This window comes from Pteronotus mesoamericanus, unplaced genomic scaffold (assembly GCF_021234165.1).
Source record: "Pteronotus mesoamericanus isolate MK-2021 breed Mesoamerican mustached bat unplaced genomic scaffold, CSHL_Meso_final scaffold_118, whole genome shotgun sequence".
NCBI lineage: Eukaryota > Metazoa > Chordata > Mammalia > Chiroptera > Mormoopidae > Pteronotus > Pteronotus mesoamericanus.
This window is the reverse complement of record NW_026555301.1, coordinates 4,590,800-4,662,888: the sequence shown is the minus strand read 5'-3', so window position 1 is coordinate 4,662,888 and position 72,089 is coordinate 4,590,800.

Genomic DNA, 72,089 nt, shown 5'->3' with positions numbered 1-72,089 from the left:
GACTCTTTAGGATCATCTTGATTGGGAATCTCTGTGCTTCCTGAACATGTATGACTTTTTCCTTCACCGGGTTAAGAAATATTTGTCATAATTTCTCCAAATTGGTCTTCCATCCATTACTTCATTTCTTCTCTTTCTGGTATTCCTATGAAGCAAATATTGTTATGTTTCATGTTGTCCCAAACTTCCCTTAAACTATCATAATTCTTTTTAAGTCTTTTTCCATTTTGTTGCTCTGACTAGATGTTATTTCCTACATTGTCTTCCAATGTGCCGATTTGATCCCCTGCTTCATCTAGCCTGCTTTTAATTCCTTCTAGTATATTCTTTGTTTCAGATATTTTATTCTTCATTTCTACCTGGTTCTTATTCATAGTTCCTATGTCCTTTTTCATGCTGATGTAATGCCCACTAAGTTCCTTGTATTTCTCACTATGTTCCTCGTGCATCCTTGTAACCATTGGTTTGAACTCTATATCTGATAAATTATTGGCCTCAATTTTATTTAGCTTTTTTCCCTGGGATTTCTCCTTTCCTTTTGATTGAATTTTTTTCTCTGTCTCAATTTCAGCTGACTCTTTTTGTTTGTTTCTATGTATTAAATTATCTTCTTTGACTCCCTGTCTTCATGAGGAAGACTTATGTGGTAGGAGTCCTGTGGGACTCAGTGGTGCAATCTCCTTGATTTGTGAGCTGGACACTCCAGGGATACCCTTTATGCAATTTATTTGAACTTCCCTATTGTATTTGGGTTTTAATTGTTTTTGACTCTTTCATTGCTTGTTTCTCCCTCTAGCTGGATGGCTGAGAGTCTCAACCCCTACCACCTCTCATATGTTGTTGTACAGGTACTGACAGAACAAAACAAAACAACACAGAAAACAAAACTCAAACTAGCAAAAGTACCTCCCAACAATAACAGCAATATCAATGACAAATGAGAAAATAGTAATAAAGGTGGAAAGAGAATGAGAATATTATAAGGAAGAGAAAGAGTATGAGTGACTAAAGGAAATAAAAATGATTGTGACAAGATGGAGGAGAAATAATAAGAGTAAGGAATAGAAACAAGACAAAGGAAGGGAAAAATAAAATTTTAAATGAAAAGAAAAAGCAAGGAGAAGACAAAATGGAGTAAGAAAAGGAAGAGTAAAATGAGATTTGAAATGAGAAATGGTGAAAAATAGGAACAAATTTAAAGAAAAAATGTTAAAAAGGTATGTAGGAGAAAAAATATTGCAAAAAAAGAAAAAAATGGAATTAGTCTCAGCAGAGTTTCACACTAATAGATATGACTCTGGTGTTGTCTGAAGTTGGTGTAAAACAATGTCAGATGCTGTCCCTGTCTAGCTCTAGGCAGCCTGTTTGAAGCTGTAAGCAATTCACAGTCTGCTGCTGTCTCTGCAGGCTTGGCTGGATCCAGGATTGTCCTTCTTGATCTACACCACTGACTTTTTTTCAACACAAGGCCCAGGGGAGGGTCAGCTAATGACCCAAAACACCAAAGGTACTGCCTCCACCAAGCTCTATCTTTTTGGCCGTGCTCTTACTCTTAGCCTAGCCACTGACTTGTCTCTTCCTGAGAGGGCTTCTGGTGCAATCAGGAGAATGGGAACCCTGGATCTTCCTCAGAAGGAGCTGTTCAGACTTCAGGGAAAATAGTGTATATCTTCCCCATTCCTGCACCACCTGTCTTGGTCTAACCTGAATTATTTCTAGTAGTGAATAGTTTATAAAGAGTTAGCTGTTGATTTCATGTGAGGGGACAATCTGTGTAGAAGGGTCAGCTCTTTCCTGCTTGGAGCTAATGGCAGCTCTGTATAAGAACTGAGGCTCTCCAAGCTTGGCCTCCTTCTTGTAGCCTCTCTGCCTTTCCCTGTGGTTGCCTGGTTTCTCTCCAGAGTATTTTGATGAGGGTCTTTAAGCTGAGACCAGCTCTACTGAAATATGGCTAACAGGTTTCCACTTTGTTGGAAATGCTGTCTGTATGACATTCAGAGCCAGTCTCTTCAGTCCATGCCAGAGATTCAGGCTCTTGTTTCTTGAGGGGGGCTCACTGTTGTCTCAGTATGGGTACATTCAACTTTCTACTTTGCAGGAGTGAGCTCAGCAGCTCTGGACTTCAGGAGATAGATCAAATGGGCCTCCCATTGAGGCTGGGCAAGATCAGACTGCAGGAGGGGACTAGACTCTCTTTATTATTTCAAGCCCTCAGTAGGAGGCTAAGCTCTCTGTCCTGCTCCAGGTGGTGTCTTCCAAAATTTTCACACTTTAATAGTCCCCATTTGGAGTTTATTTTTCTCCCCCCTGTGGAAATGCACCCAGCAGGAAATGCACCCCTGTGGAAATGGACTTGGCAAGGCTGTTCTGCATTTTCCCCATTGGAGGTGGTACCTGTAATCCAGCAGAAGAGGGGTGGGCACTCCTTTTCCTTCTCTGGGAATTTTAGACTGCAAGAGGGTTTGCCTCACTCGAAAGTATCTCAGGACTTGACTTTCACCCATCTAACTCCCAGCCTTTGCAGGAGATACAGTGCACAGTTCTCTATTCCATGCAGTCCCCAATATGCTTGGCAGCCAAGTTTTACAGGGCCCAGAAAACCACTTGTTGCATAATTTCTGATCCCTCTGCTTAGCTGGTCTCAGTGGGAAAGGACCCAAAGGTTCAGCATGGCTTAAGTGGCTGAGATAAATTCAGAAGAGGTCAAAAAAGTTTTTGCATTCCTTAAGGTTCCTCTCTGCAGCTGCAGCAGCAGAAGCTGGTTAGCTCCTGCTGGGGAATGGGGCACTGCCCACACACTTTAAAGCTGGGAAACCGGTTTTCTTTCCAAAACCACTCAGCAAGGTCTCTGTGTTGCCTCCTCTCTGTATTGTGCAAATTTCTGATCTCTCTGCCAAGCTGGTCTCAGTGGGGAAGAACCCATAGATCCAGTATGGCTTGGCATAGCTGAGAGAAGTTCAGAATTTTCCCATTCTGCTATGTTTCTCTCCATAGCTGCAGCAACAGCCACAGGCTTAGCTCACACTGGGGTTGGGGTATGGCTCCTGCTGCCTTGAGAGTAGGGAAACTAGTTCTCATTCCCAATCCACTCAGCAAGATCTCTTTTTTGATCACCCCCTGCTCCTTGCCCACAGTCCCCTTTGTGCAACTGCTGTCTGCTACTTTCATAGGCCCTGTTGTATCAGCATGGTTTTTTCTTAGTCTGAGCTCATATAGTGAATGCTTCAGCCTGGTGCCCAAACCATAGAAGCTCTCCATGCTGGTTTGTGATCTCTGATTTTCACAGGTATAGTGGCGTAATGGGGCACAGCCAGGGCCCCCCTAAAGGGTATTTGTAACAGGGTCCATAAATTGGGGTGTCCAAGAAAAATATATTCTCCCCACCCCACGACAGTCCACCATGGGGGATGGGAGACCTGGAGCAGGACCATTGAGAATACTTTATCTATCAGTAACTGGCCAGCTTCTTACCTGAAATGGAGCAAGGCCATTGAGAGTCATTTTGCATGTCAATAACAGGATAGCTAAATTCCTCATATGCAAAGAGGGTATTTTACATTTCAACAAGGCTAACCAGGAAGGTCTGAAAAAGTTTTAATACAGAATGTAACTGAGAAAGGAGGAGAGACAGGGGCCTGAGGGAGAGAAAAAGGGACACAGACTCTGGAGAACAATGTGAAGACCACGTGGGAAGAAAGAGGAGAGAAAGGACTCTTTTGCTAGTGGGCCATGAAAAGGTGCCATATGGTTTTGGATTAAGAGCTGGAGATCTTGGTGATGCAGTGCTGAGAACCACAAGAGGCCTGTCTAGCTGAGCCCCAGACTGCTGTTCTTTTTCTTCTGAAGGATGGTACCCCTGACTAGCCTAACTGGGCAAAAGGGGGAAGGCAGGACTGTGTGTGTTGGTGGGTGTTTTAAAGGGATTTTGAGATTTAAAGGCAACATTTAGCTGTTAATCAAACCTGTATAATTTTTTTAATAAATAGTTCCTTTTTTTTTTACCAAACTCTGCCATTGAGATCCATAATTCCAAGGGTGGCAGGCAAAGGACCTACAACCAAGGGACCCCAGGGAAGAGGAGGGTCATTGTTTCAGTAATAGCATCTAGACAAAACCCCCCACAAGTCCATTTGTTTGGTAACAGTGGGACCTCACTGCATTCCACTGCCAAAGACTCCACAGCCTCTCTTTCCCTTTTTATTACTGTATTTTTATCACTCCACACATCAAAGAAAAGAGCATTCCATAACCGTGATTTCAGTTTGGTCTCTTTGCTGGCAGAACAGCTGTACACAGGGTCTTACCCAGCCACATAAAAGTCTCTATGTGGTACCCACACCACAGTACTCAGTCACTGTCTGGTTCTCCAGCACACAACCCTTCCAAAAAGCAAAATATCTCTCAAAGTCACAGCTGGCTGCAGTTTGCATGTGCCTCTGACAGACCCAGGTGCAGGTACCTGACTGTTTTAGCAGTCTGAGTCCCTGTCTGGAGCTCTCCATGTTGGTGCTACAGCAATGAATGTGTAGCTTGCTGTGTGTGTATAGTCTGGGTCTCATAGAGTCAGTTGACCCCTGCTAAATTACTCCTGATTAGGGTTGGGGATTCCTACATGGGATTAAGTCTTCTGCTCTGAGAGAGAGGGAGCTCCAAAGCTACAATTTCTGTCTGGTCTCTCCACTGCTACAGGAGCCATGCACAAGTTATTTTCCCTTCAACTTATAAAATCCCCTTACTGGATGGTATGAAGCATCATCTATACTCCATGGCTTCAAAAATTCATATCAGCAAAGATCCCAGTGATTATTCAGGTTAATTGTCAGAAGATCAGCTGAAAAATCCAGGTTGGAGACAAGAGCAAGTGGGATCAGCTTTCATATACTTGGCCACCATCTTCAGGTACCTGATTTGTTAATATTTTTTGAGGATTTTAGCATCTGTATTCATCAGGAATATTGGCCTATAATTTTTTTTTTCTCTGTTGGGTCTTTATCTGGTTTTGGAATTAAGATAATACTGGCTGCATAAAAAGAGCATGGAAGTCTTTCCTCCTCTTGAATTTTTTTGAATAGTTTGAGAAGGATAGATGTTAGTTCTTCTTTAAAGGTTTGGTAAAATTCACCTGTGAAGCCATCTGGTCCAGAGCTTTTGTGTGCTGGGAGTTTTTTTTATTACTGATTCAATTTCATTACTTGTTATTGTCCTATTCAAGTTTTCTGTTTCTTTCTGATTCAGTTTTGAAAGACTGTATGTTTCTAAAAATTTATCTATTTCACCGAGGTTGTCCAATTTTTTGACATTTAGTTGCTCATAGTATTTTCTTACAATCTTTTATATTTCTGTGATAATAGTTGTTACTTCTAATCTTGCATTTCTAATTTTATTTATTTGCGATTTTCTCTCTTTTTCCCTTGATGAGTCTGGCCTGGTTAAATATTGTCAATTTTGTTTATTTTTAGAAACAACCAGCTCCTGGATTCACTGATCTTTTGAATTTTTTTTTGTCTGTCATCTATTTCTGCTCTGATCTTGATTATTTCCTTCCTTCTATTCACTCTTGGATTTGGGTTTTGTTTGTTGTTGTTGTTTAGTATTTTATGTGTAGAGTTAGATTGTTTATTTGAGATCTTTCTATCTTCTTAAGGTATGTCTATAATACTATAAACTTCCCTCTCAGGACTGCTTTTGCTGTGTCCCGTAGGTTTTGGGTTGTTGTGTATCACGTTCCTTTGTTTCCAGATACTTTTTGATTTCTTTATTGATCTCATTGATAACCCATTCATTATTTAATAACATGCTATTTAGCCTCCATGTGTTTACATTTTTTAAGTTTTTTAAATTGAGGTTGATTTCCAGTTTCATGCTATTGTGATCCAAGAAAATGCTTGATATAATTTCAATTTCCTTGAATTTGTTAAGATTTATTTTGTGTCCTAACATGTGGACCATATTTGAGAATGATCCATGTGCACTTGAGAAGAATGTGTATTCTGCTGCTTTGGGATGAAATATTCTGTAAACATCAATTAAATCCATTCGATCTACTCTGTCATTTAAGGTTGCTGTTTTCTTGTCCATTTTTTGTCTGGAAGATGTATCTATTGATGCCAGTGCGGTGTTAAAATCTCCTATTATGACTGTATTGCTGTTGATCTCCTCCTTAAAGTCCATAAAGATTTTCTTTATATATATTTAGGTGCTCCTGTATGGGGTGCATAAATGTTTACTAGAGTTATACCCTTTTGTTGGATCTATCCTTTTAGTATTATGTAGTGACCTTCTTTGCTTCTTGTTATGGTCTTTGTTTTGAAATATATTTTGTCTGATATAAGTTTTGTTACTCCAGTTTTTTTGTCTACATTTGCATGGAATATGTTTTCAATCACTTCACTTTCAGCCTGTATAAATATTTTGTTCTGAGGTGGGTCTCTTGTAGACAGCATATACATATATATGGGTCATATTTTCTTACACATCAGCTACCATATACCTTTTGATTGGTACATTTAATCTATTTACTTTTAATACTATTATCAATACATACTTATTCATTACTATTTTTTCAGTTATACCCAAGTTCCTCTCATTCTCTATTTATTCTTCTTAAAGCAGACCCTTTAACATCTCTTGAAATGCTGGTTTGGTGGTGATGTACTTGTTTATCTTTTTCTTGTTTGTGAAGCTCTTTATTTTGCCTTCCATTTTAAATAAGAGCCTTGCTGGATAGATTACTCTTTGTTGTAGGTTCTTGATTTTCATTACATTGAGTACTTCATGCCAATCCCTTCTGGTCTGAAGTGTTTCTGTTCAGAAATCAGCTGACTATCTTATGGGACCTTCCTTTTAGGTGACTGTTTCTTTCTTGTTGCCTTTAAGATTCTCTCTTTGTCTTTAAACTTTGCCATTTTAATTATGATGTGTCTTGGTGTGGATCTTTTGGGGTTCATCCTGATTGGGACTCTATATGCTTCTTGAACATGTGTGACTTTTTCCTTCACCAGGTTAGGGAATTTGTCTGTCATTATTTCTTCAAACAGGTTTTCTATCCCGTGCTCACTTCCTTCTCCTTCTGGTATCCCTAAGATATGTGTATTGCTACATTTCTTGTTGTCCCAAAGTTCCCTTAAACTATCCTCATTCTTTTTAAGTCTTTTCTTTTTGTCTTTTTGTTGCTATGATTAGGTGTTTTTCCCTACCTTATCTTCCATATTGCTTATTCAGTCCTTTGCTTCATCTACCCTGCTTTTGATTCCACCTAGTGTATTTTTTCATTTCAGATATTGTATTCTTTATTTCCATCTGTTTCTTTTTCATAGTTTCTATGTCTTTTTTCATGTTGATGTAGTTTCCACTAAATTCCTATAGATCTCACTAAGTTTGTTGAACATCTCTATAACCATTACTTTGAACTGTATGTCTGATAAAGTCCTTACCTCAATTTCATTTAACTGTTTTTCTGGGGGTTCCTCCTTTTATTCCATTATGATGATGTTGTTGCTGTTGTTGTTGTTGTTGTCTCTCCATTTTAGCTTTCTCTTTTTGTTTGTTGACTCTGTCTTTGTGGAGTGGACTTTTGTGGTATGAATCCTGTGGAACTCAGTGGTGTAGTCTCCTTGATGTCCCAATATGGATGCTCTAGGATGTCCCTTGTGTGAATTATGTGGGATCTCCTGTTGTATTTTGGCTTGGTTTTTGGCCAGCTCATTGGTGGGATCTCCCCAGGCTGGATGACTGAGAGGCTCAAACTTAACCACATCTTGTATGCTGTTGTACAGAACAAAAACAAAGCAATACAATAAACAACAACAAAAAAGCAAAAAAAAAAAAAACAACAACAAAAGAGCAAAGAATAAGGAAAGAGGAAAGATAAAGTAAATAGTGAGAGAAAAAAAGAATATGAGATCAATGGAAAGAATAATGAGGAGAGAAAAAAGAGAAACAAAAAGAGTAAGAAAGAGGAAAATTGCAAAAAAAAAAACCCAAAAGAGAATGAATTTAAAAATAAGAAAAAGAAAGAAGAAAAATAAAGTAATAAAAGGAAAGGGTTAAATAAAAAAAAACCAGAAAAAAAGTACAAATTAAAAAAAATTAAAATTAATAAAAAGGCTATGTAAAAGGAAAAATAAAAATAATGAAACAGAACAAAGAATTCATCTTAGCAATGTTTAGTGCCTGCCTCCTGGGTTCTCCCTTTGGATATGGCTCTGATGTTGTCTAGCTGATGTAAGCTGTCAGATACTGTTCACATCTAACCCTTGGCAGCCTGCTTCAAGCTACAAATGACTCACAGTTTTTAGCTGTCTCCTCTGGGCTTCGCTGCACACAGGATGTACCAAGCTGCAGTGCAAAGCTGAATTTTATCAGCACAAAGCCCCAGAGGTGGATCAGCAAATGTCTCAAGGCACCGCAGGTTCTGCCTCCACCTGCTCCTACCTGCTAGCCTATGCCAGTCATAGTCACTGACCTAAATGTTTTTTGAGAGGGTTCTTGGTAGAATTAGGAGGATGGGAACCCAGGATCTCCTGTAGCAGGGAAGTGTCATTCAGACTTCAGGGAAGATTGTGTGTGTGTTCCCTCACCCCCAAACACAACAGAGTTTTTCTTGGATTATTTCCCTGAACTCATCACGGTGTAGCCCCTAGTGTGAAAGTGGGTGGGGCCTCCAGAGCTCAGAGTTTTGGTCTGCCAGAAACCAGAAGGGTGTTGCTATGACTCTCTAAAGGGAGAACTTCCAGTCTGATTCCCAGGAAAGAGGATGAAATATCTATTTCCTAAATCCAGTCTCTGACACCTCCTGAGTCTGCTTATGCAGCTGTCTCCTCAGGAAGGGTTAAGATGCAGGATGAGGGGAAAAAAGAAAAAGAAAAAACAGATGCAGGATCATGTAAGCAGGATTCCAGAGGTTAGGGAAAGCAATATCCCACAGGGGGAAGAAATTTTTTTCCTCCATGGAGTATCTTGCTTTTCTCAAGGAAAAAAAATGGCTTCTGTAGTATTGGAGGATGTCCTGAAACAGGGATTCCAGCATCCACTTCACACATCTATCCCCTAAGCCACCCACTTCAGATTCTTCTCAGATGACTCCAGTCAACACCACCTTCCTTTCACCAGAGCCCAAGGTAACTGAAAATAAATAAACAAAAACCTTATGCTTTTGCCCCTAAAAAAGATAGTGACTTTGTCTCCAGAGGGCTCTGTCTCTCCATGGCAGACAGAAATCCTGAAGCCTTTTACTGCTGGTTGCTATGAGGGTGTCTGCTCTCAGCTCTGGTGCTTCCTACTTGGGAGACCCATCTGGGATCCAGGCTTCACTCCCCTCAGGGGGAAGCTCCCACAGCACTGCCATAACCTCAGCCTGTCATCCATGGGAGTGGAGCTTACCCCTTTCATGTCCTTGTCCTTCCCACCTGTCTCAAATTTGTTTCTGACTGTCCTTGATTAAAAATTTCTTCTCTGATACTTTCTGTCAAGTTGTTGGCATAGGTAAACATGGCTCATCACCTTGTACAACCACATCAAAATTAAAACTAAAATACAGAAAAACCATCACTCACAACTATCAAACATTTAGGTGAATGAAAGTCTGACAAGTACAGAATCAAAGAGACCACATCCATTGACCTGGCAAGAGGGTCAGAGACATGGAACAGACTGGTCTCACATACACATGTGGAGAATAAACATTTGGGAGGCATATCTTAGGCAAGAGGAGTCCCAGCCCCACACCAGACCTCCCAGCCCAGGTTACCAGTGCCAGGAATATAAGTACCTATAATTTCTGGCTGCAAAAACCAGTGGGGACTAAGAAAGTGGAAGAAATTTCTAAAGTCCCAAGCAATTCCTCTTAAAGAACCCACACAGGGATTTACTAAGACTCACTTCCTCTGAGCTCCAAAGTTGAGGTAACAACTTGAAAGGCACCAGTGGCATCCAGGAAGAAACTAAAGTGTTTGGCATCAAGGTGAGTGTGGGGAGACAGCTTTCTCCCAGATAGGAAGGTGGGCAGAGGTCATTATCCTTTTTCTGATCTCTCCCCCATAAGATGCCCCATGATGTCTGGCAAGTGTCATATCTGAGTCTCCATCAACCTGGCTGATACTGATTGCCTTATCCTGGAGATGTACTGAGACTCCATTCCACCCAACTCAAGGACCCACCAAAGCTGTTAATGGAGATGTTTCCATATGAATTCCTGGCATGATTTTGGAGCCATGGTTTTGGATCATGCTTCACAACTTCCTAAATCCTATCAGACAAGCAACAGCCAGCCTCAGTGAGATCCCAGCCCACATACATCTTGCTAAGAGACCCCAGGCCCAGCACTAGTAGCAACCAGCCTAGATACACAGCTTGGTCTCACCTTGGAATCTCCAAGCCCAGCACAAGTAGCAATCATCTCAGATTGCTTTATGGCCCAGGCAGGGTGGCCCTGGGCAAAATACAGGTGGGAGTTGACCTTGACCTGCATCACTCAGGAAATCCCAGAGCCTGCAACCCAGTGGACAGCTACAGACCATGTCAGAACACCATCACTCTGATCCTGCATTGCTGATCCTTCATGGAGGGCAGAGGGGGGTGGTCAGTAGTCACAGACAATCCTTTTAACTGACTGGCCTGGGCAAACTCCTCTCATTGGCCTGCCAAGAGTAGCCAAGGCTTAACTACAAGAGGAGGGAGTACTCAGCCCATACAAAGGTTACACCTTGAGTACCCAACTTGGGTGATTGGGGAGGCTGTGACACTGGTCTCTGTGAGACACCTACTACATTACATCATGCTACCAAGACAGGGAGCCAAAACACCTGTACCTAATACATAGAGACAAACACAGGAAGGCTGTCAAAATTAGGAGACAAAGAAATATGGCCCAAATGAAAGAACAGATCAACACTCCAGAAAAAGAACTAAACAAAATGGAGATAAACAATCTGTCATATCCTGAGATCAAAACACTGGTTATAAAGATGCTCAAGGAACTTAGTGAGGTCCTCAATGGAATTAAAAAAAATCCAGTCAGAGATGTAGGATGCACTAAATGAAATAAGAACAATTTACAGAGAAAAAAACAGTAGAGTAGATGAAGCCTAGAGTCAAATCAATGATTTGAAACCTAAAATATCAAAAAACAACCAATTAGAACAAGAAGAAAAAAGAATTTAAAAAAATGAGGATAGTGTAAGCAGCCACTCAAACTTCAAGCTTCAACATTCACAACATAGGGGTCCCAGAAAAGAGAAAAGAAAGAATATGGGGGACTCTGGCTGGCGAAGTCCCCTGATTCACCACGGATGGAAGACAGAGTTGTTCCAGACACCATTTGCCTGTTAAGGAAAGGGGAAGGCAATTATCTCTCAAGGAGAATTTCCCAAGCCTCCGTGCTTGGTGGCTTTTATTGAGAGGGTTACAAGCAGGGGATAGGTAACAGAAATGTATAGGTAATCTAATTACATCAGTAGTTTAAGCTTACAGAGAATAGGTTATGTTTAAAGAAGCCAATGGCAAGAACACACCGAATTGCTTAGGTCTGAGATGAGTAAACATTATGGCGCCAGATGGGATTTGGGTCAGGGTCCAGGAATTTTGTAAATTTCCTTTCCAGCCATGAGCTGGTCATCTGGTGTAAGATTAACAGAGCCTGAAGGAGAAACAAAGCATGATTCAAAGAATATAATTTACTTCTAGGCCTGATTTCCCCCTGGGGCCCTCGGAGTTATTATCAGGTCCTGCCTATCAACAGCATTACCAGTGTTCTGGCCAAGTCTTAGGGATCCTCTGCCAGGCTGCAGCTTGTGCAGGACTGCAGTCCCTGATACCGCTCAAAGTAGCCCCCTTCAAAAGTGCAAGAAATTGGAAAACTATTTGAAAACATGAGAGAAATATTCCCTTTTGGTGAAGGAAAGAGATATACAGTAAAGGAAACACATAGAGTCCCAAACAAAATGGAGGCAAAGCAGCCTACTCCAAGACACATCATAATTAAAATGCCAAAGGTTAAGGATGAAGGAAGAATCTTAAAAGCAGCAAGAGAAAATCAGTGTTTCCCACAGGGGATTTCCCATAAGACCATTGGCTGATTTCTCAAAAGAAAACTTTGGAGGCTAGAAGAGATTGTGAAGAAATATTCAAAGTGATGAAAAGCAAGGACCTACAGCCAAGATGGCTCTACCCAGCAAAGTTATTGTTTAGAATTGAAGAGCAGATAAAGAAGGGTTTCCAGACAAGAAAACACTAAAGTAGTTTATTATCACCTAACCTTTATTATATGAAATAAGAAAGGGACTGATTTAAGCAAAAGAAGATCAAAACTATGAACAATAAAATGAAAATAAATACATACCTAACAACAATGAATCTGGAAAACAAACTAAGCAAATAAGAAAAACAGAGGCAATATAATGGATATGGAGACCATTTTGATGGTTTCCACATGGGAGGGGGTATGCAGACATGGGTGAAGAGGTGAGAGGATTAATAAGTACAAATACATGGTTACAAAATAGCCAGGGGGATGTAAACCACAGTATAGGAAATGGAGTAGCCAAAGTACTTATTCACATGACCAGTTGACATGTACAGTGTTCTGGGAATCACCTGTTGAAGTGGTAGGTGCTGGATGGAGGTGGCAAAAGGGAAAAAAATTTGACAACTCTAATAGTATAATCAATAAAATACAATTTAAAGTTTTCAAGGTGGTGGATGAGTGTATGGAAGGCACACGGATTTCCTCCCAAGCCAATCTGTAATTACAACTAAATTGTGGAGAAATCCTCAGAACAAAAGAACTGAACAATAGTGAGAGAGAAGCTTTATAATCTCAAAGAATCAAAAGAATCAGCTTTAGAACAATCTGACTGGTAAGGAGTATGGTGGAGACTCGAGAAGGCTGTCTGGTCAACCACAGGTGGCACTGCCAGAGGGATATTTAAATGGCCAGTGGGATCCCCCTGAGAAGAATGATAGTCTAAACCATAAGCAGGGATCCCCAGCCTATAGCACCAGAGCCCAAAAAGTGCAAGATAACAGCCAGCTGTGAAAAGCAGCAGGGTGGCTCTCTGCCAGAGACACATGACTGGAGATGCAAAGAGCCATTTAAAGGGCCAACACATACATTTTTATATGAGACAACTTACCCTGGGCTCCAGTAAAGGCCGGGACAGAGTAGGCTAGAGATGCCTGACAAGAGACTGGGGAAGGAGGCTTTGGGGAAAGAACTGAGAGAGTAGCTGGTGAGATCCCAGTGCTGACTCATCCCCCACATGGCAGCAGCCATCTTTCACAGGCAGACAATTCCCCTGAGCTGCAGCAGTATGAGAGGAAACAATAGCTCCACCTCCAAGAGGGACTCTGCCCTGGCCATGTGGTGCTTAAACTTGATTTCTGGGGACAGAGTGACAGCCACAAATAGTAGATCCCTGGATACAGGGGGTGCAGAGTGGACTAAAGACACTTATGGAGAGACTGGAAACAGAGGCTTTGGGACAGAGCTGAAAGAGTGGCCAGTGGGATCCCAGTTCTGGGTCATCCCCCATATGACAGCAGCCATCCTGCTCAGGGAGACCACTCCCCTTAGTGGCAGCTGCATGAGAGGAAACGATAGCCCCAACCCCAGGAGGGATTCTATCCTGCCCTGTGGTGCCTAAGCCTGACTGCTGAGTGTGGAGTGACTAAATTAACAACTGAAGGAGACAGCAACAGATAGAAGATTCCTGAAAGTCTCAAACAAACTGCCTAAGGTCAGATGGGGTCAACATCTGATACCGTCACAGGCAGATACAGAAAGAAAAAGCAGTGGTAAATACTAGAGACTACTGAGACAAAATCCTCTGTGGACTTCTCCATGATTTGCAATATCTTCTTACTGTGTAGATTTTTTACCATTGATTTAGGGTCCATCAAGTTTGTGCATAATAAGTCATTAGATGTTATACTAATAGTTTATTTCTCTCCTTTCTTATAATAGTGTATATATCTTTACAGCCTTATTAATACTGGTTCATTTGCTGTTCATGAGATTGCAAGGGTCGGGGGGGCTCTATTTTTGCTGATGTGGGTTTGTTTCCTGGGCTTCGTGGTTTTGTTCTGGCAGCACCTGCACAAAAACACACAAGACATGGTGGGCAGAGAGACCCTCGGTCAATCAGCTGGAGAGAAGGACCTACCAAAAATGACCAACAATCAAAACACAATTACGTCCAGTCAGCAGACATAAAAAAAAAAAAAAAAAAAAAAAAAAAGATATCCAAAGAAAACCAAGTTCAGGAGATCAAGGAGACTGCACCACTGAATCTCATAGGTCACCTAACATAGAAGTTCAAGCCACAAATTCAGGAAGTCAAGACAAATCAATTTATTTTTTAATTAATTTATTTATTTTTTCAACTACATTTGTTTCTGCCTTCCCCCACACCACTTTCCCTTGCCCTCTCCCTCCCACCCACACTCCTTGAACTCTACCCCTTTGGTTTTGTCCATTAGTCCTTGCTATATGTTCCTTGACTTTCCCCTTCCCTTCCTTTTCCCCCCGCCCTCATCCCTCCTTCCCTCTTGTCTCTGTTGGTTTCTTTTCCTTTCAGTGTTCCTGGTCTTATTTTCCTTGCATCTTTGTATTGTTGGTTAGGTTCCACTTATAGGTGAGATCATATGGTATTTATCTTTTGCCCCCCTGGCTTATTTTGCTTAGCAAAATGCTCTCAAGTTCCATCCATGCTTTCGAGAAGTTTAGTAGTTCTTTTTTTTTTCTGCTGCATAGTATTCCATTGCGTAAATGTACCATAGTTTTTTGATCCAATCATCTACTGATGGGCATTTAGGTTGCTTCCAACACTTGGCTATTATAAATTGTGTTGCTATTAACATTGGGGTGCATAGGTTCTTTTGAATTGACGTTTTGGGATTCTAAGGGTATAGTCCCAGCAGGGGAATCACTGGATCAAAAGGCAGTTCCATTTTCAGCTTCTAGAGGAAATTCGACACTGCTTTCCACAATGGCTGCACCAGTCTGCATTCCCACCAACAGTGTACTAGTGTTCCCTTTTCTCCACAGCCTCGCCAGCACCTGCTGTTTGTTGATCTGTTTATGATGGCCATTCTGACCGGTGTGAGGTGGTACCTCATGCTGGTTTTGATCTGCATTTCTCTGATGGCTAGCAATGCCGAGCATCCTTTCAAATGGCTCTGGGCCCTCTGTATGTCTTCCTTGGAAAAGCATCTGTCCAGGCCTTTGCCTATTTTTAGATTGGATCGTTTGTCTTCTTGGAGTGGAGTCGAGTGAGTTGTTTATATATCTTGGACATCAAACCTCTATCTGATGTATCATTAGCAAATATATTTTCCCATAGTGTTGGCTCCCTTTTCATTTTGCTGATATTTTCTTTAGCCATGCAGAAGCTTCTTATTTTGATAAACTCCCACTTGTTCATTCTTTCCTTTATGTCCCTCGCTTGAGGAGACATATCAGTGAAAAATTGCTGCGTGAGATAAAACAGATCAATTTAAGAAGCAGAAGCAAATAAGAGAGTTTCATGAATAATTGGAAGACAAAGAAATACATCCCAATCAAAGGGAAAGGAGGAATGCCTAGAGAGAGAACTAAATTAAATAAATGCAAGTAAGTTATCAGTTATTGAGTCCAAAACAATGGCTCTAAGGAAGCTCAATAAGCTCAGTGAGCTCAAGGAGAATTATCAAAAACTACAGGGAAACTATGAGGAACTAACTGCAAATTATATCAGCATGAAAAAAGATATATAAACTATCAACAAGAGGCAAGAGTCAACGAAGAATACAATTTTTGAATTGAAGTATACAGTAGAAGATATCAAAAGAAGGCTAGATGACGTGGAGGACTGAATCAGCAAGCTGGAGGACAGGGTAGTAAAAGCTCCCAGAAAAAGCAAGAAAATGAAAAAATAATAGAATGAAGATGCATTTAAGGAAACGCAGGATAACGTGAAATGTAATAATATCCATATAATAGGGATTCCAGAAAGAGAAGAGGAGGAGCAAGGCACAGAGAGCCTGTTTGAGAAAGTAATGATGGAAAACTTCCCTCATTTGAGGAGAGAAAAATTCACACAAGTCCAGGAAGCACAGCAGGTCCCAATCAAGAGGAACCCAATGAAGTCAACTCCAGGACATATCATAATTAAACTGACAAATACCAAACACAAAGAGAATCTTAAGGGTAACAAGGGAGAAATATATGGAACATACAAGGGAGCCCCAGTAAAACTAACAGACATCTCAACAGAAACACTACAAGCCAGAGGGAATGGCAAGAAGTATTCCAAGTCATGAACAGCAAAGGCCTGCAACCAAGACAGCTCTACCCAGCAAGGCTCTCAATGAAAATGGAAGGCAAAATAAGGAGTTTCCCAGACAAAAGAACACTAAAAAAAAAAAAAAAAAAAAAAAAAAACAAAAACAAAAACACCTCCAGCAAACCAAAAATGCAAGATTTGCTAAACAGACTGCTTTAAGAAGATGAATAAAGTGAGAAAGAGAGGAACACAGGTACAAAGGGAAAAAATGAATAAGTACCTATCAATAATAACCTTAAATGTAAATGGATTAAATGCTCCAATCAAAGATATAGGGTAGCTGAATGGATTAGAAAAGAAACACACACATATGCTGCCTACAAGAGAACCACCTCAGAACAAAGGACCTACACAGACTTAAAGTGAATTGTTGGGAAAAAATACTCCAAGCAAAAAGGACAGGAAATAAAAGCCAGGGTAGCAATACCTAAATCAGAAAAAAAAATAGATTTCAAAACAAAGATCATAAAAAGAGACACAGAAGAACACTTCATAATACTCAAAGGAAGAATACATAAAGGAGACATAAACATTGTAAACCTGTATGCACCCAACAGAGGAGCACCCAAACATATGGAAAACCTTAGAGGACTTCAAGAAAGATATAGACAGAAAAACACTGATAAGAGGGGATTTTAACACCCCACTGTCAACAATGGATAGCTCTTCCAAATAAAACCTTAACAAGGATATTGTGGAACTGAACAATGTATTAGATAAAATGGACAAATTATATATATATATAATATAATTTCATGTCCATTGCAAGTGACATGATAGTGTACATAGAAAACCCTATAGACTTTACCAAAATATTACTCAACCTAATAAGTGAATTTGACAAAACAGTGGGATACAAAGTCAATATTCAGAAATCAAAAGCATTTTTGTACACTGACAATGAAATATCAGAATCAGAAATCAGGTAAAAAATTTCCACTTGCTATAGCAACAAGAAAAAGTACCTAGGAATAAACTTAACTGAGGAAGTAAAATACACATACTCTGAAAATGATACAAAAGAAAGAAATTAAGGGAGACAGAAATAAATGGAAGCTTATACCGTGTTCATGGATTGGAAGAATTAACATCATCAAAATGTCCATACTACTCAAAGCAATTTGTAGATTTAATGCAATCCCTATTAAAATACCAATGATGTATTTCACAGACATAAAATAAACATTTCAAAAATTTATTTGGAACCATAAATGATCCCAAATAGCCACAGCATTTTGAGAAAGAAGTACAAAATGTACCTTCAATGTTGCTGGTCATATTATCCCTGCCTGTTTCCTTTGTTAATTAAGTTCCACTTACAGGTGAGATCATATGGTATTTCTTTCACCACCTTGCTTATTTCTTCTTTTTTCCCCAAGATCAGTTTTTTTAAAATTATAAATCATGTTTATTCGATTACAGTTGTCTCAATTTTTACCCCTTTACCCCCTCCACCCATCCCACTTCCACTACCCACTTTCACAGTCAACTTCCACACTGTTGTCCATGTCCATGGGTCATTCATACTTCTTATCCGTCTAGTCCCTTCCCCTTCTTTCCACTGTTGGCCTCTTTCCCATCCCATCTGGTCACTTTCAGTCTACTCCATGTTTCCATGCCTGTGGTTTATTTTGTTCATTAGTTTATTTTGTTGAGTAGAGTCCACTTGTAGGTGAGCTCATATGGTATTTGTCTTCCATCAACTGGTTTACTTCACTTAGCTTAATATTCTCCAGTTCCATCCATGTTGTCACAAAAGGTAGGAAATCCATCTCTCTTTCTTTCTTTCTTAAATGTAAATTGATTTTATTTATTTTTTTAATCTCAAAGTTAATTATAAAATATTAAAAAATTTAAAGCCATTATAAAGTCACAACAATTAAATGAAATTGACACCAGCACAGAAATAATCAAGTAGATCAATGAAATATAATGAACATTCTAGATAAAAATGTATATATCTAACAATGTGATATATGATTAAGTTGATATTTCAAATCAATGGGGAAAATAATGCTTATTCAACAAATAAGGTGAATGCACCATTATGACTGGAAATAAAACAAATATAGAGCCCATTTTTACATATTATACAAAAAATGTTCAGGTGATTTAAAAATCAATATGTAGAATCTAAGGAGTTTTAGGAGAAAATACGACCTAATATTTTTCATACCCTGAGGTAACATATTCAAACCCAGAAGCTATACAGTAAAATATTGACAATATGGCCACATTAAACACTTCAGACTGTACAGTAATATACATATAAAAAATTAAAGGACAAATAATAGAATAGGAAAGTGTTTGCAACACAGCAAAAAAATGGGTTAATTTTTTTGTTTTGTTTTGTTAAGGGAAAAAAGTCTACAAGCATTTAATCAATAAAATGGATAAAGAATACTAAAAAGTCATTTAAAGCTTTTTAAAAATAATAGAAATAGGCAAGAAATATACACAAACAGGTATAGTTTCAGCAAATAATAAAGGAAAAATTAAAATAAGACATCATTGTCACAATCAGATTAATATGTATTAAACAATATTGGTAATATCAAATATTGGCAACTGTGAAAGGAACTGGGTATTCATAGACTCTTTTTCTTCACCTTAAAGCAGTCACTTTAGCATATTTTGCAATGTTGTTTTGGTTGAGGTTTATTCTTTAGCCTTCTTTTGTCAGGAAACTCCTTATTTCACCTTCCATTTTAACTAAGAGCCTTGCTGGGTAGAGCAGTCTTGAATGTAGGCCTTTGCTTTTCATGATTTGGAATATTTTTGCCACTCCCTTCTGGCTTGTAGTGTTTCTGTTGAGAAGTCAGCTCTTAGCTGAATTGGGGCTCCCTTATATATTACTACCTCTTTCTCCCTTGCTGCCTTTAGGATGCTCTGTTTTTCTTTCATATTTTCCATTTTAAGATAATGAATCTTGGAGTGGACCTCATTGGGTTCCTCTTGAATGGGACCCTCTGTACTTCCTGGAGTTGTGTGACTTTTTCCTTCCTCAAATTAGGGAAGTTTTCCATCATGAATTTTTCAAACAGGTTCTCTATCCCTTCCTTGTCCTCTTCTCCTTCTGGTATTCCTATTATATAGATATTATTATGTTTCAGGTTGTCTTGCATTTCCCTCAATGCCTCTTCATTCTTTTTGAGTCTTTTTTCATTTTCCTGCTCTTTCTGGTAGCTTTTTTCTACTTTGTCTTCCAGCTCACTGATTTGATCTTCTGCTTCATCTATCCTGCTTGGATTCCTTTTACTGTGTTTGTCAATTCAGAGATTGTATTCTTCATTCCCTCTTGGGTCTTATTGATGGTTTCTCTGTCCTTTTTCATGTGGATATAGTTTGCATTAAGTTCCTCGTAGTTTCCCTGTAGTTTTTGGTAATTCTCTCTGAGCTCACTGAGCTCATTGAGCTACCTTAGAAACTGTGTTTGGAACTCAATATCTGATAGTTGACTTGCCTCTATTCATCTAATTCTCTTTCTGGGGATTCCTCCTTTCCCTTCGAGTGGGGCATATTTCTTTGCCTTCCCATTATTTGTTGGACTCTTCTCTTTTGCTTCTGATTCTTAAGTTGATCTGCCTTGATTTCCTCACTTTGTGGTATGAACTTCTATAGTAGGAAACCACTGTTTTTACTTTCTGGGTCTACCTCTGATGATCTCATATGTCATCCCTGTCTGACCTTAGACAATCTGTTCAAGACTTCCAGAAATCCACCATCTGTGGCTGTCTCCTTCAGCTATTAATCTAGTCACTCTGCACACAGCAGGCCGCCTAAGACAAGTCAGGGTGGGGCCGAGTTCCTCCTAGGAGTGGGGATATTGGGACCTCTCAGCCTGCTGATATATGAGGGAGGAGTCTACACTGAGATCCTGCTGGCTAGTCTCTCAGCTCTCTCCCCAAAGCCTCTGTCCCCAGTCTCTCTTCAAGTGTCTCCAGGCATCTCTGCACCCCATTTAGCCAAGGATCTACTATCTGTGGCTGCCACTCTGCACTCAGCTAGCAGCTTAGACAGCACAGGGTGGGGTGGAATCCCACCTGGGGGTGGGGCTATTGGGTCGTTTTATGCTGCTTCTGCTCAGGGGAGTGGTCTCTGCCTGAGCAAGATGCGTACTGCCGCATGGGTGATGAGTCAGCACTGAGATCCCACCGGCTACTCTCTCAACTCTCTCCCCAAAGCCTCCTTCCCCAGTCTCTCCTCAGATGTCTCTAGCCCACTCTTCCCTGCCTTTGCTAGAGTCCAGGGTAAGTGGCTGCAAATAAAAATTTATGCATTGGCCCATTAATCAGTTCTTTGCATCTCTAGCCTCCTGTCTCTGGTAGAGAGCAACCCTGCTGCTTTTTGCAGCTGGCTGTTTCCTGTGTACTTTTTGAGCTCTGGTGCTGTAGGCTGAAGATCCATGCTTTTGATTTAGAGCCCGCTCTTCTCAGGGAGATCCAACTGGCCCTTTCAGTATCTTTCTGGTGCTGTTGCCCATGGGTGTCCTGCCCGTCTTCTTGAGTCTCTAATGCACTCCTTACCAGTTAGTTATTAGTTAGATAGCACTAAAGCCGATTCTTCTATCTCCGGGATTACAAGGCTCCTCTCTTGCCATTGTTCAGTTGTTTGTTCCAAGTGATTTCTTGACAATTTAGTTGTAATTCCAGGTTGGTCCTGGGAGGAAGTCAGTGTGACTTCAACTCCCTCCTCTGCCATCTTGATTCTCCATCATTGATATTTTAATAGAGATTGCATTGAATATATAAATTGCTTTGGGTAGTACAGATATTTTGATGATGTTAATTCTTCCAACCCATGTACACAGTTTATGCTTTCATTTATTTGTCTCTATTAATTTATTCAGTGTTGTGTAGTTTTCTGAGTATAGGTCTTTTATCTCCTTTGTTAAATTTATTTGTAGGTACTTTATTTTTCTTGTTGCTATAGCAAATGTGATTTTTCTTCCTGATTTCTGATTCTGATAGTTCATTGTTGGTATAGAAAAATGCCTTTGGTTTCTGAATATTGACTATGTATCCTGCTGTCTTGTCAAATTCACTTATTAGGTTGAGTAGTATTTTGAAGGAGTCTATTGAGTTTTCTTTGTACATTATCATAAATCACAAAAATCTTGAGATAATGACATGGGGTAAGGAAAAGGTAATGTGACTGCTTTATATAAATGCTTTTGTGACTTCAAAAATCATAACAGTGTGTGATAAAATAGAATAATAATATGTAAGAGCATATGTGTTCTATGATAAAGAATAATAAGGGCAAAGGAACAATATAACTTTTGAGGAAAAGTCAAAATTTTAACTTTATCAGTGATATCTAGGGATTATAACTGCCAACATACACACATTGAAAATTACTCTTATTATTAATATTTTTGAAGGAAAAATAATTTTGTTATTGTGAGTATGTAAGTCTCTAAGCTCTACCCCCTTTTCATCTATTTGTGGGGGAGAGCTCTCCCTAAAATATTTTTTTCAAATTGCACATTCTTTTGTTAATTTCTTTTTATTTTTGTTTGGTTTGGTTTGATTGGTTTGGCCAGAGGTTTGAATTATTTTTATGGTATATAAATTAAATAATTAGGTCTTGTCCAGATAAATGCTTGTCCAGATAATGAGAAATCCACATTAAGTATAAAGACAGAAGATAAAAGAAAAGGAATATACCATGAAAAAGACTAATTAAATGTGTGTTTACATTAACATAAGACAACATAGGCTTCCAAAAAAAAGAGAGAATATTATTAGTAGCAAAAGGACATTCTGCAAGATAAAGGAATCAATTCTCCAGGAAGACATTAACAATACTAAATGCATATGCACCTAACAGCAGAACTTCATACACAAAGCTATAAGACTGAAGAGAAACACACAGGTCTACTATTACTAGTAAGTGTATAGTAAGCTAGACACTAACTGGATCTTAGATTTCTTATTCAGTTCCTCTGGTTTCTCATTTTTTTAAATCCTACTTTTAGTAATATTATTTCCTTCTTCTTACTTTATTTAGCTCTGCTTTTCTAAAGCATTGTTTACAACATTCAAGGCATGGAAACAACCTAAGTTATCATTATCAATGAATGACTGCATAAAGAAAATTTATATATATATATGATAGAATATTCTATATGATGGAATATTATATGCATGATTAAATATATATATGATGAAATATTATTCAGCCATAAAAAGAAGGGAATCAAGTGCAGGCCTGGGTGCTTAATGCAGAGCGGCTGTCAGAGACAGTAGATCCCTGGCTAAATGGGACACGGAGCTGTCTAGAGACTTGCTTGAAGAGAGACTGGAGACAGAGGTATTGGGGGGAGAACTGACAGAGTAGCTGGGGGTTCCTGGTTCTGACTCCTTCCCCATTCCACAATTTCTCTCTTGCTCAGGTAGACCACACCCTAAATAGACAGCACCCAGAAAGGAAACAATACCCCTTTCCGCAAGGCACCCCACCTAGGAGTTGCATTCAGGCCTGGGTGCTGATTGCAGTGTGGCTGGCAGACACAGTAGATTCCTGGCGAAAGCATACACAGAGCTACCTAGAGACCCTTGAGCAGAGACTGGAGATGGAGGCATTGGGGAGAGAACTGTAGGAGTAGCTGAGGGGTTCCCAGTACTGACTCATTTCCTATTCCACAGTCTCCATCTTGCTCAGGCAGGCCACACCCCAAAAAAAGCATCAGTGGGACAGGAAATAATAGCCCAGCCCTCAGGAAAGTCTGGCCCAGACAGGAGTTGCATGCGGGCTTTGGTGCTAGTGCAGAGCAGTATGCAGAGATAGTAGACCCATGGCTAAAGGGGACACAGAGCTGCCTAGAGATTCTTGAGGAGAGACTAGAGTTGGAGGCGTTGGGGAGAGAACTGAGGGAGTAGACAGGGGGATCATGGTGCTGACTCCTTGCCCATCCATGGTCTCCATCTTGCTCAGGCAGACCACTCCACTGAGTACAGCACCCTGTAAGGACATGATAGCCCCACCAGTAGGAGGCACTGCCCAGCCCTTAGGTGCCTAAGCCTGACAGCTGAGGGCAGAAAGACTAGCTTAACAATTGCAAGAGAGAGACACAGACAGTAGATTCCTGGAAGTCTCAGACAGACTGCCTAAGCTCAGTCAGGGTAAACAACTAACATCATCAGAGGCAACCTAGAAAAAAAGAAAAAGACCCACCTACAACCACAGAAGTTTACACCACAAAGTCAGGAAATCTAGATAGATCAATTTAAGAAGCAAAAGCAAGAAGAAGAAGAAGAAGAAGAAGAAGAAGAAGAAGAAGAAGAAGAAGAAGAAGAAGAAGAAGAAGAAGGAGGAGGAGGAGGAGGAGGAGGAGGAGGAGGAGGAGGAGGAGGAGGAGGAGGAGGAGGAGGAGGAGGAGGAGGAGGAGGAGGAGGAGAAGGAGAAGGAGAAGGAGAAGGAGAAGGAGAAGGAGAAGGAGAAGGAGAAGAAGAAGAAGAAGAAGAAGAAGAAGAAGAAGAAGAAGAAGAAGAAGAAGAAGAAGAAGAAGAAGAAAAGAGAAGAGAAGAAGGAGAAGAAGAAGGAGAAGAAGAAGAAAAGAGAAGAAGGAGAAGGAGAAGAAGACCCTCAAAAATAATGGGAAGGAAAAGAAACACTGCCCAAACAAGTGGAGAGGAGGGACCCCCACAGAGAGAATTAAGTGAAACAGAGGCAAGTAAACTTTCAGACACTGAATTCAAAACAATGCTTCTAAGGAAACTCAATGAGCTCACCGAGCTCAAAGAGAACTATGAGAAACTACAAGGAAACTATCAGGAACTTACTGCAAACTATATCAACATGAAAAAGGATATAGAAACTATCAATGAGACTAGAGAAAGTGAAGAATATTTCTGAATTGAAGAACACAGTAGAAGGAATCGAAAGCAAGCTAGATGAAGAAGAGGTTTGAGTCAGCGAGCTAGAGGACAAGGTAGAAAAAAGCTCCCAGAAAGAGCAGGAAATGAAAAAAGACTCGAAAAGAATGAAGAGGTGTTTAGGGAAATTCAAGACAACCTGAAATGTAATAATATCTGTATAATAGGAAAACCAGAAGAAGAAGAGGAGCAAGGGATAGAGAACCTGTTTTAAAAACTAATGATGGAAAACTTCCCTAATAGGAGGAGAGAAAAAGTCTCACAAGTCCAGAAAGCTCAGAGGGCTCCATTCAATAGGAACCCAATAAGGCCCACTCCAAGACACATCATCATTAAATGACAAATATCAAAGACAAACAGAGAATACGAAAGCAAGCAAGAGAGAAAGAGGTAGTAACATATATGGGAGCCCCAATACAGCTAGCACCTGACTTCTCAACAGAAACACTACAAGCCAGAAGGAAATGGCAAGAAATATTAAAAGTAATGAAAAGTAAAGGCCTACAACCAAGGCTGCTCTCCCCAGCAAGATTCTCAATTAAAATGGAAAGATAAATAAGGAGTTTCCCAAGGAAAAGAAGAGTAAAAGAATACATCTCCACCAAACCAGCACTGCAATATATGCTAAAGGGACTGTTTTAAGAAGATGAAGAAAAAGAGGGAGAAAGAGAAGAACAGGTACGAAGGAAAAAATGAATAAGTTCCTATCAATAATAACTTTAAATGGAAATGGACTAAGTGCCTCAATCAAAAGACACAAGGTAGCTGAATGGATAAGAAAACATGACCCACACATATGCTGCCTACAAGAAACCCACCTCAGAACAAATGACCTACACATATTGAAAGTAAAGGGATGGAAAAAAAACATTCCAAGCAAATGGGCAAGAAAATAAAGCAGGGGCAGCAATACTTATATCAGACAAAATAGATTTCAAAGCAAAAACCATAAAAAGAGACCCAGAGGGAAACTTTATAATACTTAATGGAAAAATCCATTAAGAAGACATAAACATTGTAAATGTATATGCACCCAACATAGGAGCCCCCAAATATATAAGGAAAATCTTGGACGATGTCAAAAAAGACATAGGCAGCAACACACTGATAGTAGGGGATTTCAACGCCCCACTGTCAAAATTGGACAGATCTTCCAAACAAAACATCAACAAGGATATTGTGGAACAGGATGATGCATTAGATCAAATACAATTACTGACATATATAGAACCTTTCATCCCAATGAAGCAAAATACATATTCTTTTCAAATGTGCATGGAAGTTTTTCAAAGACAGACCACATGAAGGGACACAAAACAGGCCTCAACAAATTCAGGAAAATTGAAATAATAACAAACTTTTTCTCAGACCACAAGGGCTAGAAACTGGAAATCAACCTCAAAGAGAAACTTCAAAAACTTGCAAACTCATGGAGACTGAACCGCAGACTATTAAACAATGAATGGGTCAATAATGAGATCAGAGAAGAAATCAAAAAATTTCTAGAAACATTTGAAAATGAACATACAACAGTCTAAAACCTATGGGACACAGCAAAGGCAGTCCTGGGAGGGAAGTTCATAGCAATACAGGCTTACCTTAAAAAGATGGAAACATTTCAAATAAAAGACCTACCACTACAACTTCAAGAACTGGAGAAACAACAACAAATAAATCCCAGAGCAAGAGGAAGGAAGGAAATAGTCAAGATTAGAGCAGAACCGAATGACATAGAGACAAAAAGCACAATTCAGAGGATCAACCAATCCAGAAGCTGGTTCTTTGAAAAGATAAATAAAATTGACAGGCTTTTAAGCAGACTCATCAAGAAAAAAAGGGAGAGGACCCAAATTAATACTATCAGAAATGAAAGAGGAGAAATAACAACTGATACCACAGAAATACAAAGGATTGTAAGAATTAGTATGAGCAATTATATGCCAAGAAATTTGAAAATCTTGATGAAATGGACAAATATCTAGCAAAGTATAATCTTTCAACAATGAATGAAGAAGAAGCAGAAAGCCTGAACAGACTGATAATAGCTGGGGAAATTGAAGCAGTAATCAAGAAACTCCTGGCACACAAAAGCCCTAGGCTGGACAGTTTCACAGGAGATTTTACAAAACATTTAAGGAAGAGCTAACCCCTGTCCTTCTCAGACTATTCCAAAAAATCCAAGAGGAGGGAAGACTCCCAGACTCTTTTTATGAGGCCAGCATCACCCTTATCCCAAAACCAGATAAAGACCCTACAAAGAAAGAAAACTACAAGTCAATTTCTCTGATGAACATAGATGCTAAAAGCCTCAACAAAATATTGGCAAAGCGCATCCAGCAATACATTAAAAAGATTATCCACCACAATCAAGTGGGATTCATCCCAGGCATGCAGGGATGGTTTAATATGTGCAAATCAGTAAACGTGATAATCACATAAATAAAAGAAATGACAAAAAACACATGATCATCTCGATAGATGCAGAAAAAGCATTCAGTAAGGTACAGCACCCATTTATGATCAAAACACTCAGCAAAATGGGAATAAATGGGGCATTCCTCAACGTAACAAAGGCCATATATGGAAAACCTACAGCCAACATCATATTCAATGGGCAAAAACTAAAAGCTTTCCCACTAAGATCAGGACAAGACAAGGATGTCCGCTTTCACCACTTCTATTCAACACAGTATTGGAAGTCCTAACCACAGTGGTCAGACAGGAAAAAAAAATAAAAGGCATCCAAATAGGAAAGGAAGAAGTAAAACTACCATTGTTGGCAGATGATATAATAGTGTACATAGAAAACCCTATAGACTCCACCAAAAAACTACTCAACCTAACAAGTGAATTTGGCAAAACAGCAGGATACAAAGTCAATATTCAGATATCGAAGGCATTTTTGTACACTGACAGTGAAATAGCAGAAGCAGAAATCGGAAGAAAAATCCCATTTGCTATAGCAAGAAGAAAAATAAAGTACCTAGGAATAAATTTAACCTGTACCTGCGTGCAGATAAAAAAGCTGTACACAGAAAGCTACACAACGCTGAAGAAAGAAAATAATGAAGACAGAAATAAATGAAACCATATATGGTGTTCATGGATTGGAAGAATTAACATCATCAAAATGTCCACACTATCCAAAGCAATTCATAGATTCAATGCAATCCCTAGTAAAATACCAATGACGTATTTCACAGACATAGAACAGATATTTCAAAACTTATATGGAACCATAAATGACCCTGAATAGCGGCAGCAATTTTGAGAAAGAAAAACAAAGCAGGAGGGGTCACAATACCAGACATAAAACTATATTAAAAGGCCAGTGTAATCAAAAATGTCTGATACTGGCACAAGAACAGACCCATAGACCAGTGGAACAGAATAGAAAGCCCAGAAATAAGCCCATGTCTATATGGTCAATTACTATTTGAAAAAGGGGGCAGAAGCATAAATTGGAGTAAAAATAGCCTCTTCAAAAAATGGTGTTTGAAGAGGTGAACAGCTACATACAAAAAATTGAAATTTTTTCACCAACTGACACCTTACACAAAAATAAACAAAAGAAGGACAAAAACTTAAATGTAAGTCATGACACCATCAAAGTCCTAGAGGAGAACATAGGCAGGAAACTGTCAGATATCCCACACAACAATATTTTCACTGATATGTCCCCTAAAGCAATGAACATAAAGGAAAGAATAAAGAAGTGGGATCTCATCAAAATAAGAAGCTTCTGCACAGCTAAAGAAAACAACAGCAAAATGAAAAGGGAGCCAACCATATGGAAAAATACATTTGTAATGATATATCAGATAGAGGTTTGATCTCCAAAATATATAAAGAACTCACACGACTCCACTCCAGGAAGACAAACAATTCAATTAAAAAATGGGCAAAGGACTTGGACAGAAACTTCTCCAAGGAAGAGATATAGAGGGCCCAGAGCCATTTGAAAGGATGCTCAGCATTACTAGCCATCATAGAAATGCAGATCAAAACCACCACGAGGTACCACCTCATACCAGGCAGAATGGCCATCATAAACAGATCAACAAACAACAAGTTCTGGTGAGGCTGTGGAGAAAAGAGAACACTAGTACATTGTTGGTGGGAATGAAGACTGGTGCAGCCACTGCGGAAAATCATTTGGAATTTCCTCAAAAAGCTGAAAATGGAACTGTTCTTTGACCCACCAATTCCACTGCTGGGATTATATCCTAAGAATCCCAAAACGCCAAGTCAGAAGAACCTATGCATCCCAATATTCATATCAGCACAATACAATTGCCAAGTGTTGCAAGGAACCTAAATGTGCATCAGTTGATGAATGGATCAAAAAACTATGGTACATTTACACAATGGATTACTACACAGTGGAAAGAAAAAAAGAACTATTAAACTTCACGACAGCATGGATGGAACTAGAGAGCATATGCTAAATGAAATAAGCCTGGGGGCAAATGAAAAATGCCATGTCATCTCACCTATAAGTGGAACCTAACCAACATAACAAAAAAGCAAGGAAAATATAACCATTGACCTTGAAATAAAAAAGAAACCAACAGAGTCAAGATGGAAGAAAGGAGGGGGAGTGGGGAAAGGGAAGAGACCGGGCCAATTCAAGGAATATGTATAAAGGAGCCATGGACAAAGCCAAAGCGGGGAAAGACTGAGGGAGGGAGGTGGGGGAGGGAGGCAGGGGAAAGTGGTGATGGGAAGGTAGAGAGAATGTATTTGAACAAAAAATAAAAATCAAAAAATAACACAACTTCTCTTACCCTTTGTGGCAACATGGATAGAACTGGAGAGCATTATGCTAGCATTATGTTAAATGAAATAATCCAGGCAGTACAAGACAGATACCATATGATCTCACCTCTAAGTGGAAACTAATCAATGAAAAAACAAATGAGAAAAACAAAACCAGAGACACGGAAACAAAGAACAAACTGACAGTGACCAGAGGGGAGGAGAGAGAAGAACAACAGTGAAAAGAAGGCGAAGGGATAAGTCAAGGAACATGAATAGAGGACTCATGGGCATAGACAAAGGTGTGGGGATAGATTGTGGGAGTGGCGGTGGAGCAGAGAGAGCAATGGGGGAAAAGGCAGGACAACTGCACTTGAATGAAAATGTAAAAAAATAGTAAAAAAATAAACATAAAAAAAACAAAGAATACATATTGTATGTCACAATTATATGTGCATAGTTGAAATGAAAATTACCCACAATTCCAAACTCCAAAGGTTGTTAACATTTTAATGTAAATCTTTCCAGATATTACATATAATATAATATTTATTAATGTAATATTACATATGTAATATTCCTATAATGCTATTATACATCCCTTTTTATATTATCCCATGTATAGCATAAGAGTCATTCTACATGAATTTTTTAACCCACCTCCTTTACTTCCCTGAATTTCTGGGCAAGGAATTGAATGGAAACCAAAACTGGGACTGGGCTGCTTCCACTCCTGTCTCCCAAATGTGGAACCAGAAGAACCCGGAACAGCTCGCTGCCTACCATAGTCCCACCTGGGAGAAGGTTTCTCCTTCTCAGATTCAAACCACAGGAACTCTGTCATTCATTTGCTCAGCCTACTTCCATGAGAACTGTTCTTCCAGAAGTCCTATCTCCCCCTGCCCCTGGCAGGCCCATACTAGCTCCAATTCCATAGATAACAGGGGTAACAATGGTTATAGCAGCTGTGATAACAATGCAGGGTCCTACAGCCACTCAGTACAATCTGCTATTTCATTTCCAGCACCCAAATGTTTGCCCTCAGGAAGCAGCCAAATCTGATTTGAGCCAGCCCCACACTCATCCAACCACTCCTCTTCCATCTGTCAATCTTAGCCAACCCCAAATTTGTAGATGTGAAGATTAATAAAGGAGACCTCAACCAAGATGGCTGTTGGGAAGGCCTGTAAGGAGAGCTCTCAGGCCCTACCACTCCTCCTTGGTTGTTCCAAACAGGAAGAGAGTGACTTGCATACCCAAGAGGAAGATGTTTTCTGCTCTATCACCCTGGCAATGGCCCAGTCAATAAGAAACTGTCACATCTCAACCAATGAAAAGCCACTACACTTGGAAATCCCAGGCCTCCAATGAACGCTTTGTGTAAGACAGTTCCTACTAATTTTCTCTTTCTATAAAAGAACATTCCTCCTCTTTGTGTTTGGACTTGCTTATGGTTTTGCCATTGCTTGCATGTCCTGAATTGTAAATTCTCTGCTATTCCTGTATAAATACATACTTGCTAATAAAATAACTTTTATTTTTAAGATCAACAGAGCAGGCAAAGGGGAATAGAAAAGTTTTTTCTTGGCTGACATGTGGTTATTCTCTTGTTTTTAGAACTTGCTAGATGTTTCAAGATAAGTTTTCCTCTTACAGGTGCTTTTATAGGCTCCTCAGAAGAGCCCTCTCAGGGAGGCCACATTCCACAATATCTGCAGCTTCCATCTGCAGGGTCTCCTTGGGCTTCCAAGCAACCAGCAGATGGTCCTTGTCAGCTCCCACCAGTGCACGATCTCCTCTAGCCCATGGGGCACACTCACTCATCCATCACCCCTATACCTTTGGAAGAGATATGACTCCTAAGCACCTTAGTTTAGCCTGCTCTGGGTCCTGTGAGGTGCAGATCACTGGCTTTGAGGTCAGCAAGCCTTCATCAAGTTCCTTTCTTAGACCACAAAATTATATCCTCCCCACCCCTTGGGCAAGGTGGGACTCACAGTACAGATCTCTCTACAATAATCCCACTCAGTGCTTTTTTCAATATCCTTAATTAACATTCCTCTTATACCACCAATATAAACTAGGGTTAAAGAGCTATATAAATGGTTTTTAGTACCTGTATCACTTCCCCTATAAATTTTAACACTTTAAACAAATATTTAAATCACCTGGAGTTCTTGTTAAGGTACAGATTCTGAGATTTGCACTTTAACAGCTCCTAGGTAAAGCTTATTGCCCAGTCCTCAAGCTTACCCAGCAAGATTTAAAAAGTACTGGAGATGGGAGTCAGCCCGGGAAGTCTGTTGGAACATAATCTAGCTTCCAGAATTCTAAACACCCTCAGGTGATTTTGCCACTAGCCATGAGGAAAGAAAGCATGGTGCAGGGCCTCCTAGGGAATGTGATCTTGGCTGTCTTTCTTTGTGCCCTTCTAGAACTTTCTTCTACTTGGGCTGTGCAGAACAGTGACTGTGACTGCAGCAGTGGATTCATGCCCTGAGGCTTTTAGGGGGTTGCTTTTGAGAAATGGAAAAGAATTTTGTTACACTGTATTGTGACAGCTGTCATATCAGCATGCATTTTTAAAAAATCAAAATTAGTGAATTTTTGTGTAGCCGTTTTAATATGGAAGATGGAAGAAAATACTCAACATTTTTGGCACATTATGCTTTATCATTTCAAGACAGGTAAAAATGTAACCAGAACGTACACACAAAAAAAAATTTGTGCCGTGTATGGAGAAGGTACTGTGACTGATTGAACATGTCAGCAGTGATTTGCAAAGTTTCATGCTGAAGATTTTTCACCAAATGGGGCCCCACGGTAAAGCTGACCAACTGAAGTTGACAGTGATCAAATTGAGACATTAATTGAGAACAATCAACATTCTACCATACAGGAGATAGGTGACATACTCCAAATATCCAAATCAATGAAGTTATTGGTGAAAATGAAAAATGTGTCTTTTATTATATGGAAAAAAATAAATGAACTCTTTGACCAATCCAATAATATGAGGTCTGTGCAGAAAGTATCCATCCATGTAACACTAAAAATAGAGACATTTATTGAAGAAGATACAAGAAACATTTCACTTGGGAGAATGACACCTCAGTCCTTTTCAAAGTGGTGACCTCACACAGTTCTCCCAATTAGCCATCAGCTACTCCATCATATTTTCCTGAATCTCATTGATGGTCTGAAATCTCTTGCCTTCCAATAATGACTTTAGTTTGGGGAAAATCCAGAAGTTGCAGGACACCAAATCTTGGCTGTAGGAGAGCTGAGTCACTTAGGTGATTTGATGTTTCACCAAAAGCCTCTACATGAGACATGATCCATGAATGGGTACATTGTCTTGATGAAGCTGCCAATCACGTGTTGCTCATAGCTACAGCCTTCTGAATCATCTGAATAGTTTTCATGGAGGAATATTCAAGCTAAACACAAAATTTGATGTAGATTCGTTGCTCTACTTGCTCAGTCATGTTTAATGTTACAACCACACAGGACACATACTCACTCAACAACTTCTACCACCTCCACTGACTAGTATAATGAAATCGTCATTGTTCACTGATGCTCATTCCAGTCTACTCTCCTTGGTTGTGAGGTTATATTGATGTGGTACAAACTGTTCTTGTTTTATTAACAATGGCTGGACTTTTTCTGGACAGTCCTCATATACCCTGAAAAACAAGAGAAAGAGATAAAGGAAGCTCCAAGGTAGCTGGGCCTGCCTTTGAAGCTGAAGTTTGGGATTCAGCATTTGCAGGACAGAGACTTTCCTAATGAAGTAGGTTGGAAGAAGGCATAGACAGGGTCAAAGAAAAATAATCACTACCATGATATTAATTACCTGTTGAGACATTGGAAAAAGCAGTCATGCACAGCTTGCTCGAACCTTGCAATGTGGCATAAGATTATGCCTGAGACCTGGAACATTTCCTTCCACGGAGAGAAGGAAGCCTCATAACCTGTGCTAGGCACACCTTTTTTCTTGTTCCAGGCTTGGTGTGTACTTTTTTGTTCTGATTAAGCATGTGCATCATATGGCACTTGGTCAACACCACCATTGTATCTCTTCCCCATGTGGAGGGAGATGAGTCCTTAGTCTGCTGCACAAGAGAGATGCATGCAGACCATCATCCTGTGCAGGCTCTGGGGCAAGACCTGCTGGACATGAGGGATAGATGCTCACTTGTTCTGTCTCTTCTGTGAGTAAAGTGTTCTTCCATCCAGCCCCTGTGTGAGTTGTGTCTTTGTTGGTGACTCAGACACATGAAAACTTCTATTCCCAGTTGGAGGCACTGGTGTTACTTGCTCAGAAATACTAATGACTATGTTAGTGCCTTCTCTGGGCCACATGCAGTGTAAAATGTCTAATGATCTTTGTGCTCTGAAGAAGCTGCACTCTTCATTGATCCCTATTTCACATTTGAGTAAACTGGGATGCTAATGGTTGAGCAACCTGTCCAGGGCCCACAGCTCATAAGTGCAGTGATAAGACTCAAATACAAATTTGTCTAATTTTAGGTCCCCACACTGGAGAGAATCTAGACCTTTGGCTGACCCTCTTTCTCTCAAGAACAAGTAGAGACCCCCAGCCACAAATCCCCCTTCTCCTGTCACATTATCCAGGTTTGGGCTAAGTTGTGTGTTAGACAGTCTCTGGGGCCAGGTGGGGTTGTACCAGATTTTGGTTAAATCATTTCCCAACACATTGCATTCCTCCTGCCCCTTGATATCCGTGATTAACCTCTTTAATTGCAGACATTCTGCATTCCTAGAAAGCCAAAAGTCCAAATTTACTGCTCTTTTATTTTATTTTTGCATTCTAATGCATTCATTCCTTTATTCATGCATTCAATCTTTCATCTATTTGTTCACTAATTCATCAAACAACTAATAGGTTCTATTTCATGTGGGGCATTCTGAAAGTCTTGACTAGGACCCAAGTAATTAACCAGCCAGGAGTTAAAAATGGGACTTGTAGGTCAAGGTCAAATGGTAGACACCCCACATGCACCCTCAAAGTGTGGAAGTACTCAAATACTTTCTTAAATTTTATAAACCCAGCTTAGCTTTAAAGCAAAATGACAATTTCAGGTGGTAGGCACAGAGACAATACAAGGAAGACAAAAACTGTATGGCCCATCAGGGATTCAGTGCTCCAGAGACAGATTAATGTCTGAGCAGAGTCACAGACAGAAATTGCAGCCTCTGTTTGGGGCAGAATCAAAGGTGTGATCTCTGAGCCTAGAGCAGGCACACATGCCCCTCCATAAACAAAGACTGTGCTTTGGGTTTAAAAGTTAGTATGTTCACATCTTTTTGCTGTACTTCCAAGTATATTTTAATGGAAATGTTCATCTTACTCTATTCCCATTAGCAAGAAACCTGGCACTGTCTTGTCTATTTTCATTTGGCTACAGTTTTCTGGATTCATGAGAGAAATAGTGGATTAATTATCATCAAGGTAAATACATAACTTTGCATGAATGTTTTTCTTGTACAAACATTTTAACGAATGTAAATGTAGTTTATTATAATAAAAATATCTGATTTCAATGTTACAAGTCAACACTTTTTGGAACTATTATGCCAAATTCTTCAATATTATAGGGAAATTAATCTTAGCAAACAGATATAGAGAGAAATTCAAGTTTCTGAAGGCAAAACATAAAATTAGTAGATATTGAACTTAAATTTTATGGTAATTGGTATTTAAATATTCTCCAGCATTCTCCCAATTCATCTAATGAGTTGTGATGGCTATCTTATTGCTCATCTTTTCAAAGCATCTGTGTTAACAGATTTTCAATTATTTTAAGGTTCTTCATTAATTGCTAGGCAAAGCCCATAGCTTCTGCTTCAGTTGCATTTTCTAGCTAAGGCTAAATTAAAGTATATGGACTTATACATTTTTACTTGCATAACTGGGATCTGAATATTTAGCCCCCCTGGCTGTGGAAGCTTTGTACACCAGCACCTACTGAAACTCTCCATTATGTTTGTCAAAACAGTGGTGGTGGGACCATGCTGACCTTCCCTCTAGTCTTGCTCTTATATTTGACTCCCTTTAAGCCTCAAATGCTTGCACTGATAGCGGCTCATATGCTAGTTTAATCATTGTGGACTTGACTTCAGACATGGTCTTTGCCCTGACCTGACTACCCCTTTGAAACACAGTAAGTATCTTTGTACCCTTCTGGACACCTTCACCCAGTCCATCCCAGCACTTCTCACCCTTGTAGCCCATCTCTTAAATTCCCAGAAGCGTCTGGGCTCCTCCATCATAGGTGCCCCCAAAGATTATTCTCTTCCTTTTTCAGGTCACTCTATTCTTCATGTCCCATCAGAAAGTGGGTCCATTCTCTCATGTTTTGGACCAGAGCCAATTTTGACCAGACTTGTTCTTGGTCAATGATGACTGGTCTACACTATCTTCACTAGCTTTGGCCTCAAGGAATATGCTCTTGACCATGGCATCTTGTATGGCAAATACCCTCTGGCTTTGTCATCATGATTATGTACTAGCCAACTAAATCCTGGAAAACAAGGGACACTGATCATTTTCTCTGTGACTGTCTTCTTGACCAGCCATCTCCAGAACAATTGTTCATGTTTTCTTATCTTCTACATTGTGTCTTTGATCATCATGTGCTGGTCAACTGTGTTCTGAGCAACTATTATACTGATTGTGTCATCTAGATCTATGACTTTGGCTATCTTTGTTCTATTCACATATATCTCTATATCAAGGTCTATCCTGAGCAGGTCCATGGTGATTATGTCTTGACTAGTCATGTCTTAGAAAATTGTCTATTCCAGTTAATGTATTCATAACCACCTCTTAAAGTTAATCCATTTCTGATTATTCATCTGTATCTGACAGATGAGTTCTACCAGAAAACTGGAACCAGTAAGAAATTAGTAGATAGATGGTACATAGATAGATGATAGATAGATATTGAATGAAATATTACATGATTATGGGGATGAGCTAGGGAAATTTGAAATATGTAGGGTAGGCTGTCAGAATAGGCACACTAGAAACTTTCTTATTCCTCAGGGAAGCCTCAGTTCTGTTATTAAAGGCTTTCAACTAATTAGATCCATTCCCCTCAGGTCATTCAGGATAATATCCTTTACAAAAAATCAACTTACTGTAGATATTAACTACATCTACAAAATATCTCTGCAGCATTATCTAAATTAGTGTTTGACTGGATAACTGGATACTAAATATAAGAGGGTCTGAACAGCTGGTATCTCCTTTCAAATAATGAAAGTGGTTTCCCTATAGTTGTCTTTTCTGTTCATCTGGATGAGGTAAGAATCTTCTTGTTAGGTTTTATCAGCAGTGGCATAAAGGAGGGCCTTGGGAATATAGTCAGTCCTGTCTCCCTCCTGCTCCATGCCACCTGAACAACTTTATCTGTACATAGTTTTATGTATGCTTACTGTAGCTGTCAAGCCTATATACCCTGGTGTCCAAGTCTAATTTTTTTGTTTATCTGAACTTTTACTCTGGGTGTATCATATTTCTGTGTCTGCCTACCATTATGGGGCCAATAAAACTGTATCATTAGTGAATTCCCATCACAGAGAGCGCTGCCTGTCTTAATGGCAATGATTACATTTGCACTGGGGGTTCCTCGTACAGCAAATTCCTTACCTGCAGAAGAATATGAATCTGTTTACTCCCTGTCCAATCCATTTGTTCATTCATCAATCAGGCCCTGTCCTAGGCACCTGGGACTCAGCACTGAATAAGGGAGAAAAAGATGACTGCCTTCATCAAGGTTCTACTCTCCTGGGGAGAAACAGTGTACAAAATGATGAGACATGTCTGGTGGTGATAAATGCTGTATGTAGACAATCACAAAGCAGGGTTTGGATAATTGGAGATTTCCATTTTCAATAGGGTGATTAGGGTACAGCTCCATGAAAAGATAATATGCCAATACTCAAGGCATGGAAGAAGATGAGGGATGAAGCCATGACCTTCTAGTGTGAGTAGGGGAACATCGGGTCAGAACTCAAGGCAGGAAAATATTGGGCACTTTCCAGGAATGACAGTGGGCAGTTCAGACTAAGTGAAGTGAAAAGAGAAAAATTCAAGAGGAGCAGAGTCATAGAGGGAGCAGTGGCTCTATCAGGAAGGCTCTAAGACTTAGGCTCTGCTCTGAGGGAGATGGGACCCACTGAAGCATGCCCTCCTTTGGGACCCAGGTTCTTAGTCCTCAGCTGTCAGGAAAACTGGTTTCTGAGCACTAGCAGTTGAGCCATGTCCAGGAATTGCCTCTGCCAAGATCCCACTTTTCCCTGGCAATGCAAGAGTGAAAAAGTCCAGTCCCCTGGCCTCAGTTTGGGATGTCTGAAGCCCAGCCCAGCCCCAGAGCTCTGGGAGTTTCGTGAGGCTTCACAGCAGCCCAATTACTCTGTCTACCCAAGTCCATCTCCCACCCTCCCTCCTTCCCTCTGAAGGGCTGTTCCGAGAGCTACCCAGCAAACAACCACTGCGCACATTTCTGCCTCTTAGTCTGGCTCCCAAGAGGACGAGTTATGAGCAGAAGAGCCTTCCCCAATCCCGAATCAAAGATTCCTCCATGCTTGCTGGTGCTCCCTTCAATGAGAGGGAGGCAGCACCTCTGGTTTTGAGAGAGTGCCTTGTGGTTGGGTCTTCAGTGTTCCCCTCCCTGTGTACCATCTCCACCGGATTCAGCACAAATATCTGAGGTGAAGTGTGTGGATGATCCTTTTCCCATATGAAGACTGATCCTTTGTCCCCTGCTCTGTTTTCTTGAGTGTTCATGCTACTTTTCCAATTCATGGAACCAGCCACTTATATAAAACTGTTCAATAATTGAAGTTTTTCCCCAACAGGAGAACCATTTGCAGGTGAGATCAAAACGGGAATGCCTATTTCCTCTAGTAAGAGCTTACCACAACCCCCAGCTCCACCACCACCATTACCCTATTCTCATTTCTCAGTGAAGAAGGTACAGCTCTTAATCAAAATGGCCACACACATCCCAGGTATAAGGTAGATAAGTACTAGGGATATAATGTACTACATGATGACCATAATTAACACTGGGGTATGTTTAGGGTTGGCCAAAAAGTCCATTTAGTTTTTTACATAAAATAAAAGACAAATTTTTTATTTTCACTAACAACTATTGATTTTGATATTTTGAGTATGTCAGCAATCTGCTGCATTGTATAACATTGATTGTTTTCAATTAATATCTCGATTTGATCACTGTCAACTTCAACTGGTATACCTGACCATGGAGCCTCATCCAGTGAGAAGTCTCCAGCATGAAATTTTGCAAACCACTTTTGACATATTCACTGTCACAGCACCTTCTCCATACACTGAAAAAATCTTTTTGTGTGTGTTTCTGTTACATTTTTACCTTTTTTGAAATAATAAAACATAATATGCCAAAAATGTTGCATATTTTCTTCCATATTAAATGTTGATATGGCTACACAAGGATTCACCAGTTTTGATAAGTTTTCTTAATGCATGCTGATATGACAGCTGCCACAATACAGTCTAACAAAGTTGTTTTGAATGAAGTTAAAGAAAACTAAGCGCTACTAGAGCTATCTTATGGAAAGGAAACAAACTTGTTAGCTAACTCAATATACAGGAAAGTTGTTGAAAGGCTAGATTGTAAGAGTTCTCGTCACAAGGAAAAAAACATTTTTTTTCTTTTTCTTTTGTATCTGTATGAGATGATGGATATTAACTAAATTTATTGTGGTAATAATGTCACAACATATGTAAGTCAAATCATTATGGTGTGACCTTAAACTTATGCAATGCTGTGTGTCAATTGTATTACAATAAAACTGGAAAAGGAAAAACCACAGAAGTTCTGGTTAGAGACAGCCTTTGGCCTCACACAGCAGTCCTGTTAACTGGTCTAAGAAGCCTCAGATAAGGGGCTCTCTGCAGAGAAATCTATCCTAGAGGGCCAAGAATATATAAATAACACAGTACACTAATGAGAAGAGATAAGCAAACAAATAGGAAAATGGCCAAAGGATATGAATTCACTGAAAAAAAATAGTCCAACTGATGCAAAATATGCTAAAGTTTACCGGTAATCAGAGAAAAGCAAATTAAATTAACTATGAGATATTGTCTTACACACCCACACAACTAACAGAAATTGGTTTAACACCCTGTGCCTTTGAGGTTGAAGGAAATGGGTTACTCTCATGCCTTAAACAGTGTCTGGAATGACTCTGTCTCCCATCCATGGTGAATAGGGAGACTTCATGGGCTGAGTCCCCCATACCTCACCTGGAGAACCACTAAGATGTTCTGTAATCAAACTGTAGAATATTGTGCAGCAACTGAAAATCTGAGTACAGAGCTGCATAGATCACCATGCAAGAGCATTTTTAACAGCCTGGAAGGAAACCCATCAACTTCATTAGGAGTAATTACTCTGGGGGGTGCACAAGATTTATCTGGAATTTTTCTACTGTTTTAAAGGTACTGTATTGATGTATCACTTGTGTAATTAGAAAATCATGCTAGCAGTCTGTCTTGGGGGGAGGGCACTTCTCTCCCATCTGTTCTTGTCCCTGTACTCTGCCAGTGAGCTCTTGTATGTCCATCACTCACCAGAAAACAGTTTACTCCCAACCCCAGTGATTTCCCCTTGTTATAAGTTTCCCCGGTTATTTCCCCTAGGGTCCTTCAGTCTACATCCTTTTTTGCTTTGCCAACCACCCCACAGACAAGCCAGCAGAGTCATGCACCAAGAAGACTTTGAAAAAAGCAGACTTTGTTTGTTTTAGCCATATAGCTAGTCTATGTCCCCTGCCACCCCAACAAGCATATAACTCATGGGTCTGGGACACTTGCGGGTCTGAGATATATTCTCTGAAGGTTTCTTTGGTTTCCACATCTACACTCTCTTCACAACCTTCTTGCTCCCTTGTCACTGACATTCTCATGGGTTGATGGGACCTGAAGGAGCTACAGACCACCAAGAAAGAACCCAGGACACTCCTGGGTAGAGAATGATATAGACCTCATGTGAGGTCCTCATAGCCCCACACACATACACAAACCCTTCTGTGCTGAAGGCCAGAGGCCTTTCCAGCATGATGGATGGATGCTCCTGGCAGTTGAGATCGTTGATGCTACAGTCATGTTCCTGACACCCCTCTGTGTGTTTGTGTATCCCATTTCTTGTTTTTGATGTTTTTGGAGCACCAAAGACCAGGCAGAATCCCAACCCTCCATCTGAGTGAGAGGGCTCAATATGAGGAGCTGGAGGACTGACTTCCATCATCTTGGCCAGCTGCTGCTCTGAAAGGACCTCAACTAAATTACAGCTTGGGGAACCCCCCCCAACCAGCCATGGAGTTCACCCTGAGTTATTGGGGACAGCCATCAGAGAAGCCCAAGCTGCAAGTCATGAGAGGGTGACCAGGCTGCCAGCTTCTCTAAAGAGTCCATATCCAGTTCTGGCCCTTGAGTCCTCAGTTTTCCTAGCCCCTCCCACCATGCATCTCACCTGGACCACCTGCCTGTTTTTTAGCTCCAGTTTAACCCTCTCTCTTTCCTTTGCCCCTGGCCCCCTGCACATTTATCTCATTTACTAAAATATTTGATATCACTCTAGGCCCCTGCCACTTGCAGAGCAAGCCCTAGCCCTTTGCCTGACCCAGAGTAGCCATGAAATTTGTATAGGAGTCCGAGAGTCCAGCTTAACAAGAAAACACCAAGTGACCAACCTGTCTGGGGACAACCTTCCACAACCACTCAATGGTTAAGGCCTAACCTTGTAAGTCAAATCTGAAGGGGACTGGCCAGGAAGGGTACCTGGGTCTAGAAGACCCCGCCTCCCTATCTCTGCCACCCATTCCCCAGGAGTCCTAGGTTTATACTCACACAGAGAACACTGAGGCCTTGCAAACATTCCCCTTGGCTTAGGCAGCAGTCCTGGACATGTGAGGCCTGAACCTTGTGCCTGTAACAAGGGTTTGGCTTCAAATCCCAGCTCTACAGTTTCACTGCGTGACACTTAACAACTGCCTTTACCTCTCTGACCTGATAAGATTGCTGTGAATGGAAAGTACCAATGAATATTTGCTACATATATTGATAAATATAACTGTAAAGTTTCCATTTGCCACTGTTTTGGGGTTTTTTTGAAAACCAAAGTTTCATGATTTCTAAAAGTTTGGGGATCCCTGGTACAATTCCATACTTTCTTTTTATATGTTCTTGGACTGCTTAAGTTTCAAAACATGAATTTCAAGGAAAAAAGGTGAGATGAGGAATAGCCCTGAGGGGGGAAAAAAAATCCCTGTAATGATAGCTTTGAAATGAAGCCACAGGGCTATTAGTTGCATTCTCTTTGCCCCTAGGCATGTACACATCTCTTTTTTCTGGTTTGGAATAAATGAGAGGGGTGAGGAACAGGATTAAGGAAGGGAGACTTTGATTAGACCTTTAGATGCAATTAATTGCTGCAGTTTTGTGTATGCGTGTGTGTGTGTGTGTGTCCTTTTTCTATCTGTCTCTATTTCTTTACCCTCTCTCTCCCTCTTTCCTTTGGCCACCACTTTAACCCATTTAATAAAATATGTGCACTCATATTTATTTTATTGTGGTAATTGTCATAATCCTGTGACTCCAGGTAGGAATCCAACTCACAATGAGTACCCAAAGTTTGATAGCGGAAACGTCTGGGTGCTTTGTCCATTTAATGTATATTTACTGAAGACCTACTATGTGCTGAGTGTATCTTACAGGTAGTAGGGATAGAGCAAAGAATGAAACAGATGCAGCTGCCCTTGTTCCAACAGACCAAAAAAGACAATCAACAATTAGATGGTAAACATTTCACATTAAGTAGTGATGATCGCTATGGAGAAACAAACAGGTGAGAGAATGGAGAGTAAAGGGGAGACTATCTTAGAAAAGGTGGTCATGGAAGCCTACTGTGTACTCAGTCAATAGGTATTTTTTAAACACCTACAGTGTATCCAGCACTGAGTTTGAGAGAGAAGACATAGACTGTATTACCCAACCTAGCTGGGAAGCAAAGTTCACTTACTTGAGAGAGTGAAGATACCGAATAAGACTATGCAGATTAAATGTGGGCTTAGGAGAGGAAAGGGGAATGTCAACAGTTCATCTCCTGGAGTGATGAATTGGGGAAATTAGGGTAACATTGATAGGACAAGGCAGCTATAAGAAGGAGTCCTGTGGAAGAGGGTGGAATGAGCTAAGTTTTGAATGTGTTGAGCTGGAGGTGAATGGAGCTTGCAGTTGCAGGCACAACCTTTGCTATAATGAGCAACTCAGATTCTGGCCCAGGTTTGGGAGCTTACAGGCATCTTATTATATTCATTTTGCTCAAGTCTGAGAAAGCTGGGACTGAGTCAAGCAATGATTATTGACAAACTTTGTAAATGAATGCATTATGCACATAAGCGTACCTGAGAGTTGCATTTTTTTTTTATTTTGTTCTAAAAAGTGACAACTATTCCTGACTTTGGTTACAGGCCATGCTTTTTATCAGGCACTTTGCTGCATGGTCTCTTTTAATCTTAAAACTGATGAAGAAGTGCTACTATTATTATCCCCATTTTATAAAGAAATAATGAGGTTTAGAGACATGACATAACTTCCTTGTGTTTTTTTCCATTATTAAATAAGAACTTATTGAACAATTACAGACATAGCTTATAAAATACAGAACCAGAATTCAAACCCAGGTTTGTATGACTCTGAAAACATTGATCTGATCTGATCCATGTCTCTGAGCTATTTTTCCATAAATAAACTTCCTTTTTTAAATACAGTTTCCCCCTACTATGTAAAGGTAGAGTGTTCTTATGAAAACTTTAGTAAGTAGAAAGGCGTAAAGCAAGGAGTATCCCCAACTTTCCAAAAGTTCATGTTGTGCTCCATGCTTTTCTGAAAGGCCTATATTAATATAGTAACAGTTTGGGGTTTTTTTTTTTTGTAAAAACAAAAACCCCCTTCTGATTTCCCTGGTAAGCATAAAACAGGTTCTGAGGAGGAAGTCATAACAGGGAAAAAAGACCTCAAGTTCTACCCATCCCCATTTTCATCCAGGCTGGAATGTGGCAGATGCAACTTTCACTGACCACCATCTGTTCCTCACTTTCCCCTTCCCAATTTCCTATAATAGATATAAATAAAGCCATCTCAACCAGATTCATGGAGCCATACTAACCTAAAAGTGACCAACAGGGCCATTATAATATCTTTATGAAAAAATTTGCAACTTCAAGATGGTGGAGGAGTGAGTGGAAGTCACACTGACCTCCTCCCAGGACCAATCTGGAATTACAACTAAATTGTGGAGAAATCACCTGGAAAAAAACTGAACAATAGCAAGAGAGGAGCCTCAAAACCTCAGAGAGACAGAGGAATCAGCTTCAGAACAACTTAACTGGTAAGGAGTGTGGTAGAAGCTCAAGAAGGTGGACGAGGCACCTGCAGGCAACAGCGCCAGAGAAATATTGAAAAGGCCAGTTGGATCCTCTGTTTAGAAGAACAGGGTCTAAACAATAAGTGGGGATCTCCATCCTACAGCACCAGAGCCCAAAAAGCACACAGATAATAGCCAGCTCTGAAAAGCAGCAGTGTGCTATCTGCCTGAGACAGGTGGCTGGAGACACAAACAGCCATCTAAATGGCCAACGCAAAAATTTGTAGTGGCAGCAACTTTCCCTGGGCTCTGGTGGAGGTGGGGGCAGAATGAGCTGGAGCCGCTGAGGAGAGACTGGAGAAGGGGGCTTGGGGTAAGGAGCTGAGAAAGTGGACAGCAGGGGCTGGGTGCTGACTTCTGCCTCATTCTGCAGCTGCCCTCTTGCTCAGGCAGACCACTCCCCCCAGGTGGCAGCAGCAGGAAAGGACACAATAGCTATGCACCCAGTGGGCTCTGTACTCATCCTGGCCCAGCGTTGTGCAGGTCCAGGTGCTGAGTACAGAGAAGCAGTCACAGATAGTAGATTCCTGGCTAAAGGGGACACAGAATGGTCTAGAGACACTTGATGAAAGTCTGAAGACAGGGGGGCTGGGGAGGATTAACTGAGAGAGTAGCAGGGGAGACAGATCCTGGTGCTGACTCCTCCCCCATACAGCAGCAGCCATCTTGCTCAGACAGGCCTCTTCCCGCAAGCAGCAGCAATGTGAAGGGACACAATATCCATGCCTTCAGGAGGGACTCTGCCCTGATCTGACTGCTGAGGGCAGAGTGAACAGATTAACAACTGGAGGTGACAGACACAAGCAATAGATTCCTGGAAGTCTCTTAAAGACTGCCTAAGGTCAGAGGGGATCAATAGCTGACATCATCAAAGGCAGATTCAGAAAGAAAGAAAAAAAAGTGCTCTTCTACTATAGAAGTTCACACCACAAAGTCAGGAAGGCAAGACAGATCAATTTAAGAAGCAGAAACAAAGAAGAATCTCACAAATAATGGGAAGAAAAAGAAACACCTCCCAAATGAAGGGAAAAGAGGAATCCCCACAAAGAGTATTAAATGAAATAGAGGCAAGTAAACTATCAGATACTGAGTTCAAAATAGCGGTTCTAAAGAAGCTCAGTGAGCTCAGTGAGCTCAAAGTGAATCACCAAAAACTACAGGGAAACTATGAGGAACTTATTACAAACTATATCAACATGAAAAAAGACATAGAAACTATCAATAAGAGGCAAGAGGAAATGAAGAATACAATTTCTGAATTGAAGGACACAGAAGGAATCAAAAACAGGCTAGATGAAGCAGAGGATCAAATCAGTGAGCTAGAGGACAAGGTAGAAAAAAGCTCCCAGAAAGAGTAAGAAAATGAAAAAAGACTCAAAAAGAATGAAGAAGCATTGAGGGAAATGCAGGACAACCTGAAATGTAATAATATCTGTATAATAGGAATAACAGAAGGAGAAGAGGAACAAGGAATAAAGAACCTGTTTGAAAAAAATAATGATGGAAAACTTCCCTAATTGGAAGAGAGAAAAAGGCACACAAGTCCAGGAAGCACTGAGGGTCTTACTCAAGAACCCAATGAGGCCCACTCCAAGACACATCATCATTAAAATGACAAATATCAAAGACAAAGAAGGAATCCTAAAAGCAGAAAGGGAGAAACAGGTTGTAACATACAAGAGAGCCCCAATACAGCTAGGAGATGATTTCTCAACAGAAACACTACAAGCCAGAAGGAAATGGCAAGAAATATTCCAAGTCATGAAAAGCAAGAACCTGCAGCCAAGACTACTCTACCCAGCAAGGCTCTCAACTAAAATGGAAGGCAAAGTGATGAGTTTTACAGACAAAAGAAAGCTAAAAGAATACACCTCCACTAAACTAGCACAAAATATTCTAAAGGGACTGCTTTAAGATGAAGAAAAAGAGTGAGAAACAGAGGATCACAGGCACGAAAGAAAAAAAATGAATAAGTAGGACATACACAGGGTCCAGAGACATATGAAAGGATGCTCAGCCTCACTAGCCATCAGAGAAATGCAAATTAAAACCACAATGAGCTATCTCTTCACACCGGTCAGAATGGCCATCATAAATAAACAAAGAGCAGGTGCTGGTGATGTTGTAGAGAAAAGGGAACCCTAGTATGCTGTTGGTGGGAATTCACACTGGTGCAGCCACTGTGGAAAACAGTTTGGGATTTCCTCAAAAAGCTGAAAATGGAACTGCCCTTTGACCCAGCAAATCCACTGCTGGCACTATATGCTAAGAATCCCAAAACACCAGTTCAAAAGAACCTGTGCACCCCAATGTTCATAGCAGCACAATTTATAATAACCAAGTGCTGGAAGCAACCTAAGTGCCCATCAGTAAATGAGTGGATCAAAACACTATAGTACATTTACACAATGGAATACTATGCAGCAGAAGGAAGAAAGAACTACTACTCTTCACAACAGCATGGATGGAACTGGAGAGCATTATGCTAAGTGCAATAAGCCAAGCAATGAATGACAAATACCATAGGATCTCGCCTATAAGTGGAACCTAATCAGCAAAACAAGCAGGCCAGGAAAATATGACTAGCAACACTGAAAGAAAGAAGAAACCCCAACAGGGATGGGAGGGAGTTAGGGAGAGGAATAGTGGGGATAGGAAGGGGAAGCTCAAATCAAGAAACAAGTGTGAAGGACACATGGACAAAGCCAAAGCGGGGAAGGATTGAAGGGGGGAGAGGTGGGGGTGGGTGGAGCAGGGGAAAGTGGTGGTAAGTAAATGGATACAAATTTATGTGAAAATTTTTTAAAAAAGAAAAAATTTGCATTACAGTTTTGGGACCCATGCCCTCCATCCCTAATCACTGTGACAGTTCTGGGAGGACTAAAAATATCACTATCTGGAGAGGGCAGATGAAGACAAGAGTGGTTGGCAGTCATCTCACCGGCATCAGAAGCTGAGGACCATTCTATTTCCCACCCACCTTGCCCACATTTAATAAAATCCTTCTACCCAGACTGCTTGAAGGAGTCTCTTTCTCTGAGGTGGCCCTCTCTGACTTCATGAGTGCATATTATGGTTTAATAAATTTACTGTGCTTTGCTATATCTTTCTGTAACACTACCAGATTCCTTCTTGTTAAGTGACGAGAACCTGGCCCCTGGTATCAGATTGAGGCCTCCCTTGGCCTCCCCAGATGTCATCTGGCATCAAGACTAATGTAGGTTTTTCCTAAAAAGAAAGTGGTCATCCACACAAAATTTAGGAAAGCAGTGGATACCTACATAGTGAAAGCTTATGCTGAGCTATGCTTACACAGTCCTTTGTTTCAGAATAAGCAAGAACACAGAGAACAGTTTTCCATGCTGAGAGTCAGAGATACATGGGAACAAGGAATGTGGCAGGTGGTCTGTGGTGCAATAGATAATGTCACCTTTGTGCCCTTTAGCGGACCTTGTGCTGACAAAGAAATCCTGGCCTCTTGGTTGCTTCTCTTTGAGATGCACAGCTGCAAAGATGCACATCTCTGCTTCACCTGAACCAGGTTGTGTTTGGGGTGAGGGGGAAGGTTGCGACAGGGTGACTTTCTCAGGGGGGGTCATAGAAGCCAGCCAGGCTGAAATGGAGGTGAAGATGCTAAAAATGAAACAAGAGACAGGCCTTCCTACTCCAATACCTAGTAAAACAAATGAAAAATAGTATTAAAAAGGTGGGGGAGGAGAGGGGACCTATTTTTTAAAAAAGTCAAAAGCTGATGACTACTAACCTGCAGGTTTAGAAAAACCTCATGCCATAAAACCACTTTTAAAAACAGTTATCATGAAAAAAAATGTTCAGGTTTGAGCATTCTGACCTTGCCCCTGAGCCAGAGAAAGGAAGAAGGAGGACAGTCGAGAGACACAGGGAGGGGAGAGACAGAGATACTTCCAGTCTGTTTAGGTTTGTGGAAGAGCCCAAGCCCACCTATTATGTGGTGGAAGGGCCACAACTCCAGGAGAGGGACTAGATGCAAGTGTCCCCACCTCCTTCCCTCACTGAAATAAGCTTTTTACACCCACCCTTGTGCTCTCAGACTACAGAAAAGAGAATAAAAGGAAATGTCAGCATTCTTAGAAGAGGAGGGGAATGAAACAGACAAGGGGGAATCAGCACCAAAAGACAGACACTGGGGTGTTGCCTCCTGGTCCCTGAGACCACTGCTTCCTGCTCACCCTGTGTGTATCAGTTGGGATGGTTTTTGGCTGCAAATGGCAGAAAACTCAACTGAAAGTGGCTTAAATAAAAGACTTTATTATCCCACCCAATAAGAAGCCTAGCACCTAGAACCTTCCATCTTTTTGCTTTGTCATCTCAGCACATTTTCCTCAGACTAATAATGGTCCCCAAGGTCTGAAAATGGCTGCCAAAATTCCAGTCATCACAGAGGCAACCTCACATCTCAATGGCCTGAATCAGACCACCAGTCTCTTCCTAAACCAACCACTTAGTAAGCAAATGGACTTATTGTGATTGGTTTAAACTAATTAGGACTCACCCCTCTGCAGGGCTTTATGGAGGACAATGGATACTCAGACAGGCCTGGAGATCTAACAATACAGAAAAAAGAGGTAGTGGTGGAAGAGATGGTTTTGTGTAAGTAAAAATCAAGTTCACTCCATTCTGGTTAGATCATCCATCCCAGTACCTTTGCCTGAGCACCAAAAACAGTCTTCCTGATTAACCCAGGCATGAGGGAAGGTAGGCATACCATGTATCAGTTGGACTGCTTTTTGGCTGAGAGAAACCTGGACAAGTCTTTGTTTAGGAGTGTGATAAACAGTTTTCTTCCTTAGTTATTAAGATTCAGACTGAGAAAGTAGGCTGGGCAAGACCACAGTTGTGTGCCAGGACCACAAACAAGCTTCCTGGTATTCAGGGAAAATGGGCAGTTCCCAGAGTGGGATCTTTGGAAGGGGGATGATGGAGATGCCTTCACTGGCCCTCAACTCTCTATCATGGCTGTAGCTTAGAGGGCCCTCGAATCAAGAGCCATATCTTGATCTTCCAGCTGAGGTATATCTATGCCCAGCAATGTGATTGTGGGAAAGGGGCTGGTTGAGAGGTCTTGAGGACCCACTGCAATGGGCTGGTTGATGCCTTGAGCATGGTCCTAGAACACCCACCTGCTCTCCTGCTTACATGAAGAGACCCATGTCCTGATTTTGACACATCTGCCAAACACCCCTTTAGCTATTCCCTTCAATTTTATTTCAGACTTTATCAAATTAATAGTTTCTCAAATATCAGTTAAAGTTTAATTTATACCTAAATTTCTTTTTTTATCTTTTATTTACATTCAGTGTATAAGGGGGACCCCAAAATACAAAATTGTCTTTTGAAGGGCAGGGCCCTTCCTCCACTAAGTGAGTGTTCTGGGAACCCATCTATATCAGTGTACCAGCTGGCATTGTTGTGAGAGACTGCATTCAGTGAATTTCCTTGGAAGACTGTTTCAAGGCATTTGCCCATTTCATCATGGGTGATTTACTAGTGTACCTGCCCACACTGCTCTGAGCATGTTCAGCAGTTTTTGACCAAAAACAGCATGACCCCTGTGTCTGACCCTTTCTATTCACCTCATTTCACCCTAAGTGGCTTCCTTGTTTGTTTGTTTTCCTTTTTAAAAAATATTTTATTTATTTATTTTTAGACAGAAGGGAAGGGAGGGAGGAAGAGAGGAAGAGAAACATCCATGTGTGGTTGTCTCTTGCACACCCTGCACTGGGGACCTGGCCTGCAACTCAGGCATGTGCCCTCACTGGGAATTGAACCAATGACCCTTTCGTTCGTAGGAGGTGCTCAATCTACTGAGTCACACCAGCCAGAGCTGTTTATTTTACTTGATGTAAAAGGCCCTCAAAGGGAAACGTTTTGCCAATGTGGAAGAGGTGAAACAAAAAATGACAGAAGCACTAAACGGCACCAAAATCAACAAGTTCAAAAACTTTTTGATCAGTGGAAAATACATCTTGACAGGTGTATTGCATCAAATGGGCACTACTTTGAAGGTGACTGAAATTTAAACAAATAAGAATAAAAATACAGTTTTTATAAATAAATTCCATTTTCTGGGTCCTCCACCTTATATACCTAACAGGAAACTTTATATCACTTCATGAACAGGAAGGAGTCTGATTTTCCATAATATTGTGTTTCCAGAAAACACAATAAAGTCAAAATAGAGTAGAATTCCAGTCAAGTTGGCAGCATAGATAAACACAGTTCACTTACTCACAAAACCACATCAAAACACAACTAAAATATAGGACAACTATCACTCAGAATTGTCAGAAATAGAAATGAATGGAAGCCTAACAACTACAGAATTAAATGACATGTACCCAGACTGGTAGAAAAGGCAGAGATGTGGGCTGGGCTGGTCCCACCTCCATGTGTGGTGGATAAAAATTTTGGAAGGATATCTTGGAAGCAAGGGGTCTCAGCCCTACACCATGCTCCCAGCCCAGGGTTCCAGTGCCAGGAAGACAAATCCCTTTAACTTCTGGCTGCAAAAACCAATGGGGATTGAGTAGGTAGAAGAAACTGCTAGAGCCCCAAACAATAACTCTTAAAGAACCCACACACAGACTTGCTCAGACTCACTCCATCTGAGCTCCAACATTGGCGTAGCAACTTGAAAGACACCAGTGGCATACTGAGAGAAACTGAAGTGTTTGGCTCAAGGCAAGAACTGGGAGACAGCTTTCTCCCAGATGGAAAGGCAGGCAGAGGTAATTGTCTTTTTTTCTGAACATACCCCTACAGATCCACAGAGCCAGCAGGTTGATGCCATATCTGAGACTCCATCAACCTGGCTAATACTGTCCTGCCCTTGTAATCACCTGAAACTCTGTTGCACCCAACTTAAGGGCCCACCCAAGCTATTAACAGAGACTTTTCCATGAACAGCTGTTCTTGGTACATGTTTCACAACTTCCTAAGCCTTATCAAATAGGTAACAGTTGGTCTCAGTAATCCCCCAGCCCATGTACATCTTGCTAAGTGGTCCCAGGCCCAACACTAGCAGCAACCGGCCTAGATTCATAGCTTGGCTTCATCTCCAAGCCCAGTACAAGTAGCAACCACCTCATATTGCTTTATAGCTCCTGCAGGGTAGCCCCAGGCAGAACACAGGTAGGGGCTGTCCTTGGTCTTTACCACTCAGGATCCCCACAGCCTGCAACCCAATGGACAGCTACAGACCACATCAGAATACCACCACTGCATTGCTGATCCTTCATGGAGGGCAGAGGTTGGTGGTCAGTGGTCACAGCCAATCCTTGTAACTGACGGGCCTGGGCAAATCCTTCCCATTGACCTGCCAAGAGCAGCCAAGGCTCAACTACAAGAGGAGGGAGTACTCAGCCCACACAAAGGGTACACCTTGGGTATTCAGCTTGGGAGATTGGGGAAGCTGTGACACTGGTCTCTATGGGACACCTGTTATATTATGCCATGCTACCAAGACAGGGAGCCAAAACACCTGTACCTAATACATAGAGACAAACACAGGAAGGCTGTCAAAATTAGGAGACAAAGAAACATGACCCAAAAGAAAGAACAGATCAAAACTCCAGAAAAAGAACTAAACAAAATGGAGATAAGCAATCTGTCAGATCCTGGTTATAAGTATGCTTAAGGATCTCAGTGAAGTCCTTAACAGTATTAAAAAGATCCAGTCATAAATGAAGGATACACTAATTGAAATAAAGAACAATTTACAGAGAAAGAACAGTGGAGTAGATGAAGCCAGGAGTCAAATCAATGATTCGAAACCTAAAAAAGCAAAAAAACAACTAATCAGAATAAGAAGAAAAAATAATCCAAAAAATGAGGATAGTGTAAGCCGCCTCTGGGATGACTTCAAACATTCCAACCTTCACAATATAGGGATGTCAGAATGAGGAAAGAAAGAGCAAGAAATTGGAAATCTATTTGAAAACAAAATGAAAGGAAAGTTCCCTAATTTGGCAAAGGAAATAAACATTACAAGTCAAGGAAGCAGAAAGTCCCAAACAAGATAGATGCAAAGAGGCCCACTATGAGATACACCATAATTAAAATGCCAAAGTTTAAGGATAAAGAGAGAATCTTAAAAGCAGCAAGAGAAAAGCACCTAGTTACCTACAGGGGAGTTACCATAAGACTGTTAGCTGATTTCTCAAAAGAAACTTTGCAGGTTAGAAGGGATTGGGAAGAAATATTCAAAGTGATGAAAAGCAGGAACCTACAGCCAAGATTGCTCTACCCAGCAAAGATATAATTTAGAATCGAAGGGCAGATAAAGAGTTATCCAGACAAGAAAAACTAAATGAGCTTATCATCACCAAACCATTACTATATGAACAGTTAAAGGGACTTATTTAAGAAAAAGAAGATCAAAACTGTGAACAGTAAAATGGCAATAAATTCATATCTAACAATTAATCTGGAAAACAAAACAAGAAGAACAGAGACAGGATAATGGCTAACAGAAAACATTCTGATGGTTGTCTGATGAGAGCGTGTTCTAGGGGAATGGGTGAAGAGGTTAAGGGATTAAGAAGTACAAATAAGTAGTTACAGAATAGCCATGGTGATGTACAGTACAGTATAGGAAATGGAGTAGCCAAAGAACTTCTATGCATGACCCATGGATATGAACAATGCCTGAGGGAGTGAGGGGTGCTGGGTGGAGGGAGAAAAGGGGAGGAAATTGGGACAACTGCAATAGCATAATCAATAAAAAAAGTCAAAATAATGTTATTAAATCCTAATTTGATACTACTGCATAGCTAAACACTCAGCACAAGTCCCACTCCCATTTTTTAAACTGAGGATAGATTAACAAGCATTACAAAGGTGTTAAAACATTCCAATATCAAATCAATGCATTCTCCCTGATGCCATTAGAAGACTTGGAAGATAATTTGTAGGGAAATAACTTTCTTATTCTGGAGTTTGATAGTATTTGAAGCCGAGCTCATGGCTCTCTTCAGTGTCTCTCTTGAGTGCCAACACACTTTGGGGGACAATGATGTGGAAGAACCTCATCTCAGAGTTGGTGGGAGTTGTGCTCAGCTGATGAACTGAAGACTGGGCAAGTCACATGGCCTTGGTTTTCTTCTCTGTCAGAGAGCTTCCTCAGACCCTGAACAAAGTGGTACAAGGGTGCAGGGAGATGTGGTGGGGAAAGCATCTGACATAGCTCTGTTCCATATGCTCTGGTATAGCCAAGGTAGTAGTGAAAATGACCTTAAGTGGGGCTGGGGATGTAGCTAAAAGCATCCCAGCCCACATCCACTTTAGCACTGTCTAGCCTAGCTCTTACTCTGTGGCTGCATGGCAGGAGACCCAGGCAGGCAAGAAAAAGATCAAAACTGTTAATAATAAAATGGCAATAAATGCATATCTAACAATTAATCTGGAAAACAAACCAAGCAAACAAGAACATAAACAAGATAAGGGATACAGAGAACATTCTGATGGTTGTCTGATGGGAGGGCAGTGTAGGGGAATGGGCGAAGAGGTTAAGGGATTGAGAAGTACAAATAAGTAATTACAGAATAGCCATGGTGATGTACAGTATAATACAGGCAAGGCAAGAAAGAAGACCACTCTGAAGCCAACTGGAGGGGTCAGAAGTGGTAATCCCTGAGAAGCCAGATTGAACCACTGATTCAAAATGTTGCTTAGTGCTCCCTTATGTGGAGAAGGGCAGTGACCTCATCAGAGAGTTCTGGGTAGCTCACTGCTCTTGCAATGCCTACACTTATTCCTCCTTTTCAAGCCAATTTGTCAGTCAACATACTTTCATTGAGTGTCTATGAGAACTGTAGCAAACAAGACAGAATCCCTCATGTCAGATTCTGGTGAACATAGTCAATAGATGCACATTCAGAGGTCAGATTTCAGGGTCTCACTCAGGCTTGGTGGGAGAGGGTTTCTACCTTTGCCCAAGGGAATCAATTGCTCTGGCTGGCCAACCTAGGTCATGTCCCCCACCACCATGGTGGGAAAGATGGTTCCAGCAAATGAGATGAGGTGTTCTCCATTCCCACACTGTAGACCTCAGCCCATTGATTGGTCATGAAGTCAAAAAGTAAGTTGTGTGAGAGATAAGGGATGCTGGGGAGGTAGCAACAGCAGCCATACCTACAAAAGAGTCCAGAGGATGACCATCTGGACAAAAGTGAGCAGACTGGGGACCCTATTAACAGAAACAAGAACAGGAAGGCACGTGGCAAGGCAACAGGAATAATGTGGAGTCACTTTGAGTATGGGTTTTTCTGTCACACAAGGTGGAGGACAACATGTGGGGCACAGGAGAAGGTCTGGGAATACAGAGAACAATTTCCCATTGTCTAATCTTTATACTTAGAAGTCCCAGGTACATGGCTGGCCACCTTTCCAGTTATTTTATTCTGGTCCTCTGACATTCTTTTTAATAAATACTACACACACAGACACACACAGGTTCATATGCACATGTGTGCACACACCAAATGATTTCTAATTATACAATTAAATACTAAAAGAACAACACACATATATACCCTGCTCACAATGTACACTTTTTATGTCTGCGGGTCATGAAGAAGTAGAAAAACATTGCTCCAAACCATTATCAACTCTAATATAGTAAAATGAGAACTAATTTTAGATTTCAGACCTGACCCTTAACCTTACCAGCCATGAGACACCAGCGGGGGGACTGTTTTCTCTGATCCAACCTGTAAAATGGGATAAAACTCCACCAATCTTTGGCCCCAGTTAATGTAGAGTGAGAATGAAAGAGCATATCAACAAAAGTGATTTCTAAACAGTTAATTCCTGTACAAATGCATGATATTAAGATGGCTAATATCAGGCCTTAGCCAAGAACCCATCTTAAGCCACAGTCCAGAAAACCAAGTCTTGTTCATTGATTGCATCTACTTAGTCAGCTGTTCAATTCCCATATGCTCCTTTCTCTTTCAAAGCCATAGTTGCCAACTGGAATGAATGATTAAAAAACACCATCTGGGCCTTGAGTCCTTCAGTTCCCTGCCCAGAACATCTTAAGGCTAGGAGATAATTTTCCAATTTCTCCTGGCACTCTCATTTCCCCCTGGCTGACTGTGTTGGCATGGACATAAGAGTCTAGACAGGCTTTCTGCCACATTATGGATGGCTCTTTACCTCATACGGGAAGGCCCCATGACTACTGGGCTCTAACCCCAGCTGCCCTATTGAAAATGGCTGCCCACCGGGCTGCTGCACTATTGACTCCTTGGCGCTATGGCTCCTTGACAATGCCAGTACCATGAGTCCTACCATTCAGTTGGAATGAAATGTGCTTCCCACCTTGTAGAATACATTGACAGAGAACCCACAGGTGGCAAACAAGCAATGGATTATGACCCTCACTACAGGCAGCTGGAAATTTTTAGACACTCCTGTTTATGAGTTGCAAGATGTGATAAACAGATACAAGCCTGGTTCCAATTCTTTTTATTTATATATGTATTTATTTATTTCTAACTTTTTTTATTGTTTAAATACATTGGTCTCCACTTTCCCACCACCATTTTCCCCAGCCCCACCCACCCCCACCTCCCACCCTTGATCCTTCACCACTGTGGCTTTGTCCATGGGTTCTTTATACATGTTCCTGGACTTGACCCTTCCCCTTCTTTTCCCCATTACCCCCTCATGCCTTCCCTCTCGATACTGTCGGTTTGTTCTTTCTTTCAATGTTGCTGGTTACATTGCTCTTGCTTGTTTGTTTTGTTGATTAGGTTCCACTTATAGGTGAGATCATATGGTATTTGACTTTCACTCCCTGGATTATTTCACTTAGTATAATGCTTTCCATCTCCATCCATGCTGTTGTGAAGGGTAGTAGCTCTTTCTTCTTTCTGCTTCATAGTATTCCATTATGTAAATGTACCTCAGATTTTTGATCCACTCATTTACTTATGAACACCTAAGTTGCTTCCAGCATGTGGATATTGTAAATTGTGTTGCTAGGAACATTGGGATACATAGGTTTTATTGAATTGGTGTTTTGGGACTCTTAGGGTATAATCCCAGCTGTGGAATAACTGGGTCAAAAGGCAGTTCCATTTTTAGCTTTTTGAGGAAATTCCACACTGTTTCCCACAGTGGTTGCACCAGTGAACATTCCCACCAACAGTGTACTATGATTCTCATTTCTTCACAACCTTGCCAGCACCGGTTGTTTGTTGATCTGTATATGATGGCCATTCTGACCAGTGTGAAGTGGTATCTCATTGCAGTTGTAATTTGCATTTCTCTGGTGGCTAGTGATGAAGAGCATCTTTTCATCTGTCTCTGGGCCCTGTGTATGTCCTCCTTGGAGAAGTATCAATTCAGGCCCTTTGCCCATTTTTTAATTGGATTGTTTGTCTTCCTGGAGTGGAGTCATATGAGTTCTTTATATATTTTGGAGACCAAACCCCTGTCTGAGGTATCATTAGCAAATATATTTTCCCATATAGTTGGCTCCCTTTTCATTTTGCTGACGTTTTCTTTTGCCACGCAGAAACTTCTTATCCGATGAAGTTCCATTTGTTTATCCTTTCTTTTATGTCCCTTGCTCTAGGGGACATATTGGTGAAAATATTGGTGCATGGGATATCCGAGTTTCCTGCCTAAGTTCTCTGCTAGGACTTTTATGGTGTCGTGACTTATATTTAAGTCTTTTATCCATCTTGAGTTTATTTTTGTGTATGATGACAGTTGGAGATCAAATTTCAATTTTTTGCATGTAGCTCTCCAGATCTCCTGACACCATTTGTTGAAGAGGCTATTTTTACTCCAATTTATGCTTCTGCACCCATTGTTGTATATTAATTGACTGTAGAGACATGGGTATATTTCTAGGCTCTCTATTCTGTTCCATTGATCTATGTACCTATTCTTATGTCAGTACCAGACTGTTTTGATTGCAGTGGCCTTGTGATATAGTTTGATTTCAGGTATTGTGATCCCTCATATTTTGTTCTTCTTTCTCAAAATTGCTGTGGCTAGTTGGGGTTGTTGTATTTCCATATAAATGTTTGAAATGTTTGTTATATGTCTGTGAAATACATCATTGTTATTGAATAGAGATGGTATTGAAACTATAAATTGCTTTGGGAATTATGGACATTTTGATGATGTTAATTCTTCCAATCCATGAATATGGTATATGCTTCCATTTATTTCTGTCTTCCTTAATTTTTTTTCAGTGTTGTATAGTTTTCTGCATACAGGTCTTCTGCCTCCTTGGTTAACTTTATTCCTAGGTACTTTATTTTTCTTGTTGCTATAGAAAAGGGTTTTTTTTTTTCCTGATTTCTGATCCTGATATTTCATTGTTGGTGTACATAATTGCCTTCAATTTAAACATATTGACTTTGTATCCTGCTGTTTTGCCAAATTTTCTTATTAGGTAGAGTAGTTTCTTGGTGGAGTCTATAGGGTTTTCCATGTGCATTATCATGTCATGTACAAACAATGATAGTTTTAATTCCTCATTTCCAATTTCAATGCCTTTTATTTCTTTTTTTTTTTTTGGTCTGGTCATTGTGGCTAGGACTTCCAATACTATGCTGAATAGAAGTGGTGAAAGCGGACACCCTTGCCTTGTTCCTGGTCTTAAAGGGAAAACTTTTGATTTTTGCCCATTGAGTACGAGGTTGGCTGTACGTTTTTCATATGTGGCCTTTATTATGTTAAGCTATGCCCCATTTAGTCCCTTTGCTGAGTGTTTTTTACCGTAAATAGGTGTTGTATCTTATCAAATGCTTTTTCCACATCTATTAATATGATCATGTTTTTTATCTTTCCTTTTGTTTATGTGATGTATTATGTTTATTGACTTGCAAATATAGAACCATCCTTGCATCCATTGTATGAATCCCACTTGATCATAGTGGATGATCTTTTTAATGTATTGCTGGATGAGGTTTGCCAACATTTTTTTGAGGATTTTAGCATCTATGTTCCTCAGCGATATTGGACTGTAGTTTTCTTTCTTTTTTTTTTTTTCTTATTGCTGACCCTTATTTTATTTTATATTTTTTTCTTTCTTTATTTAGTTATTTTTAAACACATTTGTCTCTGCCTTCCCCCCAACACTTTCCCTTGCCCCCTCCCTACTTCCCTCCCTCAGCTCTTCCCCTTTGGTTTTGTCCATGAGTTCTTGCTATATGTTTCTTGACTTTCTCCTTCCCTTCCCTTTCCCTGCCCAACCATCCCTCCTTCCCTCTTCTCTCTGTTGATTTCTTTTCCTTTCAGTGTTGCTGGTCATATTTTCTTTGCATCTTTGCATTGTTGGTTAGGTTCCGCTTATAGGTGAGATCATATGGTATTTGTCTTTTGCCCCCTGGCTTATTTCGCTTAGCATAATGCTCTCCAGTTCCATCCCTGCTGTTGCGAAGTTTAGTAGTTCTTTTTTCCTTTCTGCTGCGTAGTATTCCATTGGGTATATGTACCATAATTTTTTGATCCAGTCACCTACTGATGGACACTTAGGTTGCTTCCAGCACTTGGCTACTGTAAATTATGCTGCTATGAACATTGGGGTGCATACGTTCTTTTGTATTGCCATTCTGGTGTTCTTAGGGTATAGTCCCAGCAGAGGAATCATTTGATCAAAGGCAGTTCCATTTTCAGCTTTTTGAGGAAACTCCACACCGCCTTCCACAGTGGCTGTACCAGTCTGCATTCCCACCAACAGCGTAGTAGAGTTCCCTTTTCTCCACAGCCTCTCCAGCACCTGTTGTTTGTTGAACTGTTTCTGATGGCCATTCTGACTGGTGTGAGGTGGTACCTCATGCTGGTTTTGATCTGCATTTCTCTGATGGCTAGTGATGCTGAGCCTCCTTTCAAATGCCTCTGGGCCCTCTGAATCTCCTCCTTGGAAAAGCATCTGCCCAGGTCCTTTGCCCATTTTTGGATTGGATCGTTTGTCTTCTTGGAGTGGAGTCGAGTGAGTTCTTTATTTATCTTGGAGATCAAACCTCTATCTGATGTATCATTAGCGAATATATTTTTCCCATAGGGTGGGCTCCCTTTTCATTTTGCTGATGTTTTCTTTTGCCGTGCAGAAGCTTCTTATTTTGATGAGGTCCCACTTGTTTATTCTTTCCTTTATGTCCCTTGCTTTAGGAGATATATCAGTGAAAAAATTGCTGCGTGGGATATCTGAGAGTTTCCTGCCAATGTTCTCCTCTAGGACTTTGATGGTGTTGTGACTTATATTTAAGTCTTTTACCCATCCTGAGTTTATTTTTGTGTATGGTGCCAGCTGATGATCCAATTGCAATTTTTTGCATATAGCCGTCCAGCTGTCCCAACACCATTTGTTGAAGAGGCTATTAGTGCTCCATTTTATGCTTCTTCCCCCTTTGTCAAATATTAGATGCCCATAGAGACCTGGGCTTATTTCTGGGTTTTCTATTCTGTTCCACTGGTCTATGGGTCTGTTCTTGTGCCAGTACCAAATTGTTTTGAGTATAGTGGCTTTGTAGTAGAGTTTGATGTCCGGTATTGTGATCCCTCCTACTTTGTGTTTCTTTCTCAAAATTGCTGCGGCTATTCGGGGTCGTTTATGGTTCCATATAAATTTTTGAAATGTCTGTTCTATTTCTGTGAAATATGTCATTGGTATCTTAATAGGGATTGCATTGAATCTGTAAATTGCTTTGGGTACTATGGACATTTTGAGGATATTAATTCTTCCAATCCATGAGCACCGTATATCCTTCCATTTATTTGTGTCTTCCTTAATTTCTTTTTTCAATGTTGTATAGTTTTCTGCGTACAGGTCTTTTACCTTTTGGTTAAATTTATCCCTAGGTACTTTATTTTTCTTCTTGCTATTTCGAATGGTATTTTTTTTCTGATTTCTTCTTCTTCTATTGCATTGCTGGTGTACAAAAATGCCTTTGATTTCTGAATGTTGACTTTGTATCCTGCTGTTTTGCCAAATTCACTTAAAAGGTTGAGGAGTTTTTTGGTAGAATCTACAGGGTTCTCTATGTACACTATCATGTCATCTGCAAACAATGATAGCTTTACTTCCTCCTTTCCTATTTGGATGCCGTTTATCTCTTTCTCTTGTCTGACCGCTGTGGCTAGGACTTCCAATACGATGTTGAAAAGAAGTGGTGAGAGGGACATCCTTGTCATGTTCCCGATCTTAGTGGGAAAGCTTTCAGTTTTTGCCCGTTGAGTATAATATTGGCTGTAGGTTTTTCATATATGGCCTTTATTATGTTGAGCTATGCCCCGTTTATTTGCATTTTGCTGAGTGTTTTGATCATAAATGGGTGCTGTACCTTATTGAATGCTTTTTCTGCATCTTTCGAGATGATCATGTGGTTCTTGTCTTTTCTTTTATTTATGTGATGTATCACGTTTACTGATTTGCATATATTGAACCATCCCTGCATCCCTGGGATCAATCCCACTTGATACTGGTGGATAATATTTTGAATGTATTGCTGGATGCAGTTTGCCAATATTTTGTTGAGGCTTTTAGCATGTATGTTCATCAGGGAAATTGGCCTGTAGTTTTCTTTATTTGTAGGGCCTTATCTGGTTTTGGGATCAGGGCGATGCTGACCTCATAGAACGAGTCTGGGAGTCCTCCCTTCTCTTGGATTTTTTGGAATAGTCAGAGAAGGATAGGGGTTAGCTCTTCCTTAAGTGTTTTGTAAAATTCTCCTGGGAAACCGCCCAGCCCTGGGCTTTTGTGTGCTGGGAGTTTCTTGATTACTGCTTTAATTTCCCCAGCTGTTATCAGTCTGTTCAAGCTTTCTGTTTCTTCCTCCGTCACTGTTGGAAGATTATACTTTTCTAAAAATTTGTCCATTTCATCAAGATTTTCAAATTTCTTGGCATATAATTGTTCATAATAGTTTCTGATGATCATTTGTATTTCTGTGGTATCAGTTGTTATTTCTCCTCTTTCATTTCTGATATTATTAATTTGGGTCCTCTCCCTTTTTTTCTTGATGAGTCTGCTTAAAGGCTTGTCAATTTTATTTATCTTTTCAAAGAACCAGCTCCTGGATTGGTTGATCCTCTGAATTGTTCTTTTCATCTCTATGTCATTCAGTTTTGTTCTAATCTTGACTATTTTCTTCCTTCTACTTGTTCTGGGATTTATTTGTTGTTTCTCCAGAGCTTGAAGTTGTAGTGTTAGGTCTTTTATTTGAAATGTTTCTATCTTTTTTAGGTAAGCCTGTATTGCTATGAACTTCCCTCTCAGGACTGCCTTTCCTGTGTCCCATAGGTTTTGGACTGTTGTCTGTTCATTTTCATTTGTTTCCAGAAATTTTTTGATTTCTTCTCTTATCTCATTATTGACCCATTCATTGTTTAAGAGTCTACTGTTCAATCTCCATGAGTTTGCAAGTTTTCGAAGTTTCTCTTGGAGGTTGATTCCCAGTTTCAAGGCCTTGTGGTCCAAGAAAAAGTTTGGTATTATTTCAATTTTCCTGAATTTGCTGAGGCTTGCTTTGTGTCCTATCATGTGGTCTATCTTTGAAAAACTGCCATGAGCATTTGAAAAGAATGTATTTTTCTTCTTTGGGATGTAAGGTTCTATTATGTCAGTTAAGTCTTTTCATTCAGTGTGTCATTCAGCGCCACAATATGTTTATTAATGTTTTGTTTGGAAGATCTGTCCATTTTTGACATTGGGTGTTGAAATCCCCTACTATCAGTGTGTTGCTGTCTATATCTTTTTTGAAGTCATCCAACAATTTCCTTATCAACTTGGGGGCTCCTAAATTGGGAGCATATAAGTTTACAATGTTGATGACTGTAGTTTTCCTTATTTGTTGTGTCTTTATCTGGTTTGGGGATCAGGATGATGCTGGCCTCATAAAGAGTTCAGGAGTCTTCCCACATCTTGGATTTTTTGTAATAGTAAGAGAAGGACAGGGGTTAGCTCTTCCTTAAGTGTTTTGTAAAATTCTATGAAACCATCTGGTCAGGGCTTTTGTGGGCTGGGACATTTTTGATTACTGTTTCAACTTCACTAGCTGTTATCAGTCTGTTTAGACTTTCTGCTTCTTCTTCATTCAGTGTTGAAAGGTTATATTTTCTAGAAATTTGTTTCATCAAAGTTTTCAAATTTCTTGGCATATAATTATTCATAGTAATATCTTACGATCCTTTGTATTTCTGTGGTATTAGTTGTAATCTCTCTTCTTTGTTTCTGATACTATTTATTTGGGCCCTATCCCTTTTTTGCTTGATGAGTCTGCTTAAAGTTTTCTTGATTTTTTTAATCTTTTCAAAGAACCAGCTCCTGGATTGGTTGATCCTTTGAATTGTTCTTTTAGTCTCTATACTATTCAATTCTACTCTGATCTTGATTATTTCTTTCCTAATACTCACTCTGGGTTTTCTTTGTTGTTTCTCCAGTTTTTGAAGCTGGAGGATTAGGTAATTCATTGGAAATGCTTCAATTTTTTTTAGGTAGGCCTATATTGCTATAAACTTCCCTCTCTGGACTGCCTTCACTGTGTCCCATAGGTTTTGGACCATCAAGGGCTCATTTTCATTTGTTTCCAGAAATTTTTGATTTCTTCTTTGATCTCATTATTGACCTATTCATTGTTTAATAGAATGCTATTCAGTCTCCATGAGTTTGAATGATTTAGGGTTTTTTCCTTGAGGTTGGTTTCTAGTTTCAAGCCCTTGTGGTCTGAGAAAATGCTTGTTATGATTTCAGTTTTCTTCAATTTGTTGAGGCTTGTTTTATGTCCTATCCTGGCCTCAATTCTTCATCCCTCCCTTTGTTCATGCCCTTTGCAATGTGGCTTTGTAGCTTTCCCCATCAAGAGGTAGAGTACATTTCCCCCATAGACTAGCCTGTTATTTGCTTTTGCTAATTCAGTGAGGTTAGAAGTGACATTGTTAGTTCTGAGTTTAGGCCTGAAGAAACATTACAGCTTCCACTAGGTCTTTTGGAACATAACACCTGCTATGTGAACAAGCTCAGGTGAAATGACTGGAGAATACAGGCATTCTACACCAGCCTGCATCCATCCAACCCTCCAACATGTGTGAGACCCCAACCTAAGTCAACTGAGCTGCCAACCTGACCCTCACTGGCCCTAGATACTTGAGTGAGGCCCCTTGAGATCAGCAGAATTGCTTAGTCAACCCACAGTCTCATAAGAAATGTTTGTTGTTTTAAGCAACTAGGTTACAGTGTAGTTTGTTACACAGCATTACCTAACTAATACATAAGATTATGCCTATCTCCCTTTAGAGGAACTAAGAGAGAAGGTAAGGACTCTTGTCAGCTTCTTCCAATGATATGCATGACTCATCCCAATCATATGGTCTGGATCTAGCCTCCTTATCCTAGAGCCTGGTTGGTAAGAAATGAAATGGAAATGGTACACTGCATTAAACCTAGTAAGCTATCACTAAATATTAGACATGCCCATTCCTCTCTCCCACTCCCTCTTGCTACCTCAGCTTCTCTCCATTCTGAGTATCCCCAAACACACATACACATACATAAACACTCCTTTCTGGTCTTCTGGAAAAGTCTCAGCTATCTTTTTGCTTAATTATGCTGAGCAGGGGATCTCTCTCTGTCCTAGCCAACCAGGTCATGTGCTTGGGTACACTTTTACACAAAGTTGTACCTCAGTGTTCTTCTAACCCAGTCATTCCCAAAGGATGCTGTCACGATTGGTGGCACCAGCAATGATTTTGGTGGTATAAGGAAACACATTTTAAATTCTTTTGTAAGTATATTTTATTGATTATACCATTACACTTGTCCCAATTCTTCTCCCTTTGCCCCTCTCCAACCAGTACCCCCCCCTTCCTCCAGTGATCCCCACTTAGTTCCGGTCCATGGGTTGTGCATATAAGTCCTTTGGCTTCTGCATTTCCTATACTATTCTTAACATCCCCCTGTCTATTTTGTACCTTCCAGTTATGTTTCTTAATCCCTGCATTTTCTCGCCCATTCTTCTCTTTCTACCTCCTGGCTAATAAGCCTCGATATGATTCAGCTCCTGTTCCAGCTGTTTGCTTAGTTTGTTTGTTTTTTTCAGATTCAGTTGTTGATAGTTGAGAATTTGTTGCCTTTTTACTGTTTATAGTTTTGATTTTCTTTTTCTTAAATAAACCGCTTTAACATTTCATGTTATAATAACTTGGTGATGATGAACTCCTTTAGCTTTACCTTGTTTGGGAAGCTCTTTATTTGCCCTGCAATTCTAAATGATAGCTTTTCTGGTTAGAGAAATCTTGACTGTAGGTCCTTGCTTTTCATCACTTTGAATACTTCTTGTCAGTCCCTTCTTGTTCGCAAAGTTTCTTTTGAGAAATCAGCGACAGTCTTATGGGAATTCCTTTGTAGGTAATCTCTGCTTCTCTCTTGCCACTTTTACAATTCCCTTTAAAAAAAAAAGATTCTTTATCTTTAACCTTTGGAATTTTAATTGTGATGTGCCATGGTGTGGTCTTCTTTGGTCCAACTTCTTTGGGACTCTCTGGGCTTCCTAGACGTGTATGTCTATATCCTTTGCCAAATTAGGGACGTTTTCTTTCATTTTTTTTTTAAATAAGTTTTCAATTTCTTGCTCTTCTTCTTCTCCTTCGGGCATCCCTATGATTTGTATATTGGCACATTTGGAGTTGTCCCAGAGTCTTCTTATATTATCCCCATTTTTTGAATTCTTGTTTCTTCTTTCTGTTTTGGTTGAATAAATAAATAAATGCTTATTTACTCCTTATGTTTCAAATCATTGATTTGAATTCCAGCTCTCTTCTTCACTGTTGATTCCTATAGATTTGTCTTTATTTCACTTAGGGTAACCTTATTTCATCCTTTCTATTGTTGCCACACTCAAGGAGTTCTCTGAGCATCCTGATCATCAGTGTTTTGAACTCTGCATCTGATAGGTTGGTTATCTCCATTTTGTTTAGTTATTTTTCTGGGGTTTTTGTTCTCTTCTTTCATTTGGGCTGTTTTCTTGTCTCCCCAGTTTGGCAGCCTCCCTGTGTTTGTTTCTGTATATTAGGTAGAGCACTTTCACTCCTTGTCTTAGTCACATGGCCTATTGTAGAAAAGACACCTGCAAGTTGTGTGGGGCTGAGATTTAGGTAATTGCCAGAGCAGAGAATCCACTTCACCACTTTGTGTCTCTTTGTGGTGTGAGGGGTTGGACAGCAGACTATGACACTGCCTAGTTTCTGGAGGTTTGCCTGGCACTTTCCCCATTTCCAGGTACTTCACCCACTCCCTGTATGCAACTCGTGCCCTTCCAGCTGTTTCCCTGGTGCTGAATCCCAGAGTGGGTGGGTTTGTATATGTTCTAAGGCTATGCAGGCCCTTTAAATGAAGTTTCCTGAAAATCAGCAGTTTCTTCCACTGCCCAAACCCCTCACTGGTTTTTTTTACAACCAGAAGTTATGGGGATTTATCTTCCTGGTGCTGGAACCCTGTACTGTATGGCCTAACCTGGAGCTGAAGTCACTCTCTTCCAAAGGTATCTCTCCTGACTTTTATCTGCTGTATGTGAATGTAAGACCACCCATGCCCATTCCACCATGACTGACACCTCTATGCACCACTTGGTGTCTCCTCACCTCTCTGCTTGTCTTATTGTCTCTGCTCCTCCTACCCATTTGGGTGAATGTGGCTTCTTTAAATCCTTAGTTGTCAGACTTCCATATAGTTTGATTTTCTGACAGTTCTGGGTGTTATTTGTTTCAAGGTTTAGTTGTAATTCTTTTTGTGGTTGTGTAAGGAAGTGAAGCATGCCTGCCTATGTATCCATCTTGACCAGAAACAGCATTTTAAATTCTAATAGTCTCACTTTCCATTGTAATATTCTAGTGTATTTATTTTCAGATATATTCAAATAAAATGTACTTAACCCAAGCAATCTATAATTTAATGTTTTAATTTAAAATAAATTTAAGTGCAACTAGCTGTTAAATTAGAAATTTCAGTAAAGTTCTCCAAATTCAAGAGATGCTGCTCCATGAAAATGATGCAAGATCATAGGCAGAGTTCACAAAGGACATGACTTGAAACAAGAGTTACCATCAAGTTTAAAGTGTCTGGAGAAGGGAGAGATGTTTTCTGAAGAGAGTCATTGGAGAGAGTGTGGCCTGTGTGCTGAGATATAACCAGGGGGGTTGACAGGGAGTCAGTGTTCTCTTCCCTCTTCTTTAGTGAATGAGGGCTTCAAGTAGAACCATCAGGAGAAATTGACATATGTCTCTGAGACTGGGGGACTGAGGTAGTCTGTGATACATATCTGAGAAGTGCAAAGGCAGGTAATTGTGGATACAGGTTCCAGGGAAGAGAGAAAAAGAGCCAAATAGAAAGCATGGTTGGCCTGGGTGTTGGAGCACACTATGGGAGAACTTCTTTGAGGAAGAGGGAATCAGATTCCCGTGGAGCACCTTGGTAGGCCCCTCCCATGTCTCCCTCAGAAGGGCCTGTGCAAGTGAGGGTTTTGCCACTTAGGCTCCACTAACTCCACACACACCTGCTTCTCACTGTGTGGTAGCCATACTGGAAACAAAGAGTGAGTACGAATGAGTTGAGTGTTTCTCATGTGTGGATCCCATGGGAAAGAGAAATGGCCAGAAGTTGTTTTAAATCCTACCTGACAAGGGTGACAAGGTCCATCCTGAGAGAGAATTGGCTCATCAAGGAACAGGGCCTGCACAAAATTCATAAATGTCTCCACAGGGAAATAGCCACCATTCAAGAGTGACCATCCCAGACAATGTAATGATGTCACCTTACAACAACAGCACCTGTCACCATACATCTTCTCCACCCAAAATGGGGAAGAAGAGAGAAATGTCACTCAAAGGAGGACTGTGCTGCCCCTCTTACATATCCTATAAGCTCCCAGAAGGGACCCACAAAGAGGGGAAACTTATTATTATTACCTTGGCCAGGACCCTCTTGCTGAAATGTGGCTTAAAGTAATCATAGGACATTTTTAAAACCACCAGCAGCTGGTCAGAGAACGCACAGCACTATCATGTGTTTTATCATCGCACCCTTTGAATTATGGTTCTTCAGTCTCCCAATGGCATATATAAGTCAATTTTTAAAAAATATACTATACAGGCATACTTAAGAGATATTGCAATTTCAGTTCCAGACCACTACAATAAAGTTATTCACACACATTTTTTTTTATTTTTTGTTTTTCAGAGAATATATGTTTGCCAACAGAAAAACTTTCAAAACTGGAGTCAGTCTCTCAAGTCCTAAAGCTACTTTATCCACTACGTTCATGTAATATTTTAAATCCCCTGTTGTTGTTTCAACAATCTTCACAGTATCTGTACCAGAAATAGATGCCATCTCAAGAAACCACTTTCTTTTCTGACCCATAAGAACGAACTTCTAATCCATTCAAGTTTGGTTATGCAACTGCAGCATTCAGTCACATCTTCAGGTTCCACTTGTAATTCTAGTTCTCTTGCTGTTTCCACCACATCTGCAGTTGCATCCCCCACTAAAGTCTTGAACTCCTCAAAGTCGTCCATGAATATTGAAATCAACTTTTTCTAAACTCCTGTAAACGTGTATATTTCAGCCTCTTCTGATGAATTATGAGTGTTCTTAATAGGATCTAGAATGGTGACTCCTTTCCAGAAAGCCTTTAATTTGTTTTGCCCAGATCCATCAAAAGAATCACTATCTATAACTATAACCTTATGCAATTTATTCCTTAAATAATGAGACTTAAAAATTAAAATTCCTCCTGATCCATGTGTTACAGAATGGATGCTGTGTTAGCAGGCATGAAAACAGCACTAATTTCATTGTACATCTGCACCAGATAAGTCAGACATAAAAAGATTAATACTGTATAATCTCACCTATATGTGGAATCTTAGAAAGCTGAAGTCAGAAATACAGAGAGTAGAGTGGTGGTTGTCAGGGGGTGGATATATGGAGAGGTGTTGGTTAAACTTCCAGCTATAAGATTAACAAGTTCTGAGGATCTAATACACAATATGGTGATTATAACTAATAATATTGTATTAAATGCTATATACTTAAAAGTTGTTAAGAGAGTAAATCTTAAATGTTCTCAGTATAAAAAAGAAATGGTAATTATGTGACAAGATGTAGGTGTCACATAATTGGTGCTAACACCTTGGTGGTAATAGTATTGCAATATAGAAGTATATCAAATTAACACATCATATACCTTAAACATACACAATGTTTGCTTCCTACTGTCTCACATCAAGAGGCACCTGATGCCTTTCTGTCCCATAATTGAGGATGCTAAGTGTTATCACTTTGTTCAGGTGGTGTCCATCAAAGCTGTTTATCTTAAGGAACCTTTTCCCATTTTTAAAATTAGCAAGTAGTCTGTGTGGTAATTCTTTGAGACTATGTGACTCTTCACCTCCCAATTCTTGATGATCTTCTCCTAAGTCACTTATTAGGTTGGTGGTTGCAAAATGAATTTGGTAATGTATAGGGTCTGGCAGAAGTAACACCTGCTTGAGTGTAGTTGATAGAGTAATAATATGGGTGTAATAATTTATAGTTTTAATTTGAACATTTCACCTATAAAGTCACATGATATGCTTGAGTGTGGTATTGTTATGCTACTGAATTGCATGTTTATGAGTTTTAATAAAAAGCAGTGTTGTTTGTGCTGGCCCCTGTATATGTAACAGACACTATAGAAACATCATTGGAGGTGTTACCAAAGAAGAGGAACATATCAAGATGTGGAAAAGATGAAACCAAAGACAATACCTGAAACTGCAAATAAAATAATATGTGGGGTTGCTGCCACAAATATTTGGGGCATACATTTGCCTCAGAACTTCTAGCAGCTAACATAAAAGGGGAAATTTTATCAGCTCCATAATTTGCCTGGAACCTAAACTAAGAAGAAGGCTGCCAAAAGTGGGGGTGGAGCAGGATGTCACCAGGAAAGGGCAGGTCCCCTCTCAACTATTGGGCAATTTAGATTTTAATGCTGACTCTTGGTTAAATATGGCTGATTGAAAATGGGTATTAACTTCAGCTCCATCTTGAGTTCCCAATAAAATTTCAGTGAACGAATTTTAAAGGATGGTGATGGGGCATAAGTTCATAAGGAGAAACAGAATGAGAGAAAACAGCAACCAGTGTTAGAGGAAGGAAAGGAGACTGAACATGTGATAACTTAATTAGCAGATGGAAAAATGCTGACTCCTAAGCCTGCTGGCAGTGGGAAGCCTAATACATGACTGCAGAAAATCTCAGGAGTTGAAAGCACTTAAGCAATAGAAAGGATTGGTTGAAAGCTTTTTCATAAGTAGTCAGATACCCAGGTCCCCTCCACAAGACTGAATAACCTCAACCCAGAAGAAGACTGAGGGCTACTTCTCTAGAAACTGTAATAGTGGTCTCTAAACTGGGCAATAGCAGGCACAGTTGGAATACAGAAAAGAATAGAGAAAATAAGTGAGCTTAACACTCTGAATGACAGTACCATTAGCCCTCTCCCCTGCCAGTGCTCCAGACTCTGGTGCTTGGCTACTCTCACCAGGCAGAAACCTGAGATACTTCGTGGAATCTTACCAGATCAAGGAGAGAAACCTTGAAATGTTTCTCAGGCAGAGCATCCGACAAGGAAGCTCACAGAAAATAGCCATCCTTCCCTTGCCACACACACACACACACAAACACACACACACACACACAAACATATATGCACACCCATGCATAAGCACACACATTCACACATGTATAAGTACATGTGTGCACACACACAGAAATTCCCACTAATATTTTAGTACCCTATTTTTAAATGTAAACAGACAATCAAGGATCAGCAGACATCTGAGGAAACCTCTGATATAAGAGAAAGAGATCAGAACAAAGAAATAAATTAAAGAAATTTAAAGGAAACAAAGATTATGCAGGGAAAAGAAAATTTCAAAATAGTCATTAAATACTCAGAAGAATAAGAGATGATGTTATGACCAAAAAAAGAGTATTCTTAAGCAAAAGGAACACAGAAAGAAAGAGCTTTCATAAATTAAAAATGTGATAGTAGAAATGAAACCTTTAAAAGAAATCTTTGGGGGATACAGTTCAGGAAAGTCATAAAGTGGAGGAAAAAAGAGAAAAAAGAATAAAAGGATCAGAAAGTTAGAAGACAAATACAGGAAACCAAATATCTGAATAGCTGGACTTCCAGAAGAGTAGAACAGAAAACGGAGGAAAAGGAATTACAATAGGGAAATTATACACAGAAATTTTGCAGAATGGAGGATCTAGGGATTCTAGGTCAGAAGGGCCAGCAAACAGGAGGGATGTGGACTTTTATCAGACATGATGTGAAACTTGAGAGACCTGAAAACAAAGAGAAGGCCCCAAAAAACTTCCAGAAATAAAATAAAGCAAAATAAAACAAATATGAAAGTTATGCAAATTGCCAAGGATCTCATTGGCATTAATTCCCAAAGCAGCACTGGGATTTGGAAGCCAAGGGGACAATGTCTTCAACATTCCTGGGGAAATAATTTTCACCCTCAAATTCTGTGTCTGGCCAAGTAAGAAGGAGAGGAAAATAAAACTATGCTCCAACATTCAATGCCTTGAAAACTGAGGAGTAACCAAAAGATAAAGAAGTGTTAACTGTGAGGAAATGAGGGTAGAGGTCACAGTGTATACTCAGAGGTCTGGAAAAATGTTTTAGGGATGCGTGGTAGAATAGCTGATGGTTCAAAGATACAGACAGGAGACTGGCTCAGTTGGAGATCACTTCAGCATGAATCCAACACAAGTGACTAGAAAATTAATATACTAGATTATATTAAAGTAAGCAAAGAAAATTATTTTTAAATTATACCTCAATAAAGCTGGGAAGGAAAAAGCAAAGACAGTTATTAATGGCAGTGAACAGAAATGTGCAGGAAAGGGGACTTTGGGCCAAGATGGAGGCATAGGTAGATACACTCTGTCCCCTCACACAACCAAAAGAAGGACAACAAATTTAAAAACAAAAAATAACCAGAAATTCCAGAAAATCAAATTGTATGGAAGTCCAACAACCAAGGAGCTAAAGAAGAAATATTCATCCAGACAGATAGGAGGGGCAGAGACAGGCAGCAGGAGTGGAAGGACTTGCGGCAAGGTGTTGGCTGGCAGACTAGGCAGTCCCACATTTGCATGTATATAAACCAGAGGAAGAGCTGGGGAGTAAGACAGGCCATGCAATCCAGGGTTCCAGTGCGGGAAAAGAAAGCCTCAAAACCTTTAGCTGTAAACACCTGTGGGTGTTGAAGCAACAGGAGAAACTCCTAGACTCACAGGAGAGTTCACTGGAGAGACCCTCAGGGTTCTAGAATGTACAAAAACCCACCCACCTGAGAATCAGCACTAGAAGGGCCCAATTTGCTTGTGGGTAGTGGGGGAAGTGACTGAAAGCCACTGAGAGCTGAGCAAGTGGCCTTGTTCCTTCTTGGACACTTCCCCTGCAGACAGCATCACAACTCAGCGACCTAGGTTGCCCTCCCTGGTGAATACCTAAGGCTCTGCGCCTTCCAACATAACAGGCATGCCGAGACAAAGAAATATGGCACAAATGAATGAACAGGTCAAAGCTTCATAAATAGAACTAAACAATGAAGAGATAGCCAACATATTAGATGCATAGTTCAAAACACTGGTAATCTGGATGCTAACTGAATTGGTTGAGTATGGTCACAAAATGGAGGAAACAGTGAAGGCTATGCAAAGTGAAATAAAGAAAAATGTACAGGAAACCAACAGTAAAGCGAAGGAAACCAGGACTCAAATCAAAGATTTGGAGCAGAAGGAAGAGATATATTCAACCAGGACAGAAAGAAGAAAAAAGAATTAAAAAAAAATGAGGAGAGGCTTAGGAACTTCTGGGACAACTTTAAACATACCAACATCTGAATCATAGTGATGCCAGAAGGAGAAGAGGAAGAGCAAGAAATTGAAAACTTATTTGAAAAAATAATGAAGGAGAACTTCCCCAATCTGGCAAAGGAAATAGATTTCCAGGAGATCCAGGAAGCTCAGAGAGTCCCAAAGAAGTTGGACCCAAGGAAGAACACACCGAGGAACATCTAAATTACATTACCCAAGATTAAAGATAAGGAGAGAATCTTAAAAGCAGCAAGAGAAAAGGAGAGAGTTACCTACAAAGGAGTTTCCATAAGACTGTCAGCTGATTTCTCAAAAGAAAACTTGCAGGCAAGAAGGGGCTGGAAAGAAGTTTTCAAAGTCATGAAAAGCAAGGACCTAAATTCAAGATTACTCTATCCAGCAAAGCTGTTATTTAGAATGGAAGGGCAAATAAAGTGCTTCCCAGATAAGGTCAAGTTAAAGGAGTTCATCATAAACAAGCCCTTATTATCTGAAGTGTTAAAGGGACTTATCTAAGAAAAAGAAGAAGACCAAAAACTATGAACAGTAAAAACAGAAGGGAGGGGGAGAGGGAAGAATGAGGGAAAGGGTACAGGGCATAAGCAGCATAAATAGTAAATACAAAATAGACAGGGGGAGATTAAGAATAGTATGTGACATGGAGAAGCCAAAGAACTTATAT